Here is a 72,089-nt window from a genome sequence, read left to right as displayed (position 1 = left end):
TACGGCGCTGCATCGGAATAAATAAACAGAGCAGGGAGCCGTTAAATGCTGGGGGCATCCCTGCTCGAACAGGTAAGATCGATATCAATATCAATCTCACCCGTTTAACCCCTCAGATGCGGCGCTCAATAGCGAGCGCCGCATCTGAGTGATTTTGGAGAGGGAGGGAGCTCCCTCTCATCCCACTGGCACCCTACAAAAGTATTGCAGTGTATTATAAATGCGATTGAAGGATCGCATAGTGAAGTCCCCTAGTAAAAAAGTAAATAAAAATAAAAAAAACACTTTTTCCCCTTACAAACTGCTTTATTATTGAAAAACAAAATAAAGTTAAAAAGTTACGCATATTTGGTATTGCCACGTCCGTAACAACCCCAACTATAAAATTAATACAACATTTAATCCGCACGGTCAACGTCGTAAAAATAAAATAAAAAAACAATGCAAAAAATTGCTGTTTTCTTTGAATCCTGCCTTAAAATGCAAAAAAGAGTGGCGAAATTGCTGGTTTTTTTTATTCCCCCCAAAAAAAGTTAATAAAAGTTAATCAATGAATTCTATGTACCCCAAAATGCTGCTATTAAAAATTACAACTTGTCCCACAAAAAACAAGACCTTATACAGCTGTGTCGATGCAAAAATAAAAAGGTTATAGCTCTTTGAATGAGACGAGCTTGGTCATTAACCGCTTCCCGACTGCCCACTGTAAATTCACGTCGGCGCTTGCTGGGCTCTGTGCAGCGCCAACGTGAATTCACGGTGGGTGTTAAAAGCACGATCCGGGTGTCTCAGAGTAGCGCTGTTATCACCTGCTCTGGTCCCGGAGATATGATCGGGACCTGATTAGTTCAGGTCCCGGTCATGTGATCGGAGGGAAAGTTTGTTGTAGCAACGAACTGGAAAGTTTTTTTACTAAAACAAAATGGAAACTTTCCTGGGGACCGATTGCGGGTGCTGCAGTCGGTTATAAGGCAGAAGCGGAGGCCATACAACGGCCCCGGGTCTGCCATGCACAGCAGCCTATGAGAACCAGCCCGAGGCTGATCCTCATATGCTTCCTGTCAGTGTGACTCTCAGCGTCACACTGACAGTTTATAATACGTTACACTACCTAGTAGGTAGTGTAATGTATTATAGCAGCGATCAGTGCTGCCAGGCTTCAAGTAAAAAGTAAAAAATAAAGTAATAAAAATGTTTTATTAAAGTTACAAAAACAAAAAATGCATTTTTTCCTATAATAAGTCTTTTATTATAGGACAAAAATGAAAATGTAAAAAAAAAGTACACATATTTGGAATCAGCGCGTTCATAACGACCCAAACTATAAAACTATAATATTATTTTTCCCGCATGGTGAAAACCGCAAAAAAAATTATTAAAAAAACAATGTCAGAATCACTATTTTTTGGTCATCAACCCTCCCAAAATATAGTATAAAAAGTGATCAAAAATTCGCATGTACCTCAAAATAGTACCAATAAAAACTACAACCCGTCCCGCAAAAAACACACAGCTTTTTTGACTGAAAAATAAAAAAGTTATGGCTCTCAGAATATGGTGACACAGAAAATAAATAATTTTATCGAAAAGTGATTTTATTGCCCAATCGCCACAAAACATAAAAAAAACTATATACATATGGTATCGCCGTAATCGTATCAACCCACAGAATAAAGTAAAATGTCATTTATAGCGCACGGTGAACACTGTAAAAAAAAAAAGACAAAAAACTTTGCCAGAATATGTTTCTTTGTCACATGTACCCTAAATCACATGTACCCTAAAATGGTACCAATGTACTTCATATTGTCCCGCAACAAATAAGCCCTCACACAGCTCCGGTGAAGAAAAAATAAAAAAAGTTCTGGCTCTCAGAATACAGCGACAGAAATTGTGCAGTGTCCAAAAGCGGATAAGATCAGGCGCCATTTATTAGTGCGACACCGGCCACATATCTGCGAATTATTATTTATTTACCACATTATTATACCCTCTTATTATGCCCTGATGTACTCTGCCCAGTTTACATATAACCCCACATTATAAACTGAAATACCAGCAAAACCCCAAACAGAACAGTTACCAAGCAAAATCTGCGCTCCAAAAGCCAAATGGCGCTCCCTCCCTTCTGAGCCCCACAGCGTGCCCAAACACCAGCTTACGTCCACATATATGATATTTTATACCTGGGAGAACCCGCTCAACATTGTATGTGGTATTTGTCTTCAGTGGCACAAACTGGGCACAACATATAGTGCATTAAAATGGCATATCAGTGGAAAATTAAAATTTTCACTTTGCACCATCCACTGCGCATTAACGCCTTCGCGCACCACGTCTTAATAGCATGTCGTGGTGCAGGGGGTTATATATGGAGCGGGCTCATGCGCTGCGCCCGCTCCATATTCTGCAGGTGTCCGCTTTATATTACAGCTGACACCCGGGACTAACGGACAGGAACAGCGATCGCGCTGTTACAGGAGCCTGTAAAAATGATATTATACTGCAATACATTAGTACTGCAGTGTATTGTACCAGCGACCTAATGATCGCTCGTTCCAGTCCCCTAAATGGACTTTTGGGAGGTTTCCACTGTTTTGGTACCTCAGGGGCTTTGCAAATGCGACATGACACCCGAAAACCATTCCATCTAAATTTGAGCTCCAAAAGTCAAATATTGTTCCTTCCCTTCTGAGTCCTGCCGTGGGTCCAAACAGCAGTTTATTACCACATATGGTGTATTGCTGTAATCAGGACAAATTGCTTTACAAATTTTGGGGTGATTTTTCTCCTTTATTCATTGTAAAAATTAAACATTTCTATGTTTTTTCAGAAAAAAGTAGATTTTCATTTTCACGACCTAATTCCACTAAATTCACAAAAAAAAACTGTGGGGTCAAAATGCTAACAATACCCCTATAAAAATTCCTTGAGGAGTGTAGTCTTCAAAATGGGGTCACTTTTGGGGAATTCCACTGTTTTGCTCCCTCCAGGGCGTTGCAAACGCGACATGGCACTGAAAACCAATCCAGCAAAATCTGCGCTTCAAAATCCAAATGGCGCTCCTTCCCTTCTGAGCTCTGCCGTGGGTCCAAACAGCAGTTTAGTACCACATATGGGGTATTGGCGTAATCGGGAGAAGATGCTTTACAAGTTTTGGGGTCCTTTTTAATCTTTGCAAATATAATTTTTTTTTATATTTTTTTAAAAAAAAAGTAGATTTTCACTTTTACAGACAAACTCCAATAAATATAGCAAAAGACCTGTGTGGTCCAGATGCTAACTATACCCCTAGATAAATTCCTTGAGGTGTATAGTTTCCAAAACCGTGTCACTTTTGGGGGATTTCCACTGTTTTGGCACTACAAGACCTCTTCAAACCTGACATGGTGCCTAAAATATATTCTAAAAAAAGGAGGCCCCAAAATCATCTAGGTGCTCCTTTGCTTCTGAGGCTGGTGTTTCAGTACATTATCACACTAGAGCCACATGTGGGATATTTCTAAAAACTGCAGAATATTGGCAATAAATATTGAGTTGCATTTCTCGGGTAAAACCTTCTGTGTTACAGAAAAAAAATGTACTACAAATGTAATAAAATTTGTACATTTCACCTCTACTTTGCTTTAATTCCTGTGAAGTGCCTAAAGGGTTTGGAAACTTTCTGAGGGCAAAGCCACACGTGGCGGAATTGCTCTTGAATTCCGCTGCGGACACTCCGCAGCGTTAATCCGCAGCGGTGCCGTTTCTCCATTGACTTCCACTTCTATTTAGTAGGGTTCGTTTAGACGATGCGGAAAATTCCGCTGCGGAGCATAGGCTGCGGTGCGGAATTTGGTGTCCGCAGCATGCAATGGCTGTTGCGGAGTTGTGGCGGACTGGTTGCGGACTCATGGCGGAATTTCTCCATTGACTTCAATGGAGATTCTAAATTCCGCAATGAAGTCCGCAGATGTCATGTACATGTTATGTGTGCTGCGGATGCGTCTTGCTTTTTTCACATGACATTTCTTCATTCTGGCTGGACCTATGTATTTCTAGGTCTACAGCCAGACTGAGGAAGTCAATGGGGCTCCCGTAATTACGGGAGCGTTGCTAGGCGACGTCAGTAAATAGTCACTGTCCAGGGTGCTGAAAGAGTTAAGCGATCGGCAGTAACTGTTTCTGCACCCTGGACAGTGACTACCAATCCCAATATACAGCATCCTGTAAAAAAAATAGAAGTTCATACTTACCGAGAACTCCCTGCTTCTGTCTCCAGTCCGGCTTCCCAGGATGACGTTTCAGTCTAAGTGACGGCTGCAGCCAAGCACAGGCTGCAGCGGTCACATGGACTGCCGCGTCATCCAGGGAGGTCGGGCTGGATGCCGAAAGAGGGACGCGACACCAAGACAACGGCCGGTAAGTATGAAATTCGTTTACTTTCACTAGGGAAAGTGCTGTCCCTTCTCTCTATCCTGCACTGATAGAGAGAAGGGAAGCACTTTTACCGCAGTCCGCAGCAGCTAGTCCGCATCAATTTACTGCACATTTTGGGCAGATCCGCCGCAGAATCTGCAACGCAGATTCTGTGCGGCATTGATGCGGACAGTTGCGGAGGAAATCCGCCACGTGTGGGCATGCCCTGAATGTTGTTTTGAATACTTTGAGGGGTGCAGTTTTTAATATGGGGTGATTTATGGGGTCTATCTAGCACATAAGGCCCTCAAAGCCACTTCAGAACTGAACTGGTCCCTGTAAAAATAGCCTTTTGAAATTGTCTTGAAAATGTGAGAAATTGCTGCTAAAGTTCTAAGCCTTGTAACGTCCTAGAAAAATAAAATAATGTTCAAAAAACGATGCAAATATAAAGTAGACATATGGAATATGTGAAATAGTAACTATTTTGTGTGGTATTACTATCTGATTTACAAGCAGATACATTTAAAATTAGAAAAATCATAATTTTTGCAAATTTTCTCTAAATTTTGGTGTTTCTCACAAATAAGCAATGAATTTATTGACCAAATTTTTCCACTAACATAAAGTACAATATGTCACGAGAAAACAATCTCAGAATCGCTTGGATAGGTAAAAGCATTCCAGAGTTATTACCACATGAAGTGACACATGTCAGATTTGAGAAAATGGGGCTGGTCCTGAAGGCCAAAATGAGCTTGGTCCTGAAAGGGTTAAGGTCTAAAATAGTCTAGTAAAAAAAACAGAGACTTAAGAAAATATTTTTTATTGAAATAAGAACTCCCCCACACAATCCTCTTTCCCAATTTTATTTAAAAAAACTGTAGATCATCGCAGTAGTCCAAGGAATCTACAACGTAGTCCAAACAGTCCAGCAGAACCTGCAAAACAAAAAAATAAAGTTAGTAATATTTACAAGGGGGGTCTGTGTGTAGATAGAGCCAGACACAGCACCCCTGTAGATAGCACCACACAAGGCCCCCCTGTAGAAAGCTCCACACACATCCCCCTGTAGATAGCACCACACAGCCCCCCTGTAAATAGCTCCACACGCAGCCCCCCTTGTAAATAGCTCCACACGCATCCCCCCTTGTAAATAGCGCCACACACAGCCCCCCTTGTAAATAGCACCACACACAGCCCCCCTTGCAAATAGCTCCACACACAGCCCCCCTGTAAATCGCTTCACACACAGTGCCCCATGTAGAAAGCTCCACACAGCCCCCTGTAGATAGTGCCACGCGCAGCCCCCCTTGTAAATAGCTCCACACGCAGCCCCCCTTGTAGATATCGCCACATGCAGCCCCCCTTCTAAATAGCTCCACACGCATCCCCCCTTGTAAATAGCGCCACACGCAGCCCCTCTTGTAAGTAGCTGCACACACAGACCCCCTTGTAAATATCTCCACACACAGACCCCCTTGTAGATTGCTCCACACACAGACCCCTTGTAGACAACCCGCCTTGTAAATAGCGCCAAAAACAGTGTTCCATGTAGACATCGCCACACACAGCCCCCTTGTACATAGTGCCACGCACAGCACCCCTTCAACATAGTGCCACACATAGCCCCCCTGTAGATAGCTCCACACACAGACTCCCTGTAAATAGCGCCACACACAGCCCCCTTGTAAATAGATCCACACACAGCCCCCCTGTAGATAGCTCCACACACAGCTCCCCTTGCAAATAGCGCCACACACAGCCCCCCTTGTAAATAGCGCCGCACACAGCCCCCTTGTAAATAGCTCCACACACAGTGCCCCCTTGTAGAGAGCTCCACACACCGTGCCCCCTGTAGAAGGCTCCACACACAGCACCCCTTGTACATAGTGCCACACACAGCCCCCCTTGTAAATAGCGCCGCACACATCTCCCTGTAGATAGCGCCACACGCAGCCCCCTTGTAAATAGCGCCACACACAGCCCCCCTTGTAAATAGCGCCAGACATACAGCCCCCCTTGTAAATAGCGCCACACACAGCCCCCCCTGTAGATAGCTCCACACACAGCACCCCTTGTACATAGCGCCACACACAGCCCGCCTTGTAAATAGCGCCACACACATCCCCCCTGTAGATAGCTCCACACACACAGCGCCCCCTGTAGATAGCTCCACACACAACCCCCCTTGTAAATAGCGCAACACACACAGCCCCCTTTGTAAATAGCGCCACACATGCAGCCCCCCGTGTAAATAGATCCACACACAGCCCCCCCTGTAGATAGCTCCACACACAGCCCCCCTTGTAAATAGAGACGTAAGAAAATATTTTTTATTGAAATAAGAACTCCCCCACACAATCCTCTTTCCCAATTTTATTTAAAAAAACGTAGATCATCGCAGTAGTCCAAGGAATCTACAAAGTAGTCCAAACAGTCCAGCAGAAGCTGCAAAACAAAAAATAAAGTTAGTAATATTTACAAGGGGGGTCTGTGTGTAGATAGCGCCAGACACAGCACCCCTGTAGATAGCACCACACAAGGCCCCCCTGTAGAAAGCTCCACACACAGCCCCCTGTAGATAGCACCACACAGCCCCCCTTGTAAATAGCTCCACACGCATCCCCCCTTGTAAATAGCGCCACACACAGCCCCCCTTGTAAATAGCGCCGCACACAGCCCCCTTGTAAATAGCTCCACACACAGTGCCCCCTTGTAGAGAGCTCAACACACCGTGCCCCCTGTAGAAGGCTCCACACACAGCACCCCTTGTACATAGTGCCACACACAGCCCCCTTGTAAATAGCGCCACACACATCTCCCTGTAGATAGCGCCACACGCAGCCCCCTTGTAAATAGCGCCACACACAGCCCCCCTTGTAAATAGCGCCAGACATACAGCCCCCCTTGTAAATAGCGCCACACACAGCCTCCCTGTAGATAGCTCCACACACAGCACCCCTTGTACATAGCGCCACACACCCCGCCTTGTAAATAGCGCCACACACATCCCCCCTGTAGATAGCTCCACACACACAGCGCCCCCTGTAGATAGCTCCACACACAACCCACCTTGTAAATAGCGCAACACACACAGCCCCTTTGTAAATAGCGCCACACATGCAGCCCCCCTTGTAAATAGCGCCACACACAGCCCCCCGTGTAAATAGATCCACACACAGCCCCCCCTGTAGATAGCTCCACACACAGCACCCCTTGTACATAGTGCCACACACAGCCCCCCTTGTAAATAGAGACGTAAGAAAATATTTTTTATTGAAATAAGAACTCCCCCACACAATCCTCTTTCCCAATTTTATTTAAAAAAACTGTAGATCATCGCAGTAGTCCAAGGAATCTACAAAGTAGTCCAAACAGTCCAGCAGAAGCTGCAAAACAAAAAATAAAGTTAGTAATATTTACAAGGGGGGTCTGTGTGTAGATAGCGCCAGACACAGCACCCCTGTAGATAGCACCACACAAGGCCCCCCTGTAGAAAGCTCCACACACAGCCCCCTGTAGATAGCACCACACAGCCCCCCTGTAAATAGCTCCACACACAGCCCCCCTTGTAAATAGCTACACACACATCCCCCCTTGTAAATAGCGCCACACACAGCCCCCCTTGTAAATAGCACCACACACAGCCCCGCTTGCAAATAGCTCCACACACAGCCCCCCTGTAAATCGCTCCACACACAGTGCCCCATGTAGAAACTCCACACAGCCCCCTGTAGATAGTGCCACGCGCAGCACCCCTTGTAAATAGCTCCACACGCAGCCCCCTTGTAAATAGCTCCACACGCAGCCCCCCTTGTAGATAGCGCCACACGCAGCCCCCCTTCTAAATAGCTCCACACGCAGCCCCCCTTGTAAATAGAACCACACGCAGCCCCCTTGTAAGTAGCTGCACACACAGACCCCCTTGTAAATATCTCCACACACAGACCCCCTTGTAGATTGCTACACACACAGACCCCCTTGTAGACAACCCCCTTGTAAATAGCGCCAAACACAGTGCTCCATGTAGACATCGCCACACACAGCCCCCTTGTACATAGTGCCACGCACAGCACCCCTTCAACATAGTGCCACACATAGCCCCCCCTGTAGATAGCTCCACACACAGACCCCCTGTAAATAGCGCCACACACAGCCCCCTTGTAAATAGATCCACACACAGCCCCCCTGTAGATAGCTCCACACACAGCCCCCTTGCAAATAGCGCCACACACAGCCCCCCTTGTAAATAGCGCCACACACATCTCCCTGTAGATAGCGCCACACGCAGCCCCCTTGTAAATAGCGCCACACGCAGCCCCCCTTGTAAATAGCTCCACACGCAGCCCCCTTGTAAATAACGCCACACGCAGCCCCCCCCGTGTAAAAAGCTGCACACGCAGCCCCCCGTGTAAAAAGCTGCACACGCAGCCCCCCGTGTAAAAAGCTGCACACGCAGCCCCCCGTGTAAATAGCTGCACACACAGACCCCCTTGTACATAGCGCCACACACAGCCCCCCTTGTAAATAGCGCCACACACAGCCCTCCCTGTAGATAGCTCCACACACAGCACCCCTTGTACATAGCGCCACACACAGCCCCCCTTGTAAATAGAGCCACACACATCCCCCTGTAGATAGCTCCACACACACAGCGCCCCCTGTAGATAGATCCACACACAGCCCCCCTTGTAAATAGTGCAACACACAGTCCCCCTTGTAAATAGCACCACACACAGCCCCCGTGTAAATAGATCCACACACAGCCCCCCCTGTAGATAGCTCCACACACACACACAGCACCCCTTGTACATAGCGCCACACACAGCCCCCTTGTAAATAGCGCCACACACAGCCCCCCTTGTAAATAGCGCCACACACAGCCCCCCTATAGGTAGCTCCACAAACACAGCGCCCCCTGTAGATAGCTCCACACACAGCGCCCCCTGTAGAAAGCTACACACACAGGACCCCTTGTAAATAGCGCCACACACAGCCCCCCTTGTAAATAGCGCCACACAGCCTCCCCTGTAGATAGCTACACACACACAGCGCCCCCTGTAGATAGCTCCACACACAGTCCCCCCTTGTAAATAGCGCCACACACAGAATACCTTGTAAATAGCTCCACACACAGCGCCCCCTGTAGATAGCTCCACAGTGCCCCATGTAGATTGCTCCACACACAGTGCCCACTGTAGATGGCTCCATACACAGTCCCCCCTGTAGATAGCTCCACACACAGTGCCCCCTGTAGATAGCTCCACACACAGTGCCCCCTGTAGAAAGCTCCACACATAGTACCCCTTGTAGATAGCTCCACACACAGCACCCCTTGTACATAGTGCCACACACAGCCCCCCTTGTAAATAGCGCCACACACAGCCCCCCTTGTAAATAGCACAACACACACAGCCCCCTTTGTAAATAGCGCCACAGACACAGCCCCCCTTGTAAATAGCGCCACACACAGCCCCGTGTAAATAGATCCACACAGCCCCCCTGTAGATAGCTCCACACACAGCACCCCTTGTACATAGCGCCACACACAGCCCCCTTGTAAATAGCGCCACACACAGCCCCCCTTGTAAATAGCGCCACACACAGCTCCCCTATAGATAGCTCCACAAACACAGCGCCCCTTATAGATAGCTCCACACACAGCGCCCCCTGTAGAAAGCTCCACACACAGCACCCCTTGTAAATAGCACCACACACAGCCCCCTTGTAAATAGCGCCACACACACAGCCCCCCTTGTAAATAGCACCACACACAGCCTCCCCTGTAGATAGCTCCACACACAGCCCCCCCTTGTAAATAGCGCCACACACAGCATACCTTGTAAATAGCTCCACACACAGTGCCCCCTGTAGATAGCTCCACAGTGCCCCATGTAGATCGCTCCACACACAGACCCCCTTGTAGATCGCTCCACACAGACCCACTTGTAGATCGCTCCACACACAGACCCTTTTGTAGATCGCTCCACACACAGACCCCTCTTGTACATAGCGCCACACACAGCCCCCTCTTGTACATAGCGCCACACAACCCCCTCCCTCGTTGTACATAGCGCAACACAAACCCCTTCCTCCCTTGTACATAGCGCCACACATCTCCCCTTCCCCCTTGTACATAGTGCCACACAACCCCCCTCCCCCCTTTTACATAGTGCCACACAACCCCCCCTCCCCCTTGTACATAGTGCCACACAACCCCCCTCCCCCTTGTACATAGTGCCACACAGACCCCCTCCCCCCTTGCACATAGTGCCACACAACCCCCCTCCCCCTTATACTTTTTGCCACAATGCCGCCAGAGCGGAGAACGGTTGAGATAGCCTACTGCTACCACTCTTCGCTCTGCCTGACGTCACTCACCGTTAGGAGAAGACAGGAGGTCTTGTAGCGGCGTTCTGACAGGTGTCGGTGCCGGCCCGGGAGTGGACCAGTCCAGCCACCTGACCGGTGAGGTTAGTCGTTCGGCATGCAGGGCGCCTGTCAGCAGCGATCAGCTGTTTTGATACAGCTGTTCTGCGGCGCCCGCTCTTCCCTACCTCCGAGTTGCGCCCCGGGCCACTTTTTAGACCACCCTGGACAGCGGTGAGAAACCGGAACTGTCCCGACGGATCCGGGACGGTTGGGAGCTATGTCTTATGGACCAGGCTTTTTTTTTCTCTTTAGTCCCATTTTACCCTCTTCTCATTCCAGCGCTCATAACCTTTTCATTCTACATAGTTGTATAATGCCATTTTTATTTTTTCTGCACAGGTCCAAAGATAATTTTTTTTTAGGGAAGATAGGTGCTAAGTTGTGCATGTTCCCAGTGTAGAATTACTTCTTATTTAGCTTGACAAAGGAACCACCATGGCCATCTTCAGGCTTCTCACACAGATTTTCTATTTTATATGGTATAACATCACGGCTTTGCGTGGGAGACACACGAGTGGATAAAAAAAAAAGCTTCCCGGCTCCTCATCCTTCTCCATCTGCACAAGAAATACAACAGGTCGACTCAGCTGGTGGCAGGTAGCACTTCATCCTTATGTTCGGTTTGGCTACTGCACCTATCGGTGTAGGTCCTGGTGCAAAGTACTGTACTGCACAAGACCATATGCCTCCTGCCATACACCGGTGTCAATGGCATCAGGGCACTGGCTCAGCCAAGATGGTAGGTACCCACATGCCACTATTTCTTTAATAAGGCCCTTCTTCGCTTTATCCAATGTGGAAGAGTCACTGGATTTCTCCTTTTGCCCAGATGCATGTCATCTTTGACAATTGGAGAAGTCAACAAAGGCAGGATGGTGCTACTATAATGAGCATCCTACTAGTACATTCACATTATAGCGTGCAGTATACAAGGTCATTTACACTATGGTGTGCAGTCTACCAGGACATTTACACTACAGCATGCAGTCTACCAGGAAATTTACACTATAGCGTGCAGTCTACCAGGACATTTACACTATAGCGAGCAGTCTACCAGGACATTTACACTATAGCGAGCAGTCTACCAGGACATTTACACTATAGCGAGCAGTCTACCAGGACATTTACACTATAGCGAGCAGTCTACAGGACATTTACACTACAGTGAGAAGTCCCCCAGAACAATTACACTATAGCGAGCAGTCCCCCAGGATAATTACACTATAGCGAGCAGTCCCCCAGGACATTTACACTATAGCGAGCAGTCTACCAGGGCAATTCGTGCTACACTCCCCCAGCCAAACAGGTAGTGTCTAACGCTACTCTCCAGCATCCCTCGAGTCATCGAACAGGACAATAACTGTTAGCTACTAAGCATGCATAGTTGGCGTTTGGACCATTTAAATGTGTAACACATTGTAATGATGGGGTAGGGAGACAGACAGGTGAGCCCTAATCTACCCGCCACTCAGTCCCTGCCTACTTGCACGGCCCGTCCTAGGCGACGGCGTACAACTGGGCGACGGTCCCTACGCTCAATAAGTGCACGACAGACAAACAGACAAGGGTACACAGAGCTAGGGGGAGAAAGGGGCAGTTGCCCACGGCAAAACCATGAGCAACAAGAGAAGTGAACAAGCCGAGTCAAACCAGGAGAGTACGAGGTGCCAAACGCAGAGCAGAAGAGTAGTAAACAAGCCAAGTCAAACCAGGAGTGTACGAGGTACCAAACGCAGAGCAGGAGAGTAGTCAGCAAGCCGGGGTCAATATGAAGCAAGGACAATGGTACAAGAAGCTGCAGCAGGGCCAGGAAACCAAACGAGAAGAATCACAAGCAAAGGAGGAACAGGAAAGGCAGGTATAAATAGACAGAGGGCGGGAGCTAGCTCCGTCTGGCCAGGCTGTGATAGGTTCTCCCACTCCTAAGCCTGCCACCCTGAGTGGTGGAAGATGGAGTCAGTCTCACAGACATAGAAGCAGGTGCAGACTGATTATCTATGGGCGTTAACCCCGAAGCTGTGCCTGGCAGATCCTTTACAAATCCTATCTCAAAAGCTTCAACTAGCAGCCTGGCTTCTAAAGCATCCATCCTAAGATCAAAAGGATTGCCTGAATCGGTAATAAATACCCTACAAAAGAGTAGAAAAGAAGTGACCAATGCAGTCTATAATAAAGTTTGGAAAATTATTTATTTCCTGGTGTGGGGATGAGAAATCAAATCTCCTTCATCCCAACATAGCAAAAATTCTGGACTTCCTACAATAAGGTCTTGAGAAGGGATTAAAGAGGCTCTGTCACCAGATTATAAATGCTCTATCTCCTATCTTTAATCTGATCGGCGCTGTAATGTAGATTACAGCAGTGGTTTTTATTTTGAAAAATGATCATTTTTAAGCAAGTTATGAGCAATTTTAGATTTATGCTAATTAGTTTGGTGATAGACAACTAGGCGTGTTTTTACTTTTTACCAACTGGGCGTTGTACAAAGGAGTGTATGACGCTGACCAATCAGTGACCAATCAGCATCATACACTTCTCATTGTTCCAGCCCAGCTTCTTTCACTGCACAATCATGCTGTAACAATTGCTAGTTTGATAGCTAAATTTCTGGTGACAGACTCCCTTTAAAATCTGACTTTTGGTATCCAACCATGATCGTTCAATTGCTTGTGTGTTTGCTATTGTCAGTGGATCCTCATAATTTTGTTGCTGGTTCACTGTAAAATGGTGGTTACCAATGGCTTTTAGGTTTCCATTCATCTGAATGAATCACTGAACCTGTTTCACATTCCCACACAATGATTGGTTTCGGAGTGTTTCTGTCATGCCATTGCACATAAAAATAGAGATTAACTAAAGTCTTGTTTGAGACAAATAGCTAAAGCCAATCAATCTCTGTCCATGGTTCCTGTCCCGTTTTTTTACACCTGTGTCACTATCTTCAGAGAGAAGAGCGTTATCGCCAATTAGCATTCTCGCACGATTATATTTCCATCAACCAGCAAATCTTGGTAAATTTGGATTGAGTTAATGTCGGGGACCAACTATTTTACCTCGTGTTCGATGAGAAACAATAGCTCCACAGACCTCTCGGCACATATTATATCACTCAGTTATAGTATTGAAGGTTTTTCCTGTTAGAGTCACTGCTGTGCTCATGGATTTTTCCATTAAAAAAAACGAATCCATATAATGGAAAAATGATTTCTTTTTCCAAATAGACCGTGAAGTTTGGCACCCTATACGAGGTCCGTGAAGCACAGGTCTGTATTCCCCATCTTTGTCACATTTTAGTATTTCTACCATGACACTACCACATTTCTGACAAGGATCTGCATCTTGTGGTGCATCAAGAAGATTGTTTTTATGTAAAAATGCAGCTGCCCCTTTCTCCCCCTAGCTCTGTGTACCCTTGTCTGTTTGTCTGTCGTGCACTTATTGAGCGTAGGGACCGTCGCCCAGTTGTACCCCGTCGCCTAGGGCGGGTCGTTGCAAGTAGGCAGGGACTGAGTGGTGGGTAGATTAGGGCTCACTTGTCTGTCTCCCCACCCCCATCATTACAGGATTGGTCCGTGATGTAGGGTGAGCCTGCGATATTGGTAGTATCCATGGTTCTGGTAGTTCTAGACTGTTTAACAGTCCGAATCAAGCCCTTTTTGGCCAGAGGGGGGCAATTAAAATCACCTTTGTTTTCCCTAGCCTGATCTTTTGTAAGGTCTTTGGTATCAAGGGAATCAGAGGAAAAGCATAAGCCCGATGGAATTTCCAATTGTAAACTAATGCACCTACTACTAAACTCTTTTCCCTTGGATTTAGAGAGAAGAATAGAGCAGTTTGAGAGTTTTTCTGGGTTTGCAAATATGTCTACTTCCGGAGATTCCCATTTTTTAGTTATTTGGAGATAGACCTCCTGTTTTAGGCACCACTCGGTTGGATCTAAGTCCTTTCGACTTAAGAAATCTGCCTAGATGTTGGAGGAACCTTTGGAGGTGAAGAAAATATTTGGCCCGCTAGGATCTGCAGGTTTTTCAGTCTGGTACCTCCCTGATGTTTCAGTTATGCAGTTGTCGTCATATTGTCTGAATAAATTCTCACGTGAGAGTTTTGGATACAACGTTCTGTTACCTTTAGAGACTCCAGGACTGCTCTGAATTCTCCAAAATTTGACGAGTGATGACTTATTTGCTTTGGCCATACTCCCTGAAAAGATTCTTGATCTGGTGTTGCTCCCCACCCCATTTTGCTTGCATCCGTAGTTATGGTTTTCACTGGATACGGGTGCCAATGGATTCCCTTTTTTAGATTGTTGGTTTTTAACCACCACAGGAGTGGGATTTTTACTGACCTTGTTAATAATATCTTTCTGTCTAGGAAAAGATAGGTCTTGCCAATCTCTGGAGGGAGCCTGAGACCAGGCTACTGCCTGAATACAAGATGTAATTGACCCTAGGACACTGTTGTAGAAGGTAACTTATTTTCTGTTTTAACAAAATTATTTTCTCCTGTGGGAGAAAGGACATTTGTTTGTGGGAGTCTAGGACAATCCCATGAACAAAAAAATTTTTTTTTTGAAGGGGATAGGTCTGATTTTTTTAGATTTATAATCCAACCCAGACTTTGTAGGATCTGTTGTGTCTGGATGATCTGTTATTTTAGGCAAGTAGCATCTGGTGCAACTAAGAGAAGGTTGTCTAAATAATGATGTGAATACCTTGAAGCCTGAGGAAAGCCACTATCTCTACCATCACCTTTGAGAATATTCTGGGAGCGGATGATATCCCAAATGGGAGGGCCCTGAACTGGTAGTGCACTACTTCCAGTATGGAAAACCTTAGGAATTTCTGACGTTTCTGATAAATAGGGATGTGGTAGTATGCATCCTGTAGGTCTATTGTGGCCATCATAAAATCTTGTCCTATCAGTGGAATTTAAGAATTTATAGATCCCATTTTGAACTTGTGGTAAGCTATAAATCTGTTTAAGGGTTTAGACTTACGATTATCCTGTAGGATGAGTTGAAAAAGCCAGGAGTAGTGATCTAACCCTCTTTCCATTGGAGGGACAAGGGAAATAACTTCCTGTGCTAGTCATTTTGAAGACCTTCTCTTAGTTCTATTTTTTGTGTAGAATCTTGAAGGGATGTGATAACCATATTTCTGGGGGGATAGGAGGTAAAACTAAGGATCCACTGGTTTTTCGTTATCATCTTCGACTGTACTAGGTGTTTCGAGATTCCTCCCCCCACAATTTTGGTGTCATTGTTTATCTTGGTATGGTTTATTTTGGTTAAGGAAGATATTTCTACTTTTTTGATAGCTCCATCTACCAGTTTTGCCTTTCCCTCTATAGTTTTGTGACTGATCATGAAAGGGACGAAAGGATAGTTTCTTCCTAGGAACCTTAGGTTCCGGAAGTGTCTTTTATTGGATGCCTTTTCCAAGATGTTATCTAGGTCCGGCCCAAATACGTATTCCCCTTGGAACGGGATAGCACGGTCTGTTTTTTGACAGAGGGTCACCTGTCCACATCTTTAGCCAGGGGGCCCTTCTAGTTGTATTCGAAAGCACCCCCATTCTAGAAGCAATCTTGATGGATTCAGCTGAGGTATCAGTTAGGGATCAGTGGCATCAGTAAGGCTAGTAAGGGAATGGAGGCAATTATGTCTTCTCTAGGGGTCCCTTCCCTGAGGTGAACTTCTAACTGGTCTAACCATCTGTAGATAGACTGATGTGACACAGGCCCCTATGTTTACCTGAAACAGAAGTTTCCCATGACTTTTTCAATAGGCTGTCAGCCTTTCTATTTAGTGGGTCTTTTAATTGGGATGAATCTTCAAAGGGTAGAATATTTTTTTTACCCACTTTGGCAACCTGGATGTCAATTTTTGGGACCTCCATCCATTTTAATGTGTCTTCTTCTAGTGGAAATCTATCGTTTAATTCCGCTAGCCAAGACACTTGTTTATCAGGAAACTTCCATTCATCTTCAATGAGCCCTTGAAGATTTTCATAGATGGGAGAGCATAGCTTCTTTTTTGCTCGTAGTCCAGCCCACATTTCGTCCTGGATTGTACGAGTTTCTCCTATCTCTTGTAGCCCCATAGTGCTTCTTACTGCATTAAGAAGCTCTTGCATATTTTCGTTTGAAAATAATTACTTTCTTCTTTTTAGGGGGCAGAATGTCCCGGCAGTTTCCCTTCCTCAGAGTTTTCACCCGATATAGAGTGAAGGTAACTACCCCCTTCAGACCCTCAATATTTTTCTACCAAAATTTTCCATTTCGAGGTGTGGGAGGGGGCCGAGAGGAAAAACATGCTTGAGAGAAAGAGGCCAAAGATTGAATCTCCTGCTTGACCATCCCCTTAATCCCCTCCATAAGTGACGGTTGTTCATCCCTGATGATATTCTCTGTGCAGGAATGGCACAGGGACTTTTTGTTAACAGATAGCTTTTTGTGACATATAGCACATTTATGAGATGGGGTTCTCCCTTAGGCTTCCTAAATGTAACACACTGAAGTAACAATAAGGAGCGAAACAGTTAAATAATTAATCCCCATACAAACGTTCCATAGCCAGAATACTTACTGGGTTGGGAAACACGCTCCACACCAGGTTTGGAGGCAGACTTCTCAGACTCAGACATGGTACAAGCAAGATAGGAGTGATACAGACAGTTCTACCAGAGAAAATGAGGCCTTATGTCCAGGTGACCTTTAACCTTGGACAACCGGGGCTAGCGTGATTATGTCTATCAATCGGTAGCCCGTTGTCCTCTGCTTGCTCCTGGAAGCTCTGCAATTGCAACCCATTCCATGCGGACGCTGGTATCAGGGCGCCGCCATGACACTTCTGGCATCCGCAACCAGAAGTACATCACTCGTCCATACCCGAAGTGATGTATGCGTGCGTTCCTACTGTGGAACGCATGCTATGAGCAGCAGAAGGATTCCTGTTCACAGGGGGAACGCATGGCTGGGGAGCTCATGGAGGACCAGAGCTGCCAAATTTTCACCTCAGCTTTACCCGAAGGCACAGGAGAGGTGAATGGGGCCCCAAATTAGTGGAAGATGGTCGCAGTGATTAAAGTGGAGGTGAGGCAGGACCACTCACTGCCTGGTGACTTTTAACTGACACCAGCCCAGCCGGCAGCACTTTTTGATGCCCAATAGGTACAGGAAAAAAAACACTGAGAGACGTGGGGAGGAAATATTTAACCTCTTGTGTTGTTTCCTGTCCCAATTAGAGGCGGAGCCCTATCCTCCTGTGGTGCTTTCATGTAAGTGAGAAAATGGAGGTAAAAGGATTAATTCTCTTTTTTTCTTAGCTATGGTAATGCATTTTATTGCCTATAATCCCATACCCTGCCCCACAGTATACTGTTTATAATTGGTTCTAATCCATATATAAAACATGTATATCAGTGAGTCAATTTTAAAACATGCTCTGGAAAAACATAAGAACTTACCTGATCATTGTTGGTAGCGATGCAGAAACCTTAATGATGTCACACAGCTCCTGCTGACATCATAATCTGCCTCCTGGACCACACAGTCAGGGACACACCCATCTCATATACAGCTTGCTGCATACTTAGCGTTCCCATCTTTTCCACCAGTAAAATAGTGGATAGGTCATCAGTTGTCCAGTAGGGGACAACCCCTTTAAAATGTTTTTTCACCTGCAGAAGCCGTGTGGCCAAAAACTGCGGCAATTCGGAGTTAACTGGGAATTGGAAACCGCAACAAAATGTATCGCTGTAGGAGGTTATGTCACCATGGATAACTCGACATTACATAAACCTTGGAGTGGCAGCGGACCGGAGAAGGATGTTATTATTTTTCTATTTAGAGTAGACACAGGGATTTTTAATGCAAAAATCTCAAATGTTTACAGGAGGCCGACGAGCAAAAGCCAAATACTATACTGTATATAATCCAAAATATAAATTTTATTGAATACAATATAACAAGGGGGAATGTATAAAAACAATTCGAGGATCTAAAAAGAAATCTGTATGAGGACCACTCAACAAGGTAACATTGCTGTCATGAGAGACAGTTAGCACAGTGTATAATACATGTATATATAATATACAAAAAAGGCCCATCGCTCATGAACATAAAGATGCTCAAACATTGTAGGAATAATACCTAAAATATATTAGCATGGTACAAGCTACCCAGTAATATTAATAGAGAAACTAACCATTATACATGACAAGTAAAAAGTCAGTATATAAGTATTATGTAAGTCACAGACCAAGGCATTAGGGTATGTGCACACACACTAATTACGTCCGTAATTGACGGACGTATTTCGGCCGCAAGTCCCGGACCGAACATAGTGCAGGGAGCCGGGCTCCTAGCATCATAGTTATATACGATGCTAGGAGTCCCTGCCTCTCTGCAGGACAACTGTCCCGCACTGTAATCATGTTTTCAGTACGGGACAGTAGATCCACGGAGAGGCAGGGACTCCTAGCATCGTACATAAGTATGATGCTAGGAGCCCGGCTCCCTGCACTGTGTTCGGTCCATTACTTGCGGCCGAAATACGTCCATCAATTACGGACGTAATTAGTGTGTGTGCACATACCCTTAGAGTCGAGCCTGCCGGGTCTGGTAGGCAGCAATGAATAGACTACGCTATTGCTTCCAGCAAAATGACAGATCCGGTGCACAACTGACTAGGGATGTCATGATACCAGAATTTGGACTTCGATACCGATACTTTGTGTAGTATTGCGATTTCGATACCAAAACTATACTTTGCCAGCAGTAATAAAAAAATAAAAAATAAAGTTCTTCCATTTTCTGATGTGAGGCACGAGGGTTGACGAATTTAACCTCCATGTGTCTCACATTAATAGTAATTAACCCCATCATGTTTCCCAGTCATAATGGGTTAATGTGTAAGGTACATGATGGGGTTAATTACTATTAATGTGAGGCACATGGAGGTTAAATTCATCACACCACGTGCCTCACAATAAGTGAAAGAAAGCAGTTTTTATTTTATTTTTTACAGTGTACACATCATAAATGACGCAAAAAAATTGTTGTGCAGGTTATTACGGCCGTGCCAATACTGAATGTGTATATTTTATGTATTGAGACTTATTTTAATGTTTATTGTAAAAAAGGTGTATATGTATTTTTTAAAAATGTAATATTACTTTAAAAATAAAAGTAAAGACATAAACGTTAATGTACTGGTATATATCTATCTACCAGTACATTAGCCTGTGTACGGATAGTACACAGGCAGTTGTTAGGACATGCCTAAGTATGCCCTAACAGGAAATATGGTAAGACAGCACTGGGGTCCTTCAATGGACCCTGGGCTGTCTGCCCATATATGGTATGGCCCTCGATCGCTTCACAGGAATTCCCAGTGACGCGATCCAAAGGAGCATCTCCCCTTCTCATTTACCTCTGAATGCTGCAGTCAGCTTTGATCGCAGCATTCAGGAGAGTAGCGGCAGAGATGAGAGGTTTGGGCCTGTTCACATCATCGTTCGCTTTCCGTTCCGGGGTTCCGTCGGAGGTTTCCTTCGGAAAACCGGAAGCCTGCCAGAATGGTGACGAACAGAAACCATTAGCGATGTTTCCGTCACCATTGAGGTCAATGGTGACTGAAACGGAAGCTGTGGTTTCGCTTTCACTTTCCGTTGCGGGGTTCACCCGACGGAAACCTCAGACGGAACCCCGGAACGGAAAGCGAACGGTGTTGTGAACAGGCCCTTACTCAGACTCTTTTATCAGACAGTTCCCCTGCCTAGATGAGCATCCCTGCAGCTTGTATGAAGAGCACGCTGAGAAGAAAAAAAAAAAGAGCTAACCACTTTCCAGGTGTTTATAATGGTTTCGAAACACTTCACGATTGTCCCAATAATTTCTATGGGGTAGATGAGCACCAGATGACATCTCTGGCACCCCTTATCTCAAGGCAAGAAATTGAATTAGTGAGTTCTGGCAGTCCCCATGATTGGGAGACCGTCACTAGGTTCCTCAGAAATCGAATGTCTATGGCCAGCAATTCACGGACTGTGGCCTTACTGATCTCAAGCAGGTAAATTTAGAAAACTGAAGAATGGACTCCGAGACTGTATGACGGCACCTTCAGACATTTGATGGTAGCGAATTTATTTCCAAAATTTTTGCCACAGTGAAACAGATATCGGGCAGTGACTGCCCTTTTAGGCCCCATGCACACGTCCGTAGGTTTCAGCCATCCGTAAATAATGTCCATAAATACGGATCCATAGTCATTTATAGTCATCTGTAAATCATCCAAATGTATGGAACGGTGTCCGTAAATACGGCCCGTAGTGCATTTGTATTTACGGATCCCCAAAAAAACAAAAACGGCGGAATCTTGGGATAAACCCCTGGCGTCACATAGCGATGCTTCCGTAATTACAGAAGCACCCATAGACTTCTATGGAGAGTCTGTGCCGTAATTACAGACAAAAAAAGACACATTCTATCATTACTACAGCACGGACACCTATCTGTAAAAATACGGGAAGGTGTCCGTAGCCCACAGAAATTAATAGGTCCGTAATTACGGATGAAAACTACAGTCGTGTGTATGGGGTCCTAAATTTGTAAGAAATTGCAGTACAAAAGTGGAAAACAAAAAAAATTGACAGAATACTCTCAAGTACATTGCAGGTTACATTTCACAAGAAACATTTAAAATATACTAGCTGATCCTTCTGTGCACGCAGGATACAGTCAGAGGGGACTGTACAATCAGCTCAGCCAACTGACTGCAGACTGTTGATAGTTGACATAGGCCCATATGCGTTCATGTGTTTTCCCTAGAAAGGCAAAAATCCCAAATTTGACAAACTTAAAAATAAACAGCCCCAAGGGAGTGCACATTCCCTTATGAGTCATCCAAAATATCACAAAGGCCACACACTAGCATTACGCGGGTGCTTTTTTGCGCCCGTATTACGGATGCAATACCCAGATCTCCCGCTGTCCATAACAACCAGAATAAAGGCCCATTTAGACGAATAAACATTCGTTTGTCATCTCCTCACACATGTAAACAGGGGATGTGCGTGTGCTGCCGACAATGATCGTTCGTAACCATACAGTAAGCATTGGCCCGTGTAAAAGGGCCTGTTAACGAGCGCTGATCGACTTGTTATATCGTCCATCGGCGCTCGTTATAGGCAGAAATCTGCCCGTGTTTACCATAGAAGCCTATACTGGTCTAACTCCGGTACTGATGAAAGGCGGGAGGTCTGGGTGTTGAGTCCATAATATGGACGCAAAAAACACCTTTATTACGCGCACTTTCTGGTTCAGTTTTTTTTAGCCAAACACAGCAGTGGACACAAAACAAAGAAGATGCATCAGTTTTTTTGTTACACCTTTCCTTCCTTTTGGATTCACTTCTGCCTTTGGCTCAAAAAAACGTCATCAAAATTGCGATTGTAATCCTGGCCTAAAAGGGAATCTGTACCGATGACAGACCCGTTAAAATAAGGAGGTCAGTATGATACCCTATACTAGTGGGTACAATTACACTAAGCAGCCCCCCAAAGTGCCAAATGAGGGCTGAAAAGAAAGCACTTTCTGGTTCTGTGGAGTCACATGATCTTTCTCAACCAGTCAGCAGCACATCATGGACTTATGGAGTGTATATATGTATATATTTCTTATTGGAATTAGCTAATACAAAAAGGATGTCAGGGCTGACTAAAATATTCAGTCCAAACATCATAATAAGGTCCCATGTACACGACAAAATGGGTCCGTAATTACGGGCCCATGGCCGACGGACACCTTCCCGGAAGGTATCCGTGCCATAGAAACAGGATGAAAAAAAATAGGACATGTCCTATTTTTTTATTTTACGGACCGTGCTCCCATAATTTATAATGGGAGCACAGCACGTAAATACAGACGGCTGTCCCGGGCACGGTCGTGTGCATGGAGCCTAATTATGCAAAGTGACTGTTTAACATAGTCACTTCATGTTAATATGTAATTGCCACTCTATTAGTCCATCATGAGCTGCTAGAGAAGCATCTAGTGGCTAAAAGCCACTGGTGCGATTGCAGCAGTGATCATGGTGCTATGAAATAGGTTTACCACTTCCTCGCATGAGCAATATGGATGAAGATATATACACCATAAGGCTCTACTCACACTGCATTTGCATGGTCTGTTTAGTGTATGCACTGGGAAAGCTCCTTGGGCATACGCTGAACATATTTATAGGACCCCACTCATCTGATGGATGCCAAGAGTGTCCTTTTCGCATCTGTCTGGCCCGAACACCTATTTTTTTAACTGTATGGAGTAGCATGGCATACTTCGGAGGTATACATAGGAAAGTCCTCCCGACTGTGTGAATAGTTTTAGATTATGCCGATGCCTAATTTTAGACGTCAGCACAATCTTTCCTCTGAAGTCGGCAAGCATAGGCTTTTGAGGTCACTCAGTAGCGGCAATCTGGTGCAGTGGCCAGGATGTGGAGTACTAGGACATGTAATACAGGTGCATATGATGGTAAGTTTGAGATTTTTTTATTATATAGGGGGCACATAACAGCTATCCTGTCAGATTTCTGAGTACTCACTTTAACGGTCAGCTCTCATCATATGTCTGTTTTATGAAATCTTTGCATTCCCTATACAATAACATTTTTAGATTAAACAGTATCAGTGTGCTATACGCCCCATTGGCAAGGGCAATGGTAATTCTCAGTTGTCAATTAATACATATACGTTTCCACAAGGAATAACAGAGAAATAGCACAAGGCAGAGCTCTAAGAAAAAAAATGCTCGAAAATGGTTAATTTATGCGGAATGCAAGAATTTATTAAAACATACAAGTTAAAGAGAATGTGTCGCTAGAATTTTTTTTTTTTTTTTTTAGTTAAACTGTTAGTTTATAAATGATTAAACATTGTTGGTCACTAGAGGGAGCAATTCCCAAAATTGCAGCATTGGCATGTGGTAAAGCAACCTCATTACGCTGCAAAATTGGAGAAGACACACTCGCTCTAGCGTCCTCAAACAATCCCCCCTCCTTTATCCTGGCTAGTGCCAGGAGAAAGGAGGGGATTGAATGTTCAAACCTCCTACACTGTGTCACCATTTTTTGAGCGAATACACAGTGTAGTAGGTTTACATACAGTGTTAATCACACACGAAAACACGAACATACACAAACATAACTTACCTGCTCCTGCCGCCGCTCCCTCCGGTCCGTCCGCTCGCTTCTGAACACATGTCCGGAAGTCGCGACTGGAAGTAGTAATCTTACTGTCCGGCCGCGGCTTCCGGTCCACAAGAAAATGGCGCCGGATGTCGCTCAGCCGAAGACCTTCCATTTGGACTGTGTGGGAGCGGCGCATGCGCCGTTCCGACACAGACGGCGTACCCCATAGTGAATGGAACGGCTCCCGTTCGCATTCTCTATGGGGATGTATGTGCCGTATTCAATCTCTGTATGTGTCGTTAAATCGACACATACAGAGATGATAAAAAAAAAATGTCAGCCCCCATAGTGAAGAAAAAGTTAGAAAAAAAAAAAGTAAAACACAAACACACAAATAAATAAAAAAATGTTTAATAAAACACTAAAAGCAAATTGATATAAAAAAAACATTTTTTCGCCACACCCTTCCTTTAAGAGAAGTGATAGATACTATTTGACTATATTTTCCTCTATTGCCACTGATGGTTAATGTACATAGTATATATAATGCATTCACACATATGCTTGTGGGAAAGTGGAAGGAAGCACTTACAAAAGATCTTCTTGTCTCCCTACTCAGCGGGGGGACTGGAGCCATGCATTCCAACAACTAGAGGGGACCTTTAGCTGTTTCTACCTTCCTCCTCCTGCATGAGTATGTGATGTCACGTCATACAGAAGTGCACAGAGTAGAAGAAGGGCCACAGTCCTACATCTCCCAGCCTCTCGCTTCCTTGCTCCCGGAACAGAAGGATCTCTCTCTCTCTCCTGATCACCGCTAAGTATCCTCCCCCTCCCCATGTGCTCTCTCTCTCACCCTATACAATGAGAATTTCCCCTGGTCATTATCCTACCCTTCTCCCCATACATCTCTCCCTCATATTACATGCACATCCCCTGGTTCTATAACTTTCTCCTTGTATTTAACCCACTAGTTACAGGGACAGGGTCAGGTGGGGGTGGGACATGGAAGCATGAGTGCACTGTAACTTATATGTATGTTTAGGTGTTTAAGTGGGTGGGTGTTAGTATAGTATTGTATGTACTATGGTACTGTGTGAATGTATATTTACTGTGTTGTGTATTTTGTGTTTAATATCGAAGTGTGGTTTGTATTAATAAATATTACTTTTATTATACTATTGTGTGGTGAATCCGCATAGATACACTTTGTGGCAAAGCAGATAGTTAGCAGTAATACAGGTAAAAGGGTAGGCATAACCCTAATATAAAGGAGGTAGCAATGGTGGATGACACCAGCCCAGTGAACCTCATTATTATACCAGCCCTTTAAATGTACATTTAGATAAACACCTTATGCAGTGGTCCTTAAAGGGGTTGTCCACTACCAGACAACTAATGACCTATCCACCAGAAAGGGCATCAGTATATGATCTGTGGAGGTCTGACACCCGGACCCCGCACCGATCAGCTGCTCCGGTGGCCTCCGGGCACCGGATGTCCATGCCAGGGAAGCAGTTGGCTCCTGTCACGGAATAGCAGCAGAGCTGCAGTTCTGCAGCACGGCCACTATGCAATGTACGGAGCCAACTGCTTCTGGCTCCGTACATTGCATACTGTACAATGACATCCGGTTCCCGCAGGCTACCGGAGCAGCTGCTCGGTGCGGGTTTGGGTGTCAGACCCCACAGATCATATACTGATGGCCTATTCAGTCCTACCCTACTTAAAAGAAACATATCTTTTATTTTTTCATCAATGGAGCAGTGTGAAAGCTTATTTTTTTTTGCGGGAGGAGTTGTAGTTTCTATTGGCACCATTTAAAGTATTTTATAATGTACAGGGAAATAAAAAATAATTACATTTGTGGGGTGGAATGGGAGAAAAAAAACTGCAATTCCTTCATTGCTTTTTGGTTTAGTATTTACGATTTTTACCTTGTGGTAAAAACGACAACTGAGAGCTAGAACTTTTATTTTTGTGTCGAGTGAGCAGTGTGAGGGCATATTTTTTGCGGGACAAACTAGTTTTTATTGGCACTAGTTTTTGATACATACCGATTTCTTTTTTTTACAGCTAAGATGACCAAGACACAGCAATTCTGGCATTTATTGTTTGTTTCTTTTTTTTTTTCTATTTTGCATTACTCAACTGAGCTATTGTTTCCGCTAAAAAAACAAAACAGAAACCTTATGGAACGGAAACCATTTGCAACGGAAGCATTACCATTAAAACCAATGGTAATGCAAACGGAAGCTATGCTTTCCGTTTGCCTTTCTGTTCATGGGTTCCTCCGATGGAAAGCTGCAATGGAACCCATTAACGGAAAACCAACGTTGATGTGAACACAGACTAGACTAAAAATGGAAAAAGGATTGTTTTGAACTTTTTTGTGTGACACTGAAAACTTTATTAAACTACTTGTAACATTATTTATTAAATCCCCATAAGGGACTTGATCATTAGATCGCTGTTACAATACACTGCAATTCTAAGATATTGCCAGTATATTGTGATTTTTACTGGCTCCTATTGTCCCCGCTTATGGCAGGGATTATTAGGAGCAGAAAGATGGCAGTTCTCGCTGATACTGGCAATTAGTGCAAGTTGTCAGCTGTAATCCCCCCCTCATCATCATGACGTACAGTGCCGTCATGTTGCGTCAAGGGGTTAAAACACAAATGGTATGAGTGATTTTCTGTGAGCAGGGTACGAATCAAACTTCTGATGATAAAACTCATGGCATAAAATAGCTGCCAATGACTGGTTCAATAAAACAAATAAAACCAGCAGCCACCAAGTCAAATGTGTTAGTCCAAAGAGGAATGCGATAGAAATGTAAATCAAGAGCTCGGCAAAATAGTGTGGGCAGGATACTCGCTCAAACCAGTCTCCGGACGGCATTATATGGTTCATGGTTAAGATTTTACCTGCAACAGAAAAGAGAATAATGTGTGATGGTACTATAGTAGTAGTATGACCGCCCCACGTGTTTCATAACACCAAAAATATCAATAAATCGGTTCATCCCCTGCAGTTATCCAAACTATGAGATTCTGTGAAGAAATTCAGTACTTTACTGTAAAATCAGAACAATTACAATCTGATATTTTAAGCAGATTTTCCACTCAAAAGCAAAAACACTCGAAACAGTCTATCGATTTTAACAGAATTTGTGCAATAGAGGTCATTGTAATGTAAATATATATAAGAGAAGTACTATGTTAATACATACATGAAGCGGGTGATGGGCTTTAAAGCAGGGATGCACAACCTGCTACTATGGAGGTCACTGCAAGAGCTGGCGCGGTTATGTGGGGCACTGTGTGGCATATTCCAAACCTGGAAAACCCATCTAAAATCAGAAGAATAGTGGCCCCTGACCCCGTTGGCAATCCATAGAGAAGAGGAGGTTTAAAGGTGGTTGTGAGGCTTTCTTCATTGTAAGATATGGGAGCTGACAAACGCACAGCTGTTTCTGTAACTCCCATAATCTATAAGAGACATAGCTGCACGTGTACGCAGCCACCTCGTCTCCTCTTGAGTGCTGAACTGGGGAGTAGGGGACTTGTATTCTACGAATAGGTGGGAGTCTAAGAGGAGGCACCCCAACATATCAAACATATTTGGCATCCACTGGGTGTTACCATTCGCCTTGTTAATAGGGCGTATCCCTACACACTCTAAAATTGCCCAATCCGTGAGGACAGTGTGATAAGGGTATGGAAATCATGAATTGTCAATTTATTTTAATACTTTTTCAGGAGGAATAACAGAGGAACAGATGTAGAAACAAGAGGATTTGGATCCAGCGTGGATTTGTTGAATAAAATGGAACGAAGTTCCAAGTTTAATGAAAAAATTGTTCGATTAAAAAAGAAAAGAGACACCAGGATAAAAATTTGAAAAGTGTGCAGATGTTAGAGCATTGTTATTTAATGTGGAATACAAGTAAGTATTTACTAAAACATATGTCAGGATAGCGGACGTGTCCTCTTTAACACCTTAATGACCAAGCCAGATTTGTTAAATCTGGTATGTGTGACTTTATCAGAGAATAACTCAGCGGAAGTTTTGAATATCCAAGTAATTCTGACATTGTTTTTTCGTCACATGTTGTACTTTATTTTAGTGGTAAAAGTAGACTGATAAGATTTGCGGAAATTAATGAAAAAATAGAAAAATTTAAGAAATTTTGTAAAAATTATCATTTTTCCCTATTTTTAACTGCAATATGTCACATATGTACACACATACTGCACAATTTTTTTTATTAAATATATATTTCCATCGCTTTACTCTATTTTGGCAGCACTTTTGAAAAAAAAAATATTTTTTTTTGAGCAATTTAGAAGACTTAGGCCTCATGCACACGACCGTGGTGTTTTTCTGGTCCGCAAATTCCAGGACCGTGTTCCGTGGAATGTCATCCGCAGTTCATCCGTATGTAATCCGCAGTTCATCCGTATGTAATCCGCAAAAATGCGGATGAAAAAAAAAAAAAAAAAAAAAGGTCTTTTAAACAGGATGCCAAAAGCTTGGTCAAACCCCCTTTAGAAGGTCACATGATCCGCAAATCCGCAAACTGTGGATGACACACGGCGGTGTATCCGCAATTTCCACGGGCCCATTGACTTCTATTGGCATGTCCGCACCGCATTTGCGGCCCATAATAGGACATGTCCGGAGTTTCTGCGGCACGGATGTGCGGACATGCGGAGAGCCGTGAAAACACGGATAGTGGGTATGGCCACATAGAAATGAATGGGTCCGCAATTAACCCGTGGATTTGCGGTTGAATTGCGGACGCAAAAACACGGTCGTGTGCATGAGGCCTTACAAGTTTAGTAATGATTTTATAAGGCCCCATGCACACGACAGCAAAAAACCTCCGTTATTGCGGACCGCAATTGCGGTCCGCAAAAACAGAGCCATTCCCTTTCATTGAACACTGACACCTTTCCGTAGCACTACGGAAGGGTGTCAGTGCCGTGGAAATGTTCCGGGAATTATGGAACATGTCCGTTCTTTCGCATTTTGCGGGCCGTGCTCCCATACTTTGTATGGGAGCACAGCCCGAAAATGCGGCTGTCAGTCAGCGGCCGGCCGTGCCCGCAATCGCGGGCCGTGATTGCGGGCACGGTCGTGTGCATGGGGCCTAACTTTTGAAGTACATTTTGTTTTCCTGCACCGAGCCAGGTTTTCAGAGGCTCATAGGTGTCAGAATGGTGGAAACCCCCACAAGTGACACCATTTTGAAAACTACACCCCTTAAGGTATTTATTAAGGGGTGTTGTAAGTATTTTGACCCCACAGTTTTTTTGTAAGAATTCATGCAAAGCAGGCGTAAAAAAATATAATTTCACTTTTTTCATAAAAGTATCACTTTGAAGACCGATTTCTTTGTAAAGCGACCATGAGAATGAAGAAATGCACCCCAAAATCTATCACCCTGTTTCTCCGGTTTTCAAAAATGCCCACATTGTGACCCTAATGCGTTGCCTGGACACACGGCAGGGCCCGAAAGGAAGGGAGCAACCGGAGGCATTCAGGTCTCATTTTTGCTTGAAAATGTTTTAGGCCCCACTGTACATTTGGAGAGGTTTTGAACTACCAGAACGATAGAAACTCCCCATAAACGACCCCATTTAGAAAACTAGACACCTTAAGGTATTTATCTAGGGGTGTAGTGAGTATTTTGACCCCACAGTTTTTTTGCTAAATTTAATGTATAGCAGGTGAAATAAAAAAACAAAACACTTTTTATATAAAAGTATCACTTTGAAGACCGATTTCTTCGTAAAGCGACCATGAGAATGAAGAAACACACCCCAAACTATATCAGCCTGTTTCTCCTGTTTTCAAAAATGCCCCCATTGTGACCCTAATGCGTTGCCTGGACACACGGCAGGGCCCGAAAGGGAGGTAGCACCCGAAGACTTTCAGGACACACATTTTGCTTGAAAATGTTTCAGGTCCCATTACACATTTATAGAGGCACTGAGCTGCCAAAAAGATAGAAACTCCCCATAAATGACCCCATTTTGAAAACTAGACCACTTAAGGTATTCATCTAGGTGTGTACTAAGTATTTTGACCCCACAGTTTTCGCAGGAATTAATGCAAAGCAGGTGGAAAGAAAATTTTATTTCACTTTTTTTCACAAATGTGTCATTTTAAGGTCAGATTTCTTGTACAGAGGACATGAGAATAAGGAAATGCACCAGAAAATGTATCACCCTGTTTCCTCCTGTGTTCAAAAATATCCCCATTGTGGCCCTAATGTGTTTCCTGGACACACGGCAGGACCCAAAAGGAAGGGAGCACCCGGAGGCTTTCAGGACACACATTTTGCTTTGAAAATGGGAGGATTCTACTTTTCTAGATTGAGAAATAGATGTCCCTAACAGTTTCTACACCCTATGACTATGTCGTGCTAAGAAAGCAGCTGTCCTGAAATCATGTCAGTCCATAGACATTATGTATATCAACCCGCTCTGATATATAGTAAGTTAGAGTGGGAAAATGTATTAAACTGTTGGCGGAAAAAGGCAATATATCCAAAAAAAAAGGAGGAAGAATGTATCCAGCTATGTGGAAAACTAGAGCATGTTCACAGGATGAAAGAAAATTTGTAGGGCTGTAATGACTTTATTATTCAAAGTGACTGGTCATACAACGTCTCTTTAGCTCCATCAATCCCTATATAAGGGACGAATGTGCCAAGTGACGCGGTACACCATAACAAGCCCCTGCCCGGCAAGGTAGGAACCGCCATGTGCACAAAACAACCAATCACCTGTAGAATATATAAAGGGGCAGTGTCCCACACCGTATGTATAGATACAGTAAAGGACCACTACTCCCCAAATTAATGTCGCTATTTCTAGAAGTATTGTCGGGTGTAAGAGGTCCACCAAAAACCCGAACAAAACTGTAATAAAGCCCATAGTGTATTGATAAGGACAAAACAGGGACTTATGCATAGACCAGGGTTGGAAGGACAAGCGGAACAATAATATCGTGACTCCCTTCGCTGTCCTCGTTTGCTGCAGACCCGACACCGTTTTTTGGGGTATTTTTGGTTAGATGTTAATGGGATGGGGTGTAAAAAATGTTTTTCAACAAGTCGGTGTACATCCTCTGACTCATGGACTACTCTCTGGTCTGCAGATTGAAATAGGAGATCTTCAATCACTTTCTCCTGAAATTCAAAGAATGTCGCCCTGCCCGCTGATTTTTTGTACAGGACAAATGCGTTCTGCATCGCAACCTGAATTTGTTATAGCCGATGACACACACAGGCTTTTGTCTATCTGCAGAGGCCCCACGTTCTCTAACAGTTGCTGTTGCACTTGAATGGACAGTGCTGATCATGTAGACTTCCTTGCGGTCACGAAATTTTAAAGCCAGCATCTTCTCAATTTGAAAAGTGCATGACTCCCCCTTTCGTAGTTTTTTATCCACAAGTTGACGTGGGAAACCTTTGCGATTCCTGCGTATTGTGCCACAGGCTCCGATGTTGGCACAATGAAGGGCGCTAAACAATGGCACACTGGTATAAAAACTGTCCGTGTATACATGATACCCCTTGTGTAGGAAAGGGCCAATTAAATCCCACACAATCTTACCAGTGGTACCAATATTTGGAGGGCACCCTGGTGGATTAAATTCACTGTCTTTACCCTCGTAGATCTTAAATGCACATGTGTAGCCAGTAGTGCTTTCACATAATTTGTAGATCTTTACCCCGTATTTTGTACTTTTTGAGGGTATGAATTGACGGAATGAGAGACACCCTTTGAAATTTGTGGGATTCCACAACCTGGCATTAGGTGACGAAGGCTTATTGCCAATGTACTGCCTGGCATACAAATTTGTTTCCTGCACAAAATGTTCCAAAACTTGGTCCGTAATAAAAATATTAAAATGATTTAGTGGTGAAAAATTACTGACATTGGGACTTATGCCAGGAGTAGCAAAAAAGTCATTTATGGTGGGAGAAAATAAACTCGTGGGTTCCCACACTAAATCGGTTTGGTGGGGTCGTGCAATTTCAGGGGCTGCACTTTGAACGGACGTTGTGGCAACTGCGCCGTCTCCCATATCACTGGTGCTGGGTCTCATATCCATAGAATCCCTTGAAGCGACACTTTCGCTGTCAAGTAAGGCTGGGTTCACACGACCTATTTTCAGACGTAAACGAGGCGTATTATGCCTCGTCTTACGTCTGATAATAAGGCTACAATACGTCGGCAAACATCTGCCCATTCATTTGAATGGGTTTGCCGACGTACTGTGCAGATGACCTGTCATTTACGCGTCGTTGTTTGACAGCTGTCAAACAACGATGCGTAAAAATACAGCCTGGTCAAAAGAAGTGCAGGACACTTCTTTGGACGTTTTTGGAACCGTTTTCTCATAGACCCCAATGAAAACAGCTCCAAAAACGGACGTAAAAAACGCAGCGAAAACCGTGAGTTGCTCAAAAAACGTCTGAAAATCAGGGTCTGTTTTCCCTTGAAAACAGCTCCGTATTTTCAGACGTTTTTGGTCACTACGAGTGCACATACCCTAAAAGCTCAACTTCAGATGCAGAATCCGTATCTGAGCATAGCATCTGATAGGCTTCCTCAACGCTGTATCTTCTGTCAGCCATAATGATAATACAGTCTAAGGCCTCATGCACACGACCGTGTTTTTGCGGCCGCAATTCCCCCGAAAATCCACGGGAGAATTGTGGCCCCATTCTTTTCTATGGGGCCGTGCACAAGACTATAGTTCTTGCGGTCCGTGCACGGCCCGGGAGCCCGGACCGCAGAAAGAACGGGCATGTCTTATTACGGCCCGGGCTCATTGAAAACAATGGCCGCGGCCATGAGCATGTGCGGGCGGCCTGCGGCTGACAGTCCGCAGCCGGCCGACCCGAAAATCACGGCCGTGCACACGGCTACTGTCGTGTGCATGAGGCCTAAACCGCAAATAATAAATGTAACTAGCGGTTTCAATTTTTTTTTTTATCAACTAAGGCCTCATGCACACGACCGTAAAAACACCCGTTATTGCGGGTCGTAATTACGACCCGCAATAACGGGTTCATAGACTTCTGTTACCCACGGGTACCTTCCCGTTTTCTCACATGTTCTATTTTTCTATTTTACGGGCCGTGCTGCTATACTTTATAATGACAGCACGGCTCGCAAAAGCGGCCGGCTGCCCGCGGCCGGCCGTGCTCGTAATTACGAGCACGGTCGTGTGCATGAAGCCTAATCAACTAAGAACACTAAAAGAATTAAATTTTTTTATTGTTTTTTTTTTTTTTCAAACCTAAACCTAAACTCTACGCCTAACACAAACCGTAAACCCAAGCCCAGAACAGCACCCTACGCCGTCTAAGGCCCCATGCACACGAACGTGTTTTTGCGGCCGCAATTACCCCGAAAATCCACGGGAGAATTGCGGCCCCATTCTTTTCTATGGGGCCATGCACACGACCGTCGTTTTTCCGGTCCTTGCACGGCCCGGGAGACCGGACCGCAGAAAGAACGGGCATGTCTTATTACGGCCCTGTTCTGCGGTCCGGGCTCATTGAAAACAATGGTGGCGGCCATGTGCATGTCCCGCGATTTGCGGGCGGCCTGCGGCTGACAGTCCGCAGCCGGCCGACCCGAAAATCACGGCCGTGCACACGGCTACGGTTGTGTGCATGAGGCCTAACAGCGTACACGCCGTCTAACAGCGTACCCTAAAAAGAAAGTAGTTTATAGTACGATTCTTAGTATATACAGTAAATATATTTATATATATATATATATATATATGTATATACTATAAAATACTGAAAAAAATGTGTTTTTTTTTAATAAACTGTGTAAGGGACAAGTGATTTTGTGTGGGGACACTGACACACTTGTATCTGTTTCTCTCCACAGCTAGAACAGTGAGGAGAAACAGATACATGTTTTTACTTTTATTTTACAGTAGTGATCACTATGATTGGATCTCATAGTGATCACAAAAGATCAGGAACCAATACTTTTGGCTCCTGATTACTGCTCTAAGAACAACAGCTCGTTCTTAGAGCAGGAGCTGTCATTTAGACACTCCCGGCGGCTCTGTACGCAGTAACAGCATGTGACCGCTGTGATTGGCTGTCACAGCGGTCACGTGCTCTTACGACGAAATCGGCAGGTCCTGATGGCTGCACTAAGAACCGGACCTGTTACATACAGCCGGTTTTTAGTGCAGACTTGACCAGGCTGCCGTTAAACCCACTCTACTACAGCGACGCCAAAAGGCGTCGCTGTAGACTGAGTACATGCACCGCCTGACGTCAAAAGACGGTGGGTGGTCGTTAAGGGGTTAAAGGGGCGTACACTACAATTTATCTGCAATGATGGGAAAGATTGCTGCTCATGTAGTTTCCTTATCTGATGGCCGTTTGACTGCTAGAATCAGTATGGGCGAAAAATAAATGACTGGTGAATTATTATTCCACCAGTTATAACCATAATTCCCCAGACAGAACGGATTCTATTAGTAAAGTACTACACATACTACTAAACCACATTTCACAGCAGAAGCGGAACTCAAGAACAAGGGGGAAGAATCAGAGTAGTGGATACTTGGAACAGGCTGCAATAGGAGAGAAGAAGACTTAAACATAATGCATCCAGTGAGGGCTAAACATCGAAGGACCCTTTACTATTAATAACATTACAAACATTGACTTACCGGATTTATCCTTCCTGAGATTAGCAAGAATCACGTGGCATCGGTGCTGGTGCAATGACGCCCAGATATACAGTAGACACCCAAAGACGTGGTACCAGTGAAGCTGCAGTAGAAGGTCTGTAACAGTGACTGAGAAAGGAGAAATAAGTGCATTACAGGGTGTATTCTATGGGTACAAATGTGTCAATTGTAGAAGACAGATTATTAAAGATTCTAGAAAAATTCATATTGAATCAACTGTTACATTTTTTTATATAGTGACTCGATGGCTCTTTACATTTGTACAACCTGACTGTGCCCCTACCAGCTGCGCAACTTCTAACCATGCAAAACAGCAGGGAGATAGAGACACGCACTATTAATCAGCATCTGGAGGAATGAACACACAAACTCACAATCCCGATAGCAGATATTAACTAACATACGGAGCTCTCGACTGCAATAGGTTTGCCAAGAGGAAGCCACAAGCCATATATCTACAAGCCATATATCCACAAGCCATATATCTACAAGCCGTGTATCCACAATGTAAATGCAAGCTAGGGTAGCGCAAAGCACAAAATAAATCACTAATTAAGTCATGTATGTTATGGAAGGCTCCCACATGCGATATTGATATCCGTTTATTGTATAGGTCATGGGCTTTTCAATAGCGTTCATAATGTATATGTATGAGTGACGGATGCCACTATTAGGCACCAGTCTCCACAAACTATTATGGGTATCGTTAAACGGATGCCTGTGACGTATGCCATACAGCGGGATGCGTCACCACTGCGTCATAGGCTCCAATGTTGGGGGAGATACCTAGTCTTATACACTAACACTTGATGTCTGTCAGTCAAGAAACTTAGCAGCCATCCGTATAATTCCCATGGCATCCCTAGCTTAGCCACCAGTAGCAAGGGCATCGTAGTCAATTGGAGCAGAGACGCATTGCGGTAGATTATGGCGTTGTTCATACAGTGCAGATTTATTTTTTAAGCCAAAACAGAATTGGATCCAGTAGAGCAGACCTATATGGCCTTCCTTTATATATTTCTTCTGTTTAGGTTCTGTTCCTGGTTTTGGCTTAGCCCTTTCATGACCAAGGGTCATTGATACCCGTGTCCAGGTCAAACTTTCCTTTTTCTGATATGCACTTCTTTAAACGATAATATCTTTGCAACAGCTTTGAATATCATAACTATTTACTGAGTTTTTCTTCAAGACATATGAGGCTTTCATTTTCTAGATTAGTTAGTTTAATTAATTCCATGTTTTTAATTTTTATTATGAGCAGACAAATCACTAAAAATGTGAAAAAACCGTGGATCGCTGTGAGCAGATAAGAGGGCTATAAGGCTGTAGTCACACGTGAAAAAAAGGGCAGTTAACAACACATCAACAGTCAGGTTTTCATGACTGTTTTGCATCAATGTGTCTCAAAATTTGAATCCATTTCCCGGGCGTCTGACCGTTTTTCACCGAAATTTGCCATCTATTTTTAATGGACGTGAAAAAAATAAATAAATAAAAAAAAGTGGATGAATTTTATTAGTTAGGGTTTTTTTTGTCACAGCCACCTGAAAACATCACAGTGCCCATGTAGATAGTGACGCAATACCACTGTAGATAGTGCTAGTGCCCACATAGTGCCACAGTTCCCACTGTAGATAGTGCCCATGTAGATAGCGTCACACCCCCTGTATATAGCAACCCCTGTAGACAGCATCACACCCCCTGCAGATAGCACCACCCTCCTTGCAGATAGCACCACCCCCTCCCCGTAATTGCCATCCCCTTCCAGTAAATGCCACCACTGTCACTCCCTGTAGGAGCGGAATCCATCTGGCTGGGGATTCTGCTCCATATATGGACAGTGACGTTAGGGGCTCCCTCTAAAAGCGGAAGCCTCTGCATGGGGAGCGCTGTGGCCGGGGATTCCGCTCCAGGAGTATCCCCTGATGTCACTGTCCATATATGGATAGTGACGCCAGGGGCTTCTTTAGTAGCGGAATCTCCAGCACAGAGTGATCTGACACCGTGGATTCCACTCCTAGTGGGAGTTTAGGTATCGCTATTTACATGGGGGGGGGGGGGGGGGGGGACGGGACGACGACTATTTACAGCGGGGATGGAGAGACGTCGGGGGCTTCCTCAAGGGGGGGAAACCCTGGCCGGAGAGCTGGCTGGGGATTCCGCTCCTAGAGGGAGCTTAGGTAGCGCTATCTACAGGGGGTTGTGGGCGGCACTATCTAAAGTGGGGGGGGGGGGGTGTAGTCCAGGTCTCTTAAAGCCCCGGCAGACATGAGAGTGCAGCGCTGCTCACACTGAAGCAGCACTGCACTCATGTTATCTGCAGCTATCACCCCTTCTATATTGGAAAAGGTGAAAACCGCTATGAACATTCAGAAGAGAATGAGCATGTTGTATATTTGAAAATCTGCGCGAACATTCTTCAGAAGCATGTGGACGAGATTTTTTTTTAAAATCTCATCCACTTGCCGCAAATCCGGACGGAAAATCTGCTAAGTGTGCAGGGAGCCTAACTAATACGGTCTTAAACAGTGTAAACTTAAAAAGGTATATAGAAGGTGCCACAAATTTATCACAATGGTGCATGCTGTATGAGAAGTTTAAAGCATTTTGCTAGACAATTTTCTTTTCCTTATACCACCTTTTGTTTGGGATATTTTATGTAATACCAGACACAAATCATGGACAGCTGCGGCACTGTTAAGGGGAGAAAGCGGCTATGTTTGTCTAATGCTGGCAACGCTTTTAAGGATATAAAAACATCAGACACAGAATATTGCAAAAACATTTTTCACACTTACCCATTTTGTTATCCAACTTTGCATAATCAAGTGCAGTTATACCAAGGAGAAAGTAGTAGCCAATTCCAAGACAATACTGAGCAAGATGGATGACTCCAGCAGAGAAGATACTCACACAGAGACACTCAAGCAGCCGTCTGAGACTGTGTATCCAGAGCAAGGACAGAGCCAGAAGAGTGGACAGTTCTCCATCTAGAATACACAGAACACATTGTTACAGTAGAATAGTCCTAGAAATAGCCAGACGTGAATAACGTCCGCGTGCTGCGCATGGAAATCACGCGCACCACACGGACCCATTGATTTCAATGGAGCCGTTCACACATATGCGTGAGTTTTAACGCATCGAGAGTCTGCTGCGTGAAACTCACTGCATGTCCCATATTGGTGCGTTTTCACGCACCTACGCACCCATCGAATTCAATCGGTGCGTGAAAACCATGCACCGCACACGGATGCACATCAATGTGCGGTGCGCAATTTGCGCATTAATTCAATTGAAAGAAAAAAAGATGAGCTTTCGTGAATAACGTGTGCCATTCGCAAAGCACTCTGATGCATACGCAACCCACACGGACCAGATTCACGCAGATTTTTCACGCATGTGAATGCGATAAGATCGTGTGAACGTAGCCCAAGATCAATGAGACGGCGGCTGTTAGCTATGATCTGCCCTGCAGACACAAACACTGCTGTCAGGCAATACAAAGGGTTGTCAGAAAGTCAATTGCCCCTTAAAAAAGTAGTTTCGTAGTGAAGAGATGCTAAAAATGTGAATTGTCGCTATAGAGGACCGAGTAAATTCATAGATGGCCATTGATTTATACGGGCAAAGTGTTAGGGCATGTTCACACGCTTAGCAAAAAACGTCTGAAAATACAGAGCTGTTTTCAAGGGAAAACAGTTTCCGATTTTCAGACATTTTTTAATTAACTAGCGTTTTTCACTGCGTTTTTTCTATAGTCAATGAAAAGCGGCTCCAAAAACGGCTCAAAAGTGACATGCACTTCTTTTTCCCGGGCGTTTTTTTTTTTTTTTTACGCGGACGTTTTTCAGAACGGCCGCATAAAAAAAAACGCCCCGTCGGAGCAGAACGCCGCTTTTCCCATTGAAATTACTGCGCAGATGTTTGGAGGCGTTCGGCTTCCGATTTTTCGGTCGAAAAACAGCCGAAAATAACCATGTGAACATTCCCTTACACTTAATTTCCCTGCAGTGAAATGATCAACTGGCGAGTTCTTCCCTCAATAATAATAGCGGACCATTGGGGTCCTCGCAGCACCAGGAGCAATCACATAACCCATTTAAAGAGGATCTGTTTGGGCGAACAAAGCCGCGGACCTGTCTCCACACTATGTTGCCCTAAAAGGGGTTAAAGTATTCTGGACAAAAGCAGGAAGGATACGAAGCAGCCACCCCAAAGTCTACCCTTTGTAGTCCACAGTGATTGGGAGATCAACAGATATCATCTGGCCGGCCTGCATCTATGCTCAGAAGACACAGCAGATGCTTGGAGTATCACGCTAGGGTTGGCTGAAGCATTGTTTCCATTAGGCTAGATTCATACAGGCCATTTAATGCAGTTTCTTATGCCAAAGCCAGGAGTGGATATAATAGAAATAAAAAGTATAAAGAAAGAACTCTTGTCGTATCCACTCCTGGCTTTGGCATAAGAAACTGCATGTGTGATGTTGGCATTATACTTTTTCTGTGTTTAGGGTCCCCGACAGCTCTTAATTAAAAAAAAAAAAAGGCCCTGTTTAGAGTTTTTTGCTGCGGTATTTGCCATGGAAAAAATGGCCGAAATGGACTCCCATTGATTTCAATGGTAGGTGGAAACAACCCGCACCTATCTCTAGAACGGGGCCCCCTAAACCCCATTCTACTACTCTGTGTTGTGGTGGACGCGTGTGATTCCCGACCATGAATTACGGAAACAGCGTAGCTCGCTGAGTTACGCTGTTTCCGTAAGTCCCATAGAACTGAATGGTAGTTACGGAAACAGTGTAGCTCGCATGCTACGCTGCTTCTGTAACTGCCACTCACTACTATATGAGTTACAGAAGCCACGTAGCTACACTGTTTCCGTAAATTATGGTCGGGAATCACACGCATCAGCCACAACACAAAGCAGTAGAATGGGGTTTAGGGGGCCCCGTTCTAGAGATAGGAGGTGGGACCCGCATCTATTTTACATTTATGACATATCCTGTGGATACGTCATAAATGTCTCAGATGGGAAAACCCCTTTAATGCCATTTCTCAGTATGTATACACTTATGATCCCGGTTGCCGACAAGTAGGATTCATTACGCTGCACTCACCTGATAATTTTTGTTCGGAATCCTTGTGGAAAAATGTAAGTAACAATTGAATCCATTGTGGTAACTGGACACCGAACAGCAATGACCGCACCAAGAGTCCCAGCAATGCTCCATTCCAGATTATAGACAAGAAATAAAAATGCCAGAACCACCTGTAAAATATAAATACCAAATAGAAATAACTCCAGGTGATGTAGAGCGCATAACATAGTATCATAGTGTGTAAGGACCGATAAGACATACACTTTATGGACAAAAGTACTGGGACACCTTGACATTACACCTACAGGAGCTTTTATGACATACCGTTCTAAATCCACAGGCATTAATTTGGAGTTGGTCCCTCTTTGCAGCTAAAACAACTTCTACCCTTTTAGGAATGCTTTCTATAATATTTGAGTGAGTCTGTGGAAATTTTTGCCCATTGATCCAGAAGAGCACTTGTGAGGTCAAACACGGATGTTGGAGGAGAGGGCCTGGCTCGCAATCCCCGTTGTAGTTCATCCCAAAGGTGTTCGATGGGGTTGAGGGAAGCGTGTTCTTCCACACCAAGCTCACCCAACCATGTCTTTATGGACTTTGCTTTGTGCACTGGGGCACAGTCACGCTGGTGGTCTTCCCCAAACTGTTCCCACAAAGTTGGGAGCATACAATTTTCCAAAATGTCTTGGTATGCTGAATCATTAAGTTTTCCCTTCACTGGAACGAAGGGGCCTAGGCCGACCCCTGAAAAAATAATCCCATAGCATTATCCCTACTCACCAAACTTTACAGTTGGCACAATTCAGTCAGGCAGGTAACGTTCTCCTGGCATTCACCAAACCCAGACCCGTCCATCAGACTGCCAGATAGAGAAGGGTGGTTCATCACTGCACAGAACACGTTTCCACAGCTCCAGAGTCCAGTGGTGGCATGCTCTACACCACTCCAGCCAACGCTTGGCATTGTGATTGGTGATGTAATGCTGGCATGCAGCTGCTCGGCCATGAAAATTCATGCCAAGAAGCTCTCGGGGCACAGTTTTTGTGTGGATGTTAATGCCAGAGGAGGCTTGGAACTCTGCAGGTATTGAGTCGGCAGGGCATTGGCGGCTTTTATGCACTATGCACCTCAGCGACCTGGCATCCTATTACAGGACCACGCTGTAGTTCTTTATAACGACCCATTCTTTCACAAATGTTTGTAAAGGCGACTGCATGACTAGGTGCTGGATTTTTGAAGCACCTGAATTCAATGGTTAAAGAAGCACTCAGTTGTTTTTTTCTAATATATACACTCGGCAAGTATGACCTAAGGCTTCGTTCACATCTGCGCTAGGACTCCATTCCGACGTCGACTACGCTATTGATTCCGTCAAAACGACGGAGCCCTTGCACAACGGAGACAAACGGAAACCATTGGCATCGGATCCGTCACCATTTGCGTCTGTCAGGGCTCCGCTCCTACAGAAAGCTCAGACGGAACGTCAGAACTGAGCCCTAGCACAGATGTGAACGAAGCCTTATTTAGTTATTCCTTTCTATCTGAATTCTTCTCTTCAGTTGGGTCATGTGACCTCACGGACCTGATAAAATCGACAGCAGTTAATGTCGATAAGTCAGTCTCTTTACTTCCTGACTTATGGTCTGTACCAAACTGGTTCTCCACAGATAGGATACAGAAACGTATGTGTCTGCTCATCAGTAGTTAGTAACAATTGTCACACAGTTCTAAGTCAGGAGATTGATCTGCAGCCTCCTTCATTATAACTGTATTATAGTGATGTGTCTGCTCATCAAGAGAACCTTTTTGATACAGTCCATAAGTAAGGAAGTAAAGAGGCTGACTCTTATCTCTTATGTACATTAAAGGGGTTTCCAGCCGATAAAAATAAATAAATGATGGCCTCTCCTCAGGGCAGGCCATCAATAGCTGATGGGTCGGGGTCCGACTCCCGGAACCCCCCCAATCAGCTGTTTTTAAGAGGCCGCAGCACTCGTACTAGCGTAGCTTCCCCTTAATTTCGTCTTGCTCACTGTGACTATTCAACACACATTTAGTGGCGATTCACAGGTATTGCAGCATTTCCTCCCAATCACTTCAATGGGAGAAGGCTGCAATACCGGTGAATCGCCACTACATCCGTGTCGACAATTCACAGTAAGCAAGTAGAAAAGAAGGGCTGTGGGCCCTTCAAAACAGCTGATCGGCAGGGGTTCCTAGGAGTCAGACCCCATCTCATCAGCTATTGATGGCCATATTTAATCGGCTGAAAAACCCCTTTAACTGCTGTAGATTTTATCAGGTCAGAAAGAGGTCACATGACCCAAATAAAAGAATTCTGACAGGAAGGAATAACTAAATAAGGTCATACTCGCTGAGATTATACACACACATATATATATATATATATATATATATCCCCGGAGCGCTTCTTTAAGAGGTGTGTCCCAATACTTTTGTCCATATAGTGTATGTCCATCAAGTTCAGCCTATTATTCTGCAATGTTGATCCAGAGGAAGACAAAACTCACATGAAGCAAAAGTCAATTTTCCTAATTTTATGGAAGAATTCCTCCCAGGCTCCAATATGGCAATGAAAATAAATCCCTAGATCAACAATCCATCTACAGTAGCCTCAACGTCATCAGTGCTGCGCCACATACAGCGCCCAGACGCTGCCTCGCGTGAGGACCTTGTATCAGCCGCCGCACGCTGAGGGAGTCAGGGAACCCAAAAATGGAAAAGAGGAGTGGTAAGGAGAGAATCCTTTTTCTTTTTTATCAGTATTGTGAGAAACTAGACATGGACCGCACATCCACAATATATACGTTGCTCTGAGCCGCTCGGCATAGTTTATAAACATGAGGTTCTTTGTTAACGTTTTGATCAAACTATATAAGCCACTTGCCACTTCACGGCGACCTCTTTAAAGTGGGTCCCTACTCTATCGGCTGCTGCAACGCATGGCGGCCCCTGCCACCGCTCCTGCAGAGGGCGCAACCCAGAGGCCCAAAAGCACTCATGCCATCAGGCTGTGCCAAGCCTCCTTGGCTCTGGGCCACGTCCCCCCACAAAAGGAGGCGATTTATCAGTATTGTGAGAAACTAGACATGGACCGCACATCCACAAGAAGAGCATATATATATATATATATATATATATATATATATATATATATCTCTATCATTGAGATGGGGTGGGGGTGGGCAAGGTACAGAGCCCAGCACGGGCATCTAGCTTGCTACCACAGAGTAAAAAAATTTTATGACATAAACTATAATAAATTTGTTGGGCCGCTGTGTCCCCCTTTCAACAAAAGTGCAGAGGGCGGCGTAAAAAGGCCAGAAGTCACAATTTGAAAAGCAAGTTGCGATTTTTGGTCCCTTTTGTGACTTTTCTACACCACAGAACTGGCATAGAAAGGCTTATATATTCCCCCCATTAATACAACTCCTAGTGTTCACTCAACGACAAAAAGAACAGATGCAGCGCCTATGAAGATGTCAGGAAGCAAGAAGAATGTTGATAAGGTCATGATAATACACATAAGGTAGGTTACATGTAACTCAGTTTTCAGTAGTAGGTGATGGAGCTGGAACCTATGGAACCCTGCTCACTCCATCACCACACGTGCGCCGCCCGGGCCTCGTCCTGTACAGTAAAGGCCGGAAAACGAGGACGAGTTGAGTACAGCGACCAATCACATCAAAGCCGCAGCGGGCGTCATAACGACCCAGCGCTTTACGTCCGCTCCGGGATTTTACCTCTTCGGCAGGTCAAACCGGCGCAGCCAGGCAGGACGTCTGCCTAGCTTGGTTTTGCCATAGCGGATAAGATCCTGGAATACATTACAGAGGCCGGAGCGCCGCCTGCTACAATCCCCGAGCAGGTGCAAGAACAACGCCAACAGGAAGACCACGTCCAGGAGTAACCAGAAGCCGGCCACCAGACTGAGCCCAGTCCCGGGGAGCAGCAACATGGCAGCGCTACCCTGTCATATGCTCCAGCGCTACTGTGAATACTAAATATCCGCCTGCGTCCCCTCCCACCTCGTCCATCAACTTCTGCAAATGTACACGCTGCAGACTTGCGTTCTACCGTCCTCTGCCAGTTGTAGCTAATACATGTTGTAGGACTACAACTCCCAGCATGCCCTCCATGGCGAGGCGCACACGCTCTAGAGCACTGCTGTAATGTATGCGGCAAAAGGCGCGGCGGTTGTCCATAGCAACCGATCAGATTGTAGTGTATTATTTCCCCAGTTCGGGTTACTTGTAAACGGTCATCTGATTGGTTGCTGTGTGCAAGTGCTCCCCCTGAGTCTCCCCGTAGCGTTCATATGCTCCGGGTCACTCGTAGATTTGTCACATGACAGTGTGTGCCTACTCTGCAGCTCTGTGCAGGAGAATTGTGCGCCCAAGTTACCCGATTCTGCTGGCAGTGACCTGTCCTCCCCTCACCTGTTCACACTATTGTCACTAGACCTAGCATATGTCATTAATACAAAATACATTAAAAAGAAGTATAGTGCCCCCATACAGTATAATAATATATTACAACCCCTTCAAGGACAAAGTATTTTGACCTCTAGTTGTGCCCACAGTATTATGCCCCCTGTAGTACCCCTACACAATATAATGTCCGGTTAGTGGCCCCCACACAGTATAGTGCCCCCTGTAGATTTTGTCATACAGCCTCCCTGTAGACCGTGCCATAATCCCCCACCTCCTTGTAGATCGTGCCATACAGCCTCCCCACCTCCCCTTGTAGACCGTGCCCCCTAACAAAACCTGCACCGCAGGTATTTTCTGGCACCCATTAAATTTCAGCCCGCCACTCACCGTAAAATGACCATCAGCCCCCCACTCACAGTTAAATGACCATCAGTTCCCCCACTCACAGATTCCCCCTGTAGGTAGTGCCACACAGACCCTTGTAGGTAGCGCCACACAGCCCTGTTGTAGGTAGTTCCACACAGCCCCCTGTAGGAAGTGCCACACAGCCCTCTTGTAGGTAGTTCCACACAGCCCCCTGTAGGAAGTGCCACACAGCCCTCTTGTAGGTAGCGCCACACAGCCCCCTTGTAGATAGCATCACACAGCCCCCTGTAGGTATTGCCACACAGCCCCCTGTAGGTAGTGCCACACAGCCCTCTTGTAGGTAGCGCCACACAGCCCCCTTGTAGATAGCATCACACAGCCCCCTGTAGGTATTGCCACACAGCCCCCTGTAGGTATTGCCACACAGCCCCCTGTAGGTAGTGCCACACAGCCCTCTTGTAGGTAGCGCTACACAGCCCCCTTGTAGATAGCATCACACAGCCCCCTGTAGGTATTGCCACACAGCCCCCTGTAGGTAGTGCCACATAGCCCCCTATAGGTAGTGCCACACAGCCCCCTGGTAGGGAGTGCCACACAACCCCCTTGTTGGTAGTGCCACACAGCCCCCTTGTTGGTAGTGCCACACAGCCCCCTTGTTGGTAACGCCACCCCCACTTCTTGTAGATAGCGCCACTGTAGCTCCCAGAAGGAGCGGAATCCCTGTGTTGCCGTATGAACAGTGACATTAGGGGCAACTCCTGAAGCGGAATCCCCGTCCACAGCGTTGCCGACGCTGCGACCGGGGATTCCACTGTGTGACATGTATCCTCCCTCACGCACCCTCCAACAGTGGCGTAACTATAGACGTCTCGGCGGTCGCAATTGCGACTCTGCCCCAAAGCGATGTAATAAACTACACGGGCCCCTGTTACTATAGTAGCTGACAGTATACTTACCCTCCTCGTTCCAGAACACAGCAGAGACCCTGACCTCTCCGCGTCACAACGTGCTCCGCATGATGTCACGACGCTGGATGGAGTCAAGACCTTTGCTGTGACTGGAGCCGAAGAGGAGAGTAAATATATTATTACTGTCTGCTCGTGCCCGGGTTGTCCAGTCCCTAAAAATTGATAGCCTATCCTCAGGATAGGCCATCAATAGCTGATGGGTCGGGGTCCGCCTGCCGGGACCACTGCCAATCAACTGTTTTGAAGTTGGTGCAGCGCTGCTTCCCCTTCATTGTGGTCACTTGCTCACACTGAATCGCAGCAATTCACAATGTGAGCAAGTGACCGGAATGAACAGCTGAACCCCTTCAAAACAGCTGACTGGCGGGGGTCCTGGCAGTCGGAACTCGACCCATCAGCTATTGATGACCTCTCTGTTGGGCGCTCTATCTAAGCCTATCTTGTGGTAGGCTTAGATACAGGGCCCATCAGACAGGTTCACAAATGGTGTAATCCTGTCTGATGTATCTAAGCCTGCCACATGGTAGGCTTAGATATAGGACCCCAACAGACAGTAATCTTATACTGTATGAGATTACTGTCTGTTGCGGCCCTGTATCTAAGAATCTTACCATGACCACATGGTAAGCTTAGATACGTGGCCCATGTGTGATCCTGTCTGATGGGCCCTGAATTTAAGCCTACCACATGGTAGGCTTAGATGCAAGACTCCAGCAGACAGTAATTTTATACTGTATAAGATTACTCTCTGCTGGACCCTGTATCTAAGCCTACCACATGTGTTAGTAATTATTTTTTTTTTTGTGTGCGCTTTTTTTTTTAAAGGTTCGGTTGTTGGACTGATTCGGATTCGAGGACTACTTCTGTGACGGATTTTTTTATTTTCAATAAAATGGTTAACGAGGATTGTGTGTTTTTTTTAATTTAAATTAAAAAAAATTATGTGTATTTGCATTTTTATTAACCCCTTAAGGACGCAGCCTAGTTTTGGCCTTAAGGCTCAGAGCCCATTTTTCAAATCTGACATATTTCACTTTATGTGGTAATAACGTCGGAATGCTTAAACCTACCCAAGCGATTCTGAGATTGTTTTCTCGTGACACATTGGGCTTCATGTTCGTGGTAAAATTTGGTCGATATATTCAGTGTTTATTGGTGAAAAATTGCAAAATGTAGAGAAAATTTTGAAAAAATTGCATTTTTCAGAATTTAAATGCATCTGCTTGTAAAACAGACGGTTATACCACCCAAAATAGTTACTAGTTCACATTTCCCATATGTCTACTTTAGATTGGCATCGTTTTTTGAACATTTTTTTATTTTTCTTGGACGTTACAAGGCTTAGAACATAAACAGCAATTTCTCATATTTTTAAGAAAATTTCAAAAGCCTTTTTTTTAAGGTACCTCTTGAGTTCTGAAGTGGCTTTGAGGGGCCTATGTATTAGAAACCCTGATAAAACACCCCATTTTAAAAACTAGACCCCTCAAAGTATTCAAAACAGCAGTTAGAAAGTTTTTTAACCCTTCAGGCATTTCACAGGAATTAAAGCAAAGTGGAGGTGAAATTTGCAAATTTCATTTTTCTTGCTGAATTTCAATTTTATTCATTTTTTTTCTGTAACACAGAAGGTTTTACCAGAGAAACACTACTAAATATGTATTGTCCAGATTCTGCAGTTTTTAGAAATGTCCCACATGTGGCCCTACTGCGCTCGTGGACTAAAACACAAGCCCTAGAAGCAAAGAAGCACCTAGTGCATTTTGAGTCCTCTTTTTTATTAGAATATATTTTAGGCAGCATGCCAGGTTTGAAGAGGTGTTGAGGTGTCAAAACAGTAGGAATCCCCCAATAGTGACCCCATTTTGGAAACTACACCCCTCAAGGAATTCATTTAGGGTTGTTGTTACCATTTTGACAGCACAGTTTTTTCACAGCACGTATTTGAATTGGGCTCTGAAATGAAAAAAATGTCATTTTTTCCAATAAAATGTCATTTGTGATCAAAATTTCTTATTTTCACAAGGAACAAAATACCCCATTTTGTTGCCCAATTTGTCCTTAGTGTGGCAATACCCCATTTGTGGTGATAAACTGCCGTTTGGGCCCATGGGAGGGCTCAGAAGGAAAGGAGCGCTATGTGTTTGTTGGAGTCCAGATTTTGTTGGATTGGTTTTCAGGTGCCATGTCGCATTTGCAGAGCCTCAGAGGTATCAAAGCAAAGGAAACCCACCAAAAGTGACCCCATTTTGGAAACTACACCCCTCAAGGAATTCATTTATGGTTGTTGTTAGCATTTTGACCACACAGTTTTTTCACAGCACCTATTTCAATTGGGCTGTGACATTAAAAAAATGAAATTTTTTCCAATAAGATGTAATTTTTTACCAAAATTTCTTATTTTCACAGGGAACAAAATACTCAATTTTGTTGCCCAATTTCTCCTGAGTGCATCAATACCCCATTTGTGGCAATAAACTGCCGTTTGGGCCCATGGGAGGCCTCAGAAGGGAAGGAGCGCTGTGTGTTCTTTGGAGTACAGATTTTGCTGGTTTGGTTTTCGGGTGCCATGTCGCATTTGCAGAGCCCCAGAGGTATCAAAGCAATGGAAACCCACCAGAAGTGACCCCATTTTGGAAACTACACCCCTCAAGGAATTCATTTATGGGTAATGTGACTGTAAAGGATCTGCCAGGCACTATGTCTGGGTATACTCCCAGGATTAATCAGTCGACACCTGAGGCCAGACCTCTGAGACTGACACCTGCTCCCACCAATCAGGGTGGCAGGCTCAGGAGTGGGAGAGCCTATCGCGGCCTGGTCAGTCAGAGTTAGCTCCGCCCCCTGTCCATTTATACCTGCCGTTTTCTCTTCCTCCTTGCTTGTTATTCTCTTGGATTCCTGGCCCCACTGCTGCCTTGCTCCAGCCTGCTTCTGCCGTGCTTCTGCCTTGCTTCAGTTCCGTTTATCCTGCGTTGCTCTGCCCCTGGCTTGCTTCTGCTCCGTGCTCCCGTTTGTATACTCCACTACTTCCTGATCCTGACTGGCTCTTTCCCGCTCCGTTTCCTCGCGGCGTTCCGTGGGCTACTGTATTCCCTTGCGTGTTCCCTGTTTGTACCCCCTTGCACTTAGACAGCGTAGGGACCGCCGCCCAGTTGTACCCCGTCGCCTAGGGCGGGTCGTTGCAAGTAGGCAGGGACAGGGCGGTGGGTAGATTAGGGCTCACTTGTTCCCTTCACCTCCTTCCGCCATTACATAATAACAAGCCCTTACCTAGTCTACCATTTCTTCTACGCTGACGCTATAATGGACCCCCTTGAGACCCTAACCCAGCAGATGCAGGGCCTCTCCCTACAGGTCCAGGCCCTGGCTCAGAGGGTCAATCAGTCTGACGCTGCCTTTGTAGTACCCCTCACCTCACCTTTAGAACCCAACCTCCAGTTACCTGACCGGTTCTCAGGGGACCGTAAGACTTTTCTCTCCTTCCGGGAGAGTTGCAGACTTTATTTCCGCCTAAGACCTCACTCCTCAGGTTCCGAGAACCAGCGGGTGGGTATCATTATATCCCGACTCCAGGAAGGGCCCCAAGAGTGGGCCTTCTCCTTGGCTCCTGACGCCCCTGAACTTTCCTCCGTTGATCGGTTTTTCTCTGCCCTCGGTCTCATTTACGACGAGACTAACAGGACTGCCTTAGCCGAGAGTCAGCTGGTGACCTTACGTCAGGGTAGGAGACCTGTTGAGGAATACTGTGCTGATTTTAGAAAGTGGTGCGTAGCTTCCCGGTGGAACGACCCGGCCCTAAAGTGCCAGTTTAGGTTAGGATTATCTGACGCCCTGAAGGATCTGCTGGTTAGCTACCCCTCTTCTGACTCCCTAGACCAGATTATGGCCCTAGCAGTACGACTTGACCGACGTCTCAGGGAACGTCAGCTTGAACGTTTCAATATTTTCCCCTCTGACTGCCCTGCGATTCCCCCCGAGGTCCCGTCTCCTCGCTCTTCCACGGAGGACTCGGAGGTACCTATGCAACTCGGGGCCTCCATGTCCCCTCGACAACGTAGAGAGTTTCGCAGGAAGAATGGTCTCTGCTTCTATTGTGGGGACGACAAGCATCTACTGAACACCTGTCCCAGGCGCAAGAATAAGCAGCCGGAAAACTTCCGCGCCTAAGTGATCATCGGGGAGGTCACTTGGGCGCACAGGTATTTCCCGTTAATACTAAACGCAATAAGATTTTGCTTCCCTTTCAGGTCTCGTTTGCTGGCCGGTCTGCCACTGGCAGTGCCTTCGTGGATTCGGGCTCATCTGCTAATATCATGTCTGTGGAATTTGCTATGTCTCTAGAGATGCCTTTTATTGATTTACCTTATCCTATCCCGGTAGTGGGTATCGACTCCACTCCTCTTGCTAATGGTTATTTTACTCAGCATACTCCTGTTTTTGAACTCCGTGTTGGCTCCATGCATTTGGAGCAGTGCTCTGTACTGGTGATGCAGGGATTATCATCCGATCTGGTATTAGGTCTTCCCTGGTTGCAGCTGCATAATCCCACGTTTGATTGGAATACTGGGGATCTCACCAAATGGGGTAGTGAATGCCTGATGTCATGTCTTTCGGTTAACTCTATTTCTCCCCGGGAGGAGGTAAACACGCTTCCTGAGTTTGTTCAGGACTTCGCTGATGTGTTTTCTAAGGAGGCCTCCGAGGTGTTGCCCCCTCATAGAGATTACGATTGCGCCATCGATTTGGTGCCTGATGCCAAGCTTCCTAAGGGGAGGATATTTAATCTTTCATGTCCTGAACGTAAAGCTATGAGGGAGTATATCCAAGAATGCCTGGCCAAGGGTTTCATTCGCCCCTCGACTTCTCCTGTAGGTGCTGGCTTCTTCTTCGTGGGGAAGAAGGATGGTGGTCTTAGGCCGTGCATTGATTATCGGAACTTGAATAAGGTCACAGTAAGGAACCAGTATCCCCTGCCTTTGATTCCGGATCTTTTTAATCAGGTTCAGGGGGCCCAATGGTTCTCTAAGTTCGATCTACGGGGGGCGTATAACCTTATCCGCATCAAAGAGGGGGATGAGTGGAAAACTGCGTTCAACACGCCCGAAGGTCATTTCGAATACCTAGTCATGCCCTTTGGGTTGTGTAATGCCCCTGCCGTCTTCCAGAATTTTATTAATGAAATCCTGAGAGATTACCTGGGTAATTTTCTTGTAGTGTACCTTGATGACATACTGGTGTTTTCCAAGGACTGGTCCTCGCACGTGGAGCATGTCAGGAAGGTCCTCCAGGTCCTTCGGGAAAATAATCTGTTTGCGAAGACCGAAAAATGTGTGTTTGGGGTACAGGAAATACCATTTTTAGGTCAAATCCTCACTCCTCATGAATTCCGCATGGACCCTGCCAAGGTTCAGGCTGTGGCGGAATGGGTCCAACCTGCCTCCCTGAAGGCGCTACAGTGTTTTTTGGGATTCGCTAACTATTACAGGAGATTTATTGCCAACTTCTCGGTCGTCGCTAAGCCTCTTACGGACCTCACTCGCAAGGGTGCTGATGTCCTCCATTGGCCCCCTGAGGCCGTCCAGGCTTTTGAGACCCTCAAGAAGTGCTTTATCTCGGCCCCCGTGCTGGTTCAGCCCAACCAAAGGGAGCCATTTATTGTGGAGGTTGACGCGTCCGAGGTGGGAGTGGGTGCCGTCTTGTCCCAGGGTACCAGCTCCCTCACCCATCTCCGCCCCTGTGCTTACTTCTCTAGGAAGTTTTCGTCCACGGAGTGTAACTATGATATTGGCAACCGCGAACTTTTAGCCATTAAATGGGCTTTTGAAGAGTGGCGTCACTTCTTGGAGGGGGCCAGACACCAGGTAACGGTCCTTACTGACCACAAGAATCTGGTTTTCCTAGAATCTGCCCGGAGGCTTAATCCTAGACAAGCTCGTTGGGCACTATTCTTTACCAGATTTAATTTCTTGGTTACCTATAGGGCTGGGTCCAAAAATATTAAGGCTGATGCACTGTCACGTAGTTTCATGGCTAATCCTCCTTCTGAGAAGGATCCTGCTTGTATTTTACCCCCTGGTATAATTGTTTCTGCCACTGATTCTGACTTAGCCTCTGACATCGCGGCTGATCAAGGTTCAGCTCCCGGGAACCTCCCTGGGGACAAACTGTTTGTCCCCCTGCAATACCGACTAAGGGTGCTCAGGGAAAACCATGACTCCGCTCTATCTGGTCATCCTGGCATCTTGGGTACCAAACTCCTCATTACCAGAAACTATTGGTGGCCTGGGTTGCCTAAAGACGTTAGGGCTTACGTCGCCGCTTGTGAGGTCTGTGCTAGGTCCAAGACCCCTAGGTCCCGACCTGCGGGCTTACTACGTTCCTTGCCCATTCCCCAGAGACCTTGGACCCATATCTCCATGGATTTTATCACCGATTTGCCTTCATCTCAGGGCAAGTCGGTGGTGTGGGTGGTAGTAGACCGCTTCAGCAAGATGTGCCACTTTGTGCCCCTTAAGAAACTACCTAACGCCAAGACGTTAGCTTCTTTGTTTGTGAAACACATTTTGCGTCTCCATGGGGCCCCAGTCAATATCATTTCGGACAGAGGGGTACAATTTGTTTCCTTATTTTGGAGAGCTTTTTGTAAAAAATTGGAGATTGATCTGTCCTTCTCCTCCGCCTTCCATCCCGAAACTAATGGCCAAACGGAAAGGACTAACCAATCCCTGGAACAATATTTAAGGTGTTTCATTTCTGACTGTCAATTTGATTGGGTCTCATTCCTTCCCCTCGCCGAATTTTCCCTGAATAACCGGGTCAGTAACTCGTCAGGGGTCTCCCCGTTTTTCTGTAATTTCGGGTTTAATCCTAGGTTCTCCTCCGTTTCCCCTGGTGGTTCCAATAATCCCGAGGTAGAGGACGTTCATCGGGAACTGTGCACAGTCTGGGCCCAGGTTCAGAAGAACCTAGAGGCGTCCCAGAGCGTACAAAAGATTCAGGCTGATTGTAGACGTTCTGCTAACCCCCGGTTTGTCGTCGGGGATCTTGTGTGGTTGTCGTCGAGGAACTTGCGCCTTAAGGTCCCGTCCAGGAAGTTTGCTCCCCGATTTATTGGACCTTATAAGGTCATTGAAGTCCTCAACCCTGTATCCTTCCGTCTGGAGCTGCCCCCATCCTTTCGTATACACGACGTCTTCCATGCCTCCCTCCTGAAACGCTGCTCCCCGTCCTGGTCCCCCTCGAGGAAACCTCCTGTTCCCGTTCTCACCCCTGAGGGGGTGGAATTCGAGGTGGCCAAGATTGTGGACAGTAGGATGATCCAGGGCTCCCTCCAGTACCTGGTCCATTGGAGAGGATACGGGCCAGAGGAGAGGACTTGGGTTCCTGCTCGAGATGTTCACGCTGGGGTATTGATCAGGAGGTTCCACCTTCTCTTCCCCACTAAACCGGGTCCTCTTAGTAAGGGTCCGGTGGCCCCTCATAAAGGGGGGAGTACTGTAAAGGATCTGCCAGGCACTATGTCTGGGTATACTCCCAGGATTAATCAGTCGACACCTGAGGCCAGACCTCTGAGACTGACACCTGCTCCCACCAATCAGGGTGGCAGGCTCAGGAGTGGGAGAGCCTATCGCGGCCTGGTCAGTCAGAGTTAGCTCCGCCCCCTGTCCATTTATACCTGCCGTTTTCTCTTCCTCCTTGCTTGTTATTCTCTTGGATTCCTGGCCCCACTGCTGCCTTGCTCCAGCCTGCTTCTGCCGTGCTTCTGCCTTGCTTCAGTTCCGTTTATCCTGCGTTGCTCTGCCCCTGGCTTGCTTCTGCTCCGTGCTCCCGTTTGTATACTCCACTACTTCCTGATCCTGACTGGCTCTTTCCCGCTCCGTTTCCTCGCGGCGTTCCGTGGGCTACTGTATTCCCTTGCGTGTTCCCTGTTTGTACCCCCTTGCACTTAGACAGCGTAGGGACCGCCGCCCAGTTGTACCCCGTCGCCTAGGGCGGGTCGTTGCAAGTAGGCAGGGACAGGGCGGTGGGTAGATTAGGGCTCACTTGTTCCCTTCACCTCCTTCCGCCATTACAGTGACCATTTAGACTCCATAGTTTCTTCACAGAACTAATTTGAATTGGGCTGGGAATTAAAAAAAAATATTTTTTTTCCAATAATATGTCATTTTAGCTCAAAAATTCTTATTTTCACAAGAAATAAAATACTCCATTCTGTTGCCCAATTTGTCCTGAGTGCGGCAATACCCCATTTGTGGTGATAAACTGCCGTTTAGGCCCATGGGAGGGCTCAGAAGGAAAGGAGCGCTGTGTGTTCTTTGGAGTCCAGATTTTGCTGGATTGGTTTTCGGGTGCCATGTCGCATTTGCAGAGCCCCAGAGGTATCAAAGCAATAGAAACCAACCACAAATGACCCCATTTTGGAAACTACACCCCTCAAGGACTTCATTTATGGGTGTTGTGACCATTTTGACCCCATAGTTTTTTCACACAACTTATTTGAATTGGGCTGGGAATGAAAACAAAATTATTTTTTTCAAATAATATGTAGTTTTGGCTGAAAATTTCTTATTTTCACAAGAAACAAAATACCCCATTCTGTTGCGCAATTTGTTCTGAGGGCCGCAATACCCCATTTGTTGTGATAAACTGCCGTTTGGGCCCATGGGAGGGCTCAGAAGGAAAGGACCACCATTTGGCCTACTGGGGATTTTCTAGTGCGAAGTCATGTATGCAGAAGCCCCTGAGGTACCAGTACAGTTGAAACCCGCAAGAAGTGACCCCGTTTTAAAAACTACACCCTTAAGGCATTCATCTAGATGTGTAGTGAGCATTTTGACCGGAGACCTACACCCCATAAACTGTAATGTGGGTTCTCCCGGATATGGCAATACCCTACATGTGGCTGTTATCAGCTGCCTGGACACACAGCAGTGCCCAGAGGGGAAAGACGAGGGGGGATAAGCTGTGTGGAGTGCATCAGGGTAAGTAAAATTGGGGTAAATTATAAACCAAGGGATGTATGATAAATTTTAAAACACTTTCATACAGAGCTCTGGTTATTCGGGACACGTGTCACATTGATATATTGTGTCCTCCCTTACCCCCTCTTATAGCAGACTTTGCACCTCTTTTGACTTTTTCCCTTCTTGCCAGTTTGGGGAACTTCTCCTGGAAAGTGTTGCCCTGGTACGATGCGTGTGGGCTCGCTTCCAGAAGTACTGGGTGCCCCCCCCTTCTTGGTCCCTATAGATTAGGTTCTTGATAATCACCTCTTGAAATTCCAGGAAAGTTCCCGTCTGGCCTGCACATCGACGTAGCATGTACGCATTGTACAATGCCATCTGTATGATGTGCCCGGCCAGCTTCTTATACCACACCGCATGGCGCTGTAGGGCTTCAGGGCTTGATCTTACAAGTCCATCCCTCCCATGTACCTATTGTAGTCCAGGATGCAGTCTGGTTTGGGTGTGGCCTTTCTTTCATATATCCTAAACCTGTAGGTTTACCCTGATGCACTCTCACAGCTTATACATCTTCACGCCATACCTTGCCCTCTTACCCGGCAGGTACTGGCGGAATTGAACCCTCCCTTTAAAATGTACCAGGGACTCATCAATAGAAATACACTTCTCAGGGGTGTATGCTGGGGAAAACCGGGCACTGGAACGGTCTAATAGGGGTCTCCGTTTATACAAACGGTCAAAACTGGGGCCATCTCGGGGTGGGCACGGCTCATTATCAGTATAATGTAAGAAGCGAAGTATTGCCTCATTTATTTATTTTTTTAGGTTCCAGTTCAGTTCTGAAGTTGCTTTGAGGGGCCCATATATTAGAAACCCCTATCAAACACCCCATTTTAGAAACTAGACCCCTCAAAGTATTCACAACAGCATTTAGAAAGTTTATGAACCCTTTAGGTGTTTCACGGGAATTTAGAGCAAAGTAGAGGTGAAATTTACATTTTTTTTTTGTCAGAAAATCCTCTTTATACCATTTTTTTTATAACACAAAAGGATTTATCAGAGAAACGCAACTTAATACGTATTGCCCAGATTCTGCCGTTTTGAGAAATATCCCACATGTGGCCCTAGTGCGGTAATAGACTGAAGCACCGGCCTCCGAAGCAAAGGAGCACCTAGTGGATTTTGAAGCATCTTTTTTATTAGGCACCATGTCCGGTTTGAAGTGGTCTTGTGGTGCCAAAACATTGGGAACCCCCCAAAAGTGACCCCAATTTGGAAATTAGACCCCTTGAGGAATCCACTGTAGTTTTCTTGGGGTGCATGCGGCTTTTTGATCAGTTTTTATTCTATTTTTAGGTGGCGTGGTGACTAAAAAACAGCAATTGTACGATTGTTTTCTTTTTCGTTTTTTTTTACAGCGTTCACCGTGCGCTATAAATGACATATTCACTTTATTCTGCGGGGCGATACGATTACGGCGATACCAGATGTTTATAGTTTTTTTTTATGTCTTATGGCGTTTGCACAATAAAATAAGTTTTGTAAAAAATCATTCACTTTTTGTGTTACCTTATTCTAAGAGCCATAACGTTTTTATTTTTCAATCAATAAAGCCGTGCGAGGACTTATTTTTTGCGTAACGAACTGTAGTTTCCATCAGTACCATTTTTCGGTACATGCGACTTTTTGATCTCTTTTTATTCCATTTTTTGGGAGGTGAAGTGACCAAAGAATTGTGATTGTGGTTCGGTTTATTATTATTTTATTTTACGGCGTTCACCGTGCGGGATAAATAACGAAATAATTTTGTAGTTCAGGTCGTTACGGACGCGGCGATACCAATTATGTATAGTTTATTTGTTTGTTTATATATTTTTATTAATAATAAAGGACTGATAAGGGAAAAAGGGGGATTTTTACTTTTAATACTTTTAAATCTTTTATTTTCTTATTTTTACACAACTTTTTTTAACTTTTTTTTTACTTTATTACTTTGTCCCACTAGGGGACTTGAGGGCAGGAGGCCCTGATCGCTATTCTTATACACTGCACTACATGCGTAGTGCAGTGTATTAGAACTGTCAGCTACTCACTGACAGCAAGCATAGTGGGTCCTGACGTTGTCAGGACCCACTAGGCTTCCGTCTATGGCATAGCCGGACGCCATTGTTTGGTGTCCGGTTGCCATAGTCACCATCGCCGGCCGCTATCGCATAGCAGGCCGGCGATGGCAGCTTAACCCCTAAAAAGCCGCGATCTCTATAGAACGCGGCTTTTAAGGGGTTAATCAGCGGGGACACAGCGATCGGTCCCCGCTGTAGGAGCTGTGACAGCTGCTGAACAAGACAGCAGCGTCACAGCTCCTGTATGTGTCGGGAGGACGGCCGAAACGGCCGTTACTCCCGAGACGTACTATTACGGCATGGAGCGCGAACGATACAGCTGCCATGACGTAATAGTACGTCAAGGAGCGGGAAGGGGTTAAACTTTATGACTACCGCCTTAGTAATGGCCACTGGCTGATTGACAGCATCCATTACTAAGGCAGGGCTTAGTGTTAGCCGGTGCAGAGGCTAGCACTAACCCCCATTACCCTGGTACCCACCGCCACCAGGGGTGCTGGGTACAATCCAGTACCATCTGTAGTGATGGTCCGGCACTGGAGCGGCTGCAGGCTGGTATCATTAGGTTGGGAAAAACAGTGTGCCTTCCCACCCTGGTAATGCTAGCCTGCTACTGCTGTGTTGTATCTGGCTGGTTATGAAAATTGTGGGCAACCCCACGTCATTTAAAAAAAATATATATTGGAAAAAACTATGTGGGGTTCCTCCATTTTTCATAACCAGCCAGATGCAACACAACAGCAGCAGGCTAGCATTACCAGTACCAGGATGGGAAAGCCCACGGTTTTCGGCCCTTCCCAGCCTAATAAAACCAGCCTACAGCCGCCCCAGTGACCTACAATCACTACAGATGGTCGGGTACTAGATCACACCTGGCTCTTCCCGGTGCCCCTGGTAATAATGGGGGTTAGTATTTACCTTTTCACTGGCTAACATTTAGGGTATGTTCACACGTAGTCAACAAAAACGTCTGAAAATCCAGAGCTGTTTTCAAGGGAAAACAGACCCTGCTTTTCAGACGTTTTTTTACCAACTCGCATTTTACGCGGCGTTTTCACGCCGTTTTCGCGGCGTTTTTTACGTCCGTTTTTGGAGCTGTTTTCATTGGAGTCTATGAGAAAACAGCTCCAAAAACCTCCAAAGAAGTGTCCTGCACTTTTGATGAGGCTATATTTTTACGCGTCGTCGTTTGACAGCTGTCAAACGACGACGCGTAAATAACAGGTCGTCTGCACAGTACGTCGGCAAACCCATTCAAATGAATGGGCAGATGTTTCCCGACGTATTTGAGACGTATTTCCAGACGTAAAACGAGGCAAAATACGCCTCGTATACGTCTGAAATTTGGCCATGTGAACATACCCTAAGCCTTGTCTTAGTAATAGACGCTATCAATCAGCCAGCGGCCATTACAAAAGCAGTAGTAATAAAGTTTAAAAAAATACAAGGACATAGAATTTTTTTTATTGAAATAAAAAAAATACCACACAACCCTCATTAACCATTTTATTGACAAAAAAACGCCATCATCTAAGTCCTCAAATCCGACGTAGTCCAACATCCAAACCTGTAAAAAAACACAAACACAAAAAAATTATTAGTAACACATAAGAAAAGCAGCACAATTATCTTATCTTTCCTGGGTCCAGCGCTCGAGCTACAATGTCAGCGAGCTGGGCCCTATATCTAATCCAATCGTGTGTGATACTGTCTGCTGAGCCACTGTATCTAATCCTATCATGTGTGATTCTGTCTGCTGAGCCACTGTATCTAAGGCTGGGTTCACACAACCTATTTTCAGACGTAAACGAGGCGTATTATGCCTCGTTTTACGTCTGAAAATAGGGCTACAATACGTCGGCAAACATCTGCCCATTCATTTGAATCTGTTTGCCGACGTATTGTGCAGATGACCTGTCATTTACGCGTCGTCGTTTGACAGCTGTCAAACGACGACGAGTAAAAGTACAGCCTCGTCAAAAGAAGTGCAGGACACTTCTTTCAGACGTAATTTGAGCCGTTCTTCATTGTCAGAGAAGCCTCGCAAAATGCGAGGAGGAGGAATTACGTCTGAAAAGAGGCAGCTGTTTTCTCCTGAAAACAGTCAGTCATTTCAGCCGTAAAAGCCTCTCACCGTGTGCACATACCCTCATCCTATCATGTGTGATACTGTCTGCTGAGCCACTGTATCTAATCCTATCGTGTGATTCTGTCTGCTGAGACACTGTATCTAATCCTATCCATAGCTATAGGGTCATAGTGCTATAGACATGCTGTCTCCCATATATACATGCACACACATTTTTTGGGGGGGGATACATATGTATTGGGGCTATTGCCCCTGACGTTTTGAGACCTTAGACGCCCCTGGCTGCTAGTGCTGCATCGTTGAGTCACTTAGGAGACCCAGCAATGCAGCTGAAAGCTGCGGGCTGTCGGCCATGAGAAGACATTGGGAGGGGGGTGCCCAAGAAGAACTTATGCACTGGGTTCATGAGCCTTTAGCTATGCCCCTGCCCTCCAGCAAATATCGGATGCACTGCAGTCAGCATGGCTCCAGATACCTGAGACAACCTTTCAGCACCTTATTGAGTCACTCCCACCCCGTCTAGCTGCTGTCCGTGCTGCACACGGTGGTTACACTGGATATGAGCTGGTGGTCATAATAATGTGACTCGACTGTGTATATTGTAATGTATACACATGCCAAATGAGGGCACCAGGTGTGTATTGAATAGTGCTCCTGACTCCCTTATTATGTTGGGGACTTCAGGAAAATGGGAGATCTGCCAGTATTTTTTACATTGTGCTTGGGGAAAATGGGAAAAGGTTTTTTTTTTTTACACTCCTGAAAACGTATCTAACATTTTTTTATTTATTTTTTTACACATTTTATTAGTTCCCCTAGGGGACTTCAACCAGCGGCCACTTGGTTACATGTGGCGTTACTGAAACAGCGTAACTTTGCTGTTTCCCTAATTCCCATAGTAGTTAATGGCAGTTACGGAAGCAGCGTAGCATGCGAGCTACGCTGTTTCCATAACTACTGTTCAGTTCTAATGGAGTTACGAAAACAGTGTGGCTCGTCGAGTTACCCTTTTTAACCCCTTAAGGACGCAGCCTAGTTTTGGCCTTAAGGCTCAGAGCCCATTTTTCAAATCTGACATATTTCACTTTATGTGGTAATAACGTCGGAATGCTTAAACCTACCCAAGCGATTCTGAGATTGTTTTCTCGAGACACATTGGGCTTCATGTTCGTGGTAAAATTTGGTCGATATATTCAGTGTTTATTGGTGAAAAATTGCAAAATGTAGAGAAAATTTTGAAAAAATTGCATTTTTCAGAATTTAAATGCATCTGCTTGTAAAACAGACGGTTATACCACCCAAAATAGTTACTAGTTCACATTTCCCATATGTCTACTTTAGATTGGCATCGTTTTTTGAACATTCTTATATTTTTCTTGGACGTTACAAGGCTTAGAACATAAACAGCAATTTCTCATATTTTTAAGAAAAATTCAAAAGCCTTTTTTTTAAGGTACCTCTTGAGTTCTGAAGTGGCTTTGTGGGGCCTATGTATTAGAAACCCTGATAAAACACCCCATTTTAAAAACTAGACCCCTCAAAGTATTCAAAACAGCAGTTAGAAAGTTTTTTAACCCTTCAGGCATTTCACAGGAATTAAAGCAAAGTGGAGGTGAAATTTGCAAATTTCATTTTTCTTGCTGAATTTCAATTTTATTCATTTTTTTTTCTGTAACACAGAAGGTTTTACCAGAGAAACACTACTAAATATGTATTGTCCAGATTCTGCAGTTTTTAGAAATGTCCCACATGTGGCCCTACTGCGCTCGTGGACTAAAACACAAGCCCTAGAAGCAAAGAAGCACCTAGTGCATTTTGAGTCCTCTTTTTTATTAGAATATATTTTAGGCAGCATGCCAGGTTTGAAGAGGTGTTGAGGTGTCAAAACAGTAGGAATCCCCCAATAGTGACCCCATTTTGGAAACTACACCCCTCAAGGAATTCATTTAGGGTTGTTGTTACCATTTTGACCGCACAGTTTTTTCACAGCACGTATTTGAATTGGGCTCTGAAATGAAAAAAATGTCATTTTTTCCAATAAAATGTCATTTGTGATCAAAATTTCTTATTTTCACAGGGAACAAAATACCCCATTTTGTTGCCCAATTTGTCCTTAGTGTGGCAATACCCCATTTGTGGTGATAAACTGCCGTTTGGGCCCATGGGAGGGCTCAGAAGGAAAGGAGCGCTATATGTTTGTTGGAGTCCAGATTTTGTTGGATTGGTTTTCGGGTGCCATGTCGCATTTGCAGAGCCTCAGAGGTATCAAAGCAATGGAAACCCACCAAAAGTGACCCCATTTTGGAAACTACACCCCTCAAGGAATTCATTTATGGTTGTTGTTATCATTTTGACCACACAGTTTTTTCACAGCACCTATTTCAATTGGGCTGTGACATAAAAAAAATGACATTTTTTCCAATAAGATGTAATTTTTTACTAAAATTTCTTATTTTCACAGGGAACAAAATACTCAATTTTGTTGCCCAATTTCTCCTGAGTGCATCAATACCCCATTTGTGGCAATAAACTGCCGTTTGGGCCCATGGGAGGCCTCAGAAGGGAAGGAGCGCTGTGTGTTCTTTGGAGTACAGATTTTGCTGGTTTGGTTTTCGGGTGCCATGTCGCATTTGCAGAGCCCCAGAGGTATCAAAGCAATGGAAACCCACCAGAAGTGACCCCATTTTGGAAACTACACCCCTCAAGGAATTCATTTATGGGTAATGTGACCATTTAGACTCCATAGTTTCTTCACAGAACTTATTTGAATTGGGCTGGGAATTAAAAAAAAATATATTTTTTCCAATAATATGTCATTTTAGCTCAAAAATTCTTATTTTCACAAGAAATAAAATACTCCATTTTGTTGCCCAATTTGTCCTGAGTGCGGCAATACCCCATTTGTGGTGATAAACTGCCGTTTGGGCCCATGGGAGGGCTCAGAAGGAATGGACCACCATTTGGCCTACTGGGGATTTTCTAGTGCGAAGTCATGTATGCAGAAGCCCCTGAGGTACCAGTACAGTTGAAACCCGCAAGAAGTGACCCCGTTTTAAAAACTACACCCTTAAGGCATTCATCTAGAGGTGTAGTGAGCATTTTGACCGGAGACCTACACCCCATAAACTGTAATGTGGGTTCTCCCGGGTATGGCAATACCCTACATGTGGCTGTTATCAGCTGCCTGGACACACAGCAGGGCCCAGAGGGGAAAGACGAGGGGGGATAAGCTGTGTGGAGTGCATCAGGGTAAGTAAAATTGGGGTAAATTATAAACCAAGGGATGTATGATAAATTTTAAAACACTTTCATACAGAGCTCTGGTTATTCGGGACACGTGTCACATTGATATATTGTGTCATCCATTATTGCCCTCTTATAGCAGACTTTGCAACTCTTTTGACTTTTTCCCTTCTTGCCAGTTTGGGGAACTTCTCCTGGAAAGTGTTGCCCTGGTACGATGCGTGTGGGCTCGCTTCCAGAAGTACTGGGTGCCCCCCCTTCTTGGTCCCTAAAGATTAGGTTCTTGATAATCACCTCTTGAAATTCCAGGAAAGTTCCCGTCTGGCCTGCACATCGACGTAGCATGTACGCATTGTACAATGCCATCTGTATGATGTGCCCGGCCAGCCGGGCACTGGAACGGTCTAATAGGGGTCTCCGTTTATACAAACGGTCAAAACTGTGGCCATCTCGGGGTGGGCACGGCTCATTATCAGTATAATGTAAGAAGCGAAGTATTGCCTCATTTATTTATTTTTTTAGGTTCCAGTTCAGTTCTGAAGTTGCTTTGAGGGGCCCATATATTAGAAACCCCTATCAAACACCCCATTTTAGAAACTAGACCCCTCAAAGTATTCACAACAGCATTTAGAAAGTTTATGAACCCTTTAGGTGTTTCACAAAAATTTAGAGCAAAGTAGAGGTGAAATTTACATTTTTTTTTTGTCAGAAAATCCTCTTTATACCATTTTTTTTATAACACAAAAGGATTTATCAGAGAAACGCAACTTAATACTTATTGCCCAGATTCTGCAGTTTTGTGAAATATCCCACATGTGGCCCTAGTGCGGTAATGGACTGAAGCACCGGCCTCCGAAGCAAAGGCGCACCTAGTGGATTTTGAGGCCTCTTTTTTATTAGGCACCATGTCCGGTTTGAAGAGGTCTTGTGGTGCCAAAACATTGGGAACCCCCCAAAAGTGACCCCAATTTGGAAACTAGACCCCTTGAGGAATCCATTGTACTTTTCTTGGGGTGCATGCGGCTTTTTGATCAGTATTTATTCTATTTTTAGGTGGCGTGGTGACTAAAAAACAGCAATTGTACGATTGTTTTTTTTTTCGTTTTTTTTTACAGCGTTCACCGTGCGCTATAAATGACATATTCACTTTATTCTGCGGGGCGATACGATTACGTCGATACCAGATGTTTATAGTTTTATTTTATGTCTTATGGCGTTTGCACAATAAAATACGTTTTGTAAACAATCATTCACTTTTTGTGTTACCTTATTCTAAGAGCCAGAACGTTTTTATTTTTCAATCAATAAAGCCGTGCGAGGATTTATTTTTTGCGTAACGAACTGCAGTTTTGATCAGTACCATTTTTAGGTACATGCGACTTTTTGATCTCTTTTTATTCCATTTTTTGGGAGGTGAAGTGACCAAAGAATTGTGATTGTGGTTCGGTTTATTATTATTTTATTTTACGGCGTTCACCGTGCGGGATAAATAATGAAATAATTTTGTAGTTCAGGCCGTTACGGACGCGGCAATACCAATTATGTATAGTTTATTTGTTTGTTTATATATTTTTATTAATAATAAAGGACTGATAAGGGAAAAAGGGGGATTTTTACTTTTAATACTTTTAAATCTTTTATTTTCTTATTTTTACACAACTTTTTTTAACTTTTTTTTAACTTTATTACTTTGTCCCACTAGGGGACATGAGGGCAGGAGGCCCTGATCGCAATTCTAATACACTGCACTACATGCGTAGTGCAGTGTATTAGAACTGTCAGCTACTCACTGACAGCAAGCATAGTGGGTCCTGACGTTGTCAGGACCCACTAGGCTTCCGTCTATGGCATAGCCGGACGCCATTGTTTGGTGTCCGGTTGCCATAGTCACCATCGCCGGCCGCTATCGCGTAGCAGGCCGGCGATGGCAGCTTAACCCCTAAAAAGCCGCGATCTCTATAGAACGCGGCTTTTAAGGGGTTAATCAGCGGGGACACAGCGATCGGTCCCCGTTGTAGGAGCTGTGACAGCTGCTGAACAAGACAGCAGCGTCACAGCTCCTGTATGTGTCGGGAGGACGGCCGAAACGGCCGTTACTCCCGAGACGTACTATTACGGCATGGAGCGCGAACGATACAGCTGCCATGACCTAATAGTACGTCAAGGAGCGGGAAGGGGTTAAGTAACTCCACATGTAATCAAGTGGCCGGGAGAGCACAGAAAGCTAGAACGGGGTTTAGGGGGCCGGTTCTAGAGATAGGTGCGGGTCTCAGAGGTGGGACCTGCATCTATCTGATATTTATGACATATCCTGTGGATATGTCATAAATGTCCTTCATAGAAAAACCCCTATAAATGCTGCGGTCGCTATTGACCACAGCATTTAACTAGTAAAAGGGGTTTGCCATAAAACACATGTATCCCCTATTCACAGGATAGGGGCTACATGTGAGATCGCTGGGGGTCTCAGCGATAAGGAGAACAGGGGACCGAAAGTCACCCAAAGCGCTACTTGAGAAGCCTGGACTTCCGGGTTCTATGTCCGGCTTATCTGTTCCGCAGCTCCATAGAAATCAATGGAGAGCCGCTCGTGCATGCGCAGAAGAATCCCATTGATCTCTATGGAGCTGCCGGACGCAGAACACGGAAGTCACATCTTCTCATGCAGCGCTCGCTCTTGGTAACTTTCGGTCCCGTTCTCCTTATCGATCACACATGTATCCCCTATCCTGTGGATAGGGGATGTGTGTGTTTTATGGCACAACCCCTTTAAACTGCAAGGAACAGCAATTTCAGAAGCTGACACCTGCAGTGTATGGAGCGGGCTCAGCGCGTCAGCCCGCTCCATACATCACCCCCCTCCAGCTCCATGATGTGCCGGCACGTCATGGGTCGGGAAGGGGTTAAGTAATGAAGCGGTCATGGGGCCCGGCGATGCCAGGTCCTTTGACTGCGGACTATAAGATGCAGGGACTTTTTAGCAAGATTTATTCTTGCTAAAAACTGCGTCTTTTAGTCCGAAAAATACGGTACTTTTTTTTGTAGGATTCCTCAGGATGGAATAGCATAGTTTTAAACACTATTTATCCTTAAAGAAAAAAGTATACGGACGTGTACGAACCCATTGAAAGCCAAGAGGACATTCTGTTGGCCCTTTTCAGGCTAATGGAGCCCTATGGACACTTTTATCATGTACGTTTTGGGCTTTCCCGACATACACGATAAGCGTAGTTCATAGTGCAGATTTAGTCAGCATTTGAAATCAGTATTTTGAAGCCAAAACCACGACTGGATCCTAAACACAGGGAATTATAATGGAAAGATTTATACTTATTATCTTCTTTGCATCCACTCCTGATTTTGGCTTCAAAATACTAATGCAAAATAATGACTAAATCTCCAATGTGTGAATGAAGCCTTATTAGAGCATATTGATGTCATAGAAGGGGCTATCTAAGAGCAGCTCTCATGCTAGCAGACCTGGCCTATCCATACATTACATCAGTGATCCCCAACCACCAGGCCACAGACCAATACGGGTTGTGGATCATTTGGTACCGGTCTGCGATATCTGTTATCCGCCCCTTGGCCACAGGGAATTCTGGGCAAAAAAAAACGCACCAAATTGTGGTGCAAGTTTTTTGCCCAGAATGTCCACTGCGTAAAACTGCTGAGCATTCAGCTGGGCTGCTAGCAGGCCGGCCCACTGGGGTGACGTTTTATCCCAGAAGACCGCTGCATCCTGTGATTGGAGCCCGGCCCTTTGACATTATCCAGGCCAGCCGCTGCAGCGGTCACATGAGTTGAATTGCCATCCCAGGAGGCCGGCCTGGAGGAAAAAACATAAGTTTAAGATATTTTTTTTTCTTCTGAGTTGCGTTTTTTGCGGTGGAATCACTGCGATTCTTGCCGCAATAAACACAACAACTGCTATTTGTTGTGGATTTTACCTCCCCTTTGAATTCAATGGGGAAAAACCCCAGTACCTAATACGCTGCCTGTCAGTGTGAAACTGACAGGTATAATACCCTGCAATGCATAAGTATTGCGGAGTATTATCAGGGTATGTTCACACGTAGTCAACAAAAACGTCTGAAAATCCAGAGCTGTTTTCAAGGGAAAACAGACCCTGCTTTTCAGACGTTTTTTTCCCAACTCGCATTTTTCGCGGCGTTTTCACGCCGTTTTCGCGGCGTTTTTTACGTCCGTTTTTGGAGCTGTTTTCATTGGAGTCTATGAGAAAACAGCTCCAAAAACATCCAAAGAAGTGTCCTGCACTTCTTTTGACGAGGCTGTATTTTTACGCATCGTCGTTTGACAGCTGTCAAACGACGACGCGTAAATAACAGGTCGTCTGCACAGTACGTCGGCAAACCCATTCAAATGAATGGGCAGATGTTTGCCGACGTATTGTAGCCCTATTTTCAGACGTAAAACGAGGCAAAATACGCCTCGTATACGTCTGAAATTTGGCCGTGTGAACATACCCTAACAGCGATCCAACAGTTGGATCTTCAAGTCCGTAGTGGGACTAAAAAAAAAAGTTTAAAAAAAATGTATAAAAAAGTAAAAGTTACAAGTAATATAATTAAAAATCTCCCTTTTTCCCCTTATAAAGTCCTTTATTATTAGAAAAAATAAAAATAAACTATGCATAATGGTATCACCACGTTCGTAACGGCCTGAACTATAAAAATCTAATGTTATTTATCCCGCATGGTGAATGCCGTAAAAAATGGTACTAATAAAAACTAAAGTTTGTTCCGCAAACAACAAGCCCTCACACAGCTTTCTTGATGGAAAAATAAAAAAGTTATGGCTCTTAGAATATGGTAACACAAAAACGAAATTATTTTTTTAAAACCGTGATTTTATCGTGCAAACGCTGTAAAACATTAAAAAAACTATATAATATGGTATTACTGTAATCGCATCGACCCGCAGAATAAATGAAATATGTCATTTATAGTGCACGGTGAACGTCGTAAAAAAAAAATAAAAAACAATAGAAGTTTTCACGGCCTAATTCCACTAAATTCTGCAAAAAAAAACTGGGATCAAAATGCTCACTATATCCCTATATAAATTCTTTTAGGGTTGTATTTTACCAAATGGGGTCACTTTTGGGGGGTTTCCACTGTTTTGGTATCTCAGGGGCTTAGCAAATGCGACTTGTAACCCGAAAACCGATCCAGCAAACTTGAGCTCCAAAAGCCAAATGACGCTCCATCCCTTCTGAGTCCCGCTGTGGGTCCAGACAACAGTTTATTACCACATATGGCGTATTGCCGTAATCAGGACAAATTGCTTTTGAAATGTTGGGGTGTTTTTTATTCTTTATGCCTTGTAAAAATCCAGTAGGTGCTCCTTTGCTTGTGAGGCCTGTTCTTCAGTCCATTACCGCACTAGGGTCACATGTGGGATATTTCCCAAAACTGCAGAATCCGGGCAATAAATATTGCGTTGAGTTTATCTGGTAAAACCTTCAGTGTTACAGAAAAAAATAAATGGATAAAATTGGATTTTCTAAAAAAAAAAATGAAATTTATAAATTTCACCTCCACTTTTCTGTCATTTCTGTGAAACACCTAAAGGGTAAAGAAACTTTCTAAATGTTCTTTACAAAACTTTGAGGGGTGCAGTTTTTAAAATTCGGTGACTTATGGGGGTTTCTAATATATAATGTCCTTAAAGCCTGTAATGTCCGTGGCTGCGGGCTGTCAGCTTCGTTCCCCTCCTGACAGCCGCAGCCACGAGTCGGCAAGCGCTGGCCCCAGCCTCCTCCTCAGGAGACGCCAGTGCTCGCGTCCACTCACCTCTTCCGGATCCCGTAGGGTGTGCGCGCACGCTCGTGCCCGCTCTTAAAGGGGCAGCGCGCGCATCGGGCCTCTTGACAAACTTTTACCCATGAGTAACCTGGACTATAAGAGGAGTCCAGCCCCCTACTTCTATGCCTGAGCATTGTTGTTGTTCCCTAGTTTGTCTATATGATGGCCTCCTAGTGTGTTACCTGTTCCTGTACCTGTTCGGGTATGTTCACACGGCCTATTTACGGACGTAATTCGGGCGATTTTGCCCCGAATTACGTCTGAAAATAGCGCCTCAATAGCGCTGACAAACATCTGCCCATTGAAAGCAATGGGCAGACGTTTGTCTGTTCACACGAGGCGTATATTTACGCGCCGCTGTCAAATGACGGCGCGTAAATAGACGCCTGCGTCAAAGAAGTGACCTGTCACTTCTTTGGCCGTAATTGGAGCCGTTATTCATTGACTCCAATGAATAGCAGCGCCAATTACATCCGTAATTGACGCGGCGTTCTAGCGCCTGCACATGCCGTTACGGCTGAAATTACGGGGATGTTTTCAGGCTGAAACATCCCCGTAATTTCAGCCGTAACGGACCCCCTCGTGTGAACATACCCTTCCAGTTCCTGTTCTTGTATTTACAAAAAGCTGTTACCAGCAGAGCAATTCCTCTAACACCAACTACCAATGATGAGTGTGTGAACAAAATAGACTAAATAAATTTGAATTTTATTATGCTTCTTGGAGCAAAAAGGACTAACTACATATAGTTTGTTTTAAAATGAGAAATATCACCTCCATTTATGATTGAATAGGCTGTGCACCACATATATGTATATCAATTGCAGTGCTGCTCCTGGCTGCAGCTCAGCGAGTCAGACACTCTGCGTTATTAGTAAGCAATGGAGGTAAGTATTTAGATTAAAAAGTGTGTATTAGAGCCCACCCGACATGTTTCGCTGTGCTATACAGTGTCCTCAGGGGTTCAGGGGCTTAATGAGTTCCTGTTCTTGTACCTGTTCCTGTTCCTTGCATTCCATGCCTTCCTGGTCTAGCACTGTGCTGTGCCAAAGTCGTGTCGTGCTGTATCCACGTCTGACCTGCTTCACCTCGCCTGACGTCTGCCTGCTGCCTAGTCCCAGCCGAACCTGCCCTGCTGCTGTCTAAGCTGCCACAGGTACCTATATGAACTATAGACTTTCACCTGCTCCCTGTTGGCCAGCTGCCTTACCGCCAATGCGGTACGGCCCAGTGGGTCCACAGACCCTTCGTGACAAAGCCACTTCAGAACTGAACTGGTCCACAAAAAAATAGGTTTTGGAAATTTTCTTGAAAATCAGTGCTAAAGTTATAAGCCTTGTAGCGTCCTGGAAAAATAAAAGCATGTTCAAAATATTATGCCAACATAAGGTAGACATATGGGAAATGTTAATTAGTAACTATTTTGTGTGGTATTACTATCTGTTTTACAAGCAGATACACTAAAATTTAGAAAAATGATAATTTTCTCACTTTTGGTGTTTTTCACAAATAAATACTGAATTTATCGACCACATTTTTCCACTAACATAAAGTACAATATGTTTTGAGAAAACAGTCTTAGAATTGCTTGGATAGGCAAAAGTATTCCCAAGTTATTACCACATAAACTGACACGTCAGATTTGAAAAAATTGGCTGCATCCACAGGTCCAAAACGCTAGCCTGTCTGGTCCGATCCCACTGTAGCATAAATTGCTGAAAAAGTTAATGCTGGCTATGATAGAAAGGTGTCAGAACACACAGTGCATCACAAGTTGCTGCGTCCGGAGCTGTGTAGCCACAGACTGATCAGAGTTCCCATGCTGACCCCTTTCCACTGCCAAAAGCACCTACAATGGGCACATGAGAATCAGAACTGGACCATGGAGTAATGGAAGAAGGTGGCCTGGTCTAATGAATTGTGTTTTCTTTTACATGGTGTGAACAGCCGGGTGTGTGTGCGTCGCATACCTGGGTAAGAAATGTCAACGAGAGGCACTATGGGAAGAAGACAAGCAGTTGGAGGCAGTGTGATGCTCAGGGCAATGTTCTGCTGGGATTTTTGGGTCCTGGCATTCATGCGGATATTACTTTGACATGTATCACCTACCTAAACATTGTTGCAGACCAAGTAGAACTCTTTATGGCAACGGTATTCCCTTGGCCTCCAAATTCTGTAGATCTCAATCTGATCGAGCATCTGTAGGATGTGCTGTAAAAAACAAGTCTGATTCATGGAGGCTTCACCTCACAACTTATAGGACTTAAAGGATCTGCTGCTAAAGTCTTGGTGCCAGATACCACAGGAACCTTCAGAGGTCTTGTGGAGTTCATGCCTTGACAGCTCAGTGCTGTTTTGTTGGCACGAGGGGGGCCTACACAATATTAGGCAGGTGGCTTTAATATTAGGGCTGAATGGTGTACAGCCACTGTTGGGGAAATATCTGACCAGACGCAGATTCCCCTGACAATGGCAGCAGATTGCAGGGCATTAGTGAACCCGGACCCATGACGATCACCGGATTTCTGGACTAGCTGTTTTAAAAGGGGTTCTTGTCATGAAACAACTTCCTTTAAGGGGGTATTGTGGCTGCCACTAGCTGGTACTATTATGGAGGAATTGAAAAACACTACTTGGGAGCACTGTGGCTGACTTATGGGGGCCCTATATCTAGCCTTATCATAAAGGGAAATGTGGTTGGCACTTCTCTGTGGTGCTAGGATGGGGATTCCTTTTTTGAGGTTTACCTTGAATGCCTAATAGCTTGTTTCCCTTCCTCACTGTAGCTGAAGCTTTGTACAATGATGGAGGAAGAGGCTGTATTATAATGAGCAGAGTAAATTTAATGTACCCACACAAGACACTATGTCCGGATGACGATTTAGACTAAAATATTTAACACTGGACACAATCTTTAACAACAGAAGACAAAGGTAAAAAAAATATAATATTTGGCCATGTCAGATATTGTCAGCAATTACTAGAAAGCTTTCATCTGTGGTCGTACGGCCGCTCCTCATAATGATCATTCACAGGAAAAAATGGAGATCTTGTATTTTGTCGTTATCGGTTTTCAATGGATAGTGTCTAACTTGTTGATGTGGGATCAGCTATATATGGCTAGCAGTTATATTATGGCCTTGATTGTAAATTAGGGCAGAATCTTCATCTGAAAACCTTATAATAAAACTCACATACTTTTTTTTTATATTGTGTTGATCTTTATCTTACAATCACACCATCAAATTAAACATAGACCGATAAAATAGATCAACCCATGTTACCAAGATAGCAATGCATGTATCCAGCTCTCATGAAAGGTGTGATTTGTGTGTTTTAGTAGTTGCCTCCGTGCTTCTACTTGTAGCCGTTCATCCACCTATAAGCTGCATGAGGAAGGATTAGTCAGAGATCTGTTTGCTGATGGGATTTGCTTGAATGTTCAATTGTTACCTTCTACACCTTTTTGCCATCTATAAGTGTAGTGACAGATAGGTGTCAGTCTACCAATACTATAATGACTTTCATTTGTTGTGCTTCAGTCACTTATCTCCTTGTGAAACATTATGAGAAACAAATCTTAGGTTTTGCACCTGATGACACCTGTCAATATAAGCCACCAAGTTCACGCTTGTGATCTCAAGTGGGAAGATAATGCATTCCCGACCGCTTTTTCCCTTCCAAGTGGATTTATCTACTGAGGTGTAAGTAGTCACTTTAGGCAGCAATGAAGACAACGGAGACAATGAGTTCAACTATTGAGTGAACTGGGGTAGAGCAGCCCTACTTCTTGAAAGTTCCCTGGGTTATGGGCCAGGACAATCAATCGGGTCCCAGGGTTGATTTTTTTAAAGGTCAATGATGAAGAAATGACAGATATGTTGGACATGCATCGAATTCTATATAGAAGTGCCTGTAGATACTGGAAAACGGGGCTTTAATTATTTGTACAGATTTGGGTCACAGAAAGAGGACCGCCAGTAATAAATCTAAAAGTTTAGTGCTGAAAAAAGTTTTTAGTGATTGTAACATTTCCATTGTTTGACTACGGCTCAGTTTACAAAAGATAGTACAGCATAATCGACTGTTGGCACGTGCTGTGACAGGTGTTATAAGGAGCCTTGTCTTTGATGTACAGAATATATGATGTGTGTGGATACATTGCCTCCTG

The 72,089-nt window shown here is 44.9% G+C and overlaps 1 protein-coding gene across 1 annotated transcript; it reads right to left on the bottom strand.

The window, feature by feature from the left end:
• Window positions 1-24,417: 24,417 nt before the first annotated feature.
• Window positions 24,418-44,087, bottom strand: SRD5A3 (steroid 5 alpha-reductase 3). The gene is made up of 5 exons (XM_075859792.1): window positions 43,646-44,087; window positions 39,900-40,051; window positions 37,576-37,767; window positions 34,757-34,885; window positions 24,418-26,952 (listed from the first exon to the last, which is right to left on the bottom strand). The coding sequence occupies exons 1-5, from the start codon at window positions 43,858-43,860 to the stop codon at window positions 26,693-26,695; spliced, it is 948 nt and encodes a 315-aa protein (XP_075715907.1). The 5' UTR covers window positions 43,861-44,087; the 3' UTR covers window positions 24,418-26,692.
• Between the last annotated feature and the right edge of the window lie 28,002 nt (window positions 44,088-72,089).

The sequence above is a fragment of the Rhinoderma darwinii genome, chromosome 1 (genome assembly GCF_050947455.1).
Source record: "Rhinoderma darwinii isolate aRhiDar2 chromosome 1, aRhiDar2.hap1, whole genome shotgun sequence".
Taxonomy (NCBI): Eukaryota; Metazoa; Chordata; class Amphibia; order Anura; family Rhinodermatidae; genus Rhinoderma; species Rhinoderma darwinii.
Note: the sequence above shows the minus strand (reverse complement) of the source record. Positions and strands in the feature narration are given on the sequence as shown.

Excerpts from the sequence above, each read along its gene's own strand:
- SRD5A3 (XM_075859792.1), bottom strand. The coding sequence starts at position 43,860 with ATGTTGCTGCTCCCCGGGACTGGGCTCAGTCTGGTGGCCGGCTTCTGG. Across the intron at positions 34,886-37,575 it reads AAAGTTGGATAACAAAATGG|TCACTGTTACAGACCTTCTA; the intron begins GTAAGTGTGAAA and ends CTCCTTTCTCAG. Across the intron at positions 26,953-34,756 it reads TCTCAGGAAGGATAAATCCG|GTAAAATCTTAACCATGAAC; the intron begins GTAAGTCAATGT and ends TTTCTGTTGCAG.